The sequence below is a fragment of the Saccostrea echinata genome, unplaced genomic scaffold (genome assembly GCF_033153115.1).
Source record: "Saccostrea echinata isolate AGI-Se365-2 ecotype Australia unplaced genomic scaffold, CSIRO_AGI_Sech_v1 ptg000012l, whole genome shotgun sequence".
Taxonomy (NCBI): Eukaryota; Metazoa; Mollusca; class Bivalvia; order Ostreida; family Ostreidae; genus Saccostrea; species Saccostrea echinata.
In genome coordinates this window covers 16,310,928-16,383,016 of record NW_026889761.1, presented here as the reverse complement: position 1 = coordinate 16,383,016, position 72,089 = coordinate 16,310,928, and the positions used below count along the sequence as shown (strand labels likewise).

General features: G+C 32.4%; 6 protein-coding genes across 6 annotated transcripts; 1 reads left to right on the top strand and 5 right to left on the bottom strand.

The window, feature by feature from the left end:
* Positions 1-4,311: 4,311 nt before the first annotated feature.
* Positions 4,312-5,253, bottom strand: LOC133185078 (uncharacterized protein K02A2.6-like). The gene has a single exon (XM_061320137.1). The coding sequence runs from the start codon at positions 5,251-5,253 to the stop codon at positions 4,312-4,314; it is 942 nt and encodes a 313-aa protein (XP_061176121.1).
* Positions 5,254-6,154: 901 nt separating this feature from the next.
* On the bottom strand, positions 6,155-8,257 carry LOC133185077 (uncharacterized protein K02A2.6-like). Its single transcript, XM_061320136.1, has 2 exons — positions 7,735-8,257; positions 6,155-7,602 (listed from the first exon to the last, which is right to left on the bottom strand). The coding sequence occupies exons 1-2, from the start codon at positions 8,255-8,257 to the stop codon at positions 6,155-6,157; spliced, it is 1,971 nt and encodes a 656-aa protein (XP_061176120.1).
* Positions 8,258-17,604: 9,347 nt separating this feature from the next.
* LOC133185076 (E3 ubiquitin-protein ligase XIAP-like) lies at positions 17,605-20,081 on the bottom strand. The gene is made up of 3 exons (XM_061320135.1): positions 18,540-20,081; positions 18,179-18,308; positions 17,605-17,987 (listed from the first exon to the last, which is right to left on the bottom strand). The coding sequence occupies exons 1-3, from the start codon at positions 20,079-20,081 to the stop codon at positions 17,605-17,607; spliced, it is 2,055 nt and encodes a 684-aa protein (XP_061176119.1).
* A 10,267-nt stretch (positions 20,082-30,348) lies between these two features.
* Positions 30,349-33,471, bottom strand: LOC133186030 (baculoviral IAP repeat-containing protein 2-like). The gene is made up of 3 exons (XM_061321308.1): positions 33,268-33,471; positions 31,441-31,746; positions 30,349-31,060 (listed from the first exon to the last, which is right to left on the bottom strand). Exons 1-3 carry the CDS (start codon positions 33,461-33,463, stop codon positions 30,750-30,752), a joined length of 813 nt encoding a protein of 270 aa, XP_061177292.1. The 5' UTR covers positions 33,464-33,471; the 3' UTR covers positions 30,349-30,749.
* Positions 33,472-46,105: 12,634 nt separating this feature from the next.
* LOC133186028 (uncharacterized) lies at positions 46,106-47,467 on the bottom strand. Its single transcript, XM_061321307.1, has one exon. It carries the CDS (start codon positions 47,435-47,437, stop codon positions 46,106-46,108), a length of 1,332 nt encoding a protein of 443 aa, XP_061177291.1. The 5' UTR covers positions 47,438-47,467.
* A 5,687-nt stretch (positions 47,468-53,154) lies between these two features.
* LOC133185075 (carbohydrate sulfotransferase 4-like) lies at positions 53,155-58,014 on the top strand. Its single transcript, XM_061320134.1, has 5 exons — positions 53,155-53,160; positions 53,652-53,730; positions 56,514-56,772; positions 57,147-57,499; positions 57,612-58,014. The coding sequence occupies exons 1-5, from the start codon at positions 53,155-53,157 to the stop codon at positions 58,001-58,003; spliced, it is 1,089 nt and encodes a 362-aa protein (XP_061176118.1). The 3' UTR covers positions 58,004-58,014.
* The last annotated feature ends 14,075 nt before the right edge of the window (positions 58,015-72,089 follow it).

Sequence of the window (72,089 nt, the reverse complement as noted above, 5' to 3'; positions counted from 1 at the left end):
TACTAACTCATACAGATAAACAAAGATACAAAATAGCAGAATTAATATGATTGCGCCCATGACAAAAGGGCCTTATGGCAATTTTGCTAAAACAGAGAAATAACGTCATAAAGATATGACGTTGCAGACGGTGAGCGTCGACGCAGATTTTTTCATCCACGTGTTTTACGTTTTGACACGTGTAGCTCACTTTTGTCGTTGTTCTCAACATTGAAATAATTATTTATTTTCATTTATATCTTTAATTCACGTCTTGATCTTGATTTTGATCTTAATCAAAATATTTAGAATTTTATTCGAGACCCGTTTCTTTAGGCCTACTACATGTTATTGTAGCTTTATACGTCTCTGATCTGGGCTATGCATTTCCTATACATGTATAGAAGCTTCAGACAAGGTGATTTTCTGGATAATTGAATATGGATGAACGAATGCGAATTTGATATATAGACAAATTGAAGTTATTTGTTAGACACGGGTATATTATCAAAATATTGCAGAGGAAATCGTTTTCCTGTATAAGATCCGCCCCACCATTCTCAACACATCGATCATGTAAACATTGAAGCATTGGTACATCGTGCATAAATGTTTGTTGTAAAATGCTTTAACTGCCAAAAATTTGAAACTGATCACACTTCTTCCAACAAAAAAGAAAAGTATTCTTGTAAGTTTTCACAAATCTAGCAAAAGTACGAACGAATGACAGACGTGATATTATTTTTAAGAACTATAAATAAAAACAAGAGAGGTAACTCTGACAAGCGAGATACTAGAGAGGTACCAGAGAGGGACTTTCTTTCTTTCTTTTTTTTTAACACCATTCAAAATCAACATACTCATACAAATTTGCTCCCGTAGTATAAAAAAATATTTTTAAAAATCTTATTTATCATCAGCTAAAAAAAACGTTTTAATTGTAAGTATTATATTTAATATTTTCTTTAAAAGTATTTTTGAAAGCTCATGGAACTAGCTGCTGTCAAAGTGAAAGAGAAAAAAATATAGAATAAGAAATAGATGCTACATTGAACCAGACTTTCATTTATTTTTTAAATATGTTACATGTGCATCTATTTATTTTAACATGAAATTATTTTTTAAAATAACTTGAATTTTAATTTTTTTTTCAGTAATAATGATCATAAATTTAAATAAAATAAAATGAAATTAAAAAAAAATTGTTTCGTCTTATTTTTGTTGTTGCCACTTCCGATGGAAGTACTTGAAAACAAACAAAAACTACCGAATGAAATGAAATTGTTCTAATTGTTCTAGCTTAAAAAAAAGTTTACATGTATGTATACCTGATGTGTGTGTGAGAGAGGGAGAGAGAAAGAGAGAGAGATGTTACATTAAATCCAGTTTATTAATACAATGTGAAATGTGAAACTTTAATGAAAAGGCGAATTTTCAAAAACACAACAATATCGTATTATGAAAAGAAATCTCTATATCTTTTTTTTTTCTTTTGCTGTCTATTTATTTTCAGTAACTCGAAAATATAACATTTTGGTACTCGTGTTGTGCATAAAAAATTTCAGAGGTTTTAGCTTTATCTGCAGTTTTTAGTCAAATATATGTAATCCATGTCATTCATAGAATCTCAGCATTGTATATCATTACTGTTCTATTATCATCTAAAACTCATTTTCTTATTGAAATAATAATCTCAGTTATCGGTTTAGTATGATATTCCTTAACTTGCCGTTGAATTATGTAAACGGGCTGATTTTGTTATTTGGATTTATTGAAATAAATCTTGTCAAGATCAAATTGTATTAAACATGCATTGTACAAATAAATTAAATGCTAAAAATATACTGTACAAAAGACTAAGAATATGTTTGCAAGTTTTTATTTTTGTGGCAGTGCAGGAGACCGGGGAAGAGGGCCAGGGTCATTTTATATTACCGGGACCTAACTATACTTTACAGTGTATCTGTAAAGCTTTACAAGGATAAGCATATCCAAGTCTCTGGCATGGGGTCAGAATGGAATTTTTATATTGTAAAACTTCATATACAATAACATTTGAAAACGATAACATTAGAATTTCCCACGATAAAGAAGCCGCGAAAAATAGGGGGGGGGGGAGGGGGGGATTCTACACACACCATCACACAACATTATTTACATGTACCTAAATGTGTGCCACGTCGTAAAAATTTGTCATTTAAAAACTCAGCCAGTCAAGGAATATTATGAACCAGTCGCATTTAAGTGACTGGTTATATAAAACTTTCAATTAATTTTTACACCCCCCCCCCCCAAGCCGAAAAATTCTATTAATAAATCTGCATGTCATTAATTCATAACGACAACATATATATAATTATTTATGATTTATTTCTTAGAAAAATCTATTCGATATTAATTTTAAAAAATGACATATTCATTTCATTCAAAGTTCGGATAAAATTTGTTGAAATGACAATAAAATACTCGATATCTATTAATACCCAGTGTATACATGTTCTTCTAAAACCATTTAATTTTACAAAATCGTTTTTCTAGGACGCAGTTTTTCTCATGATTAACTAGATTTGATAGCAGTTAAGTTTCCAGTTCCAGGCATGTGGAGCTCGATCATGCTCGATCATGATCGCTGTTTGTTTTGAAAATGACCCTGCTCATATACATGTACTTAAGGAGAGAGTTCAAGGTGCAAAAATAAATTGAGGAATTATTTCAATATTATTTCAAACCTAACCAAATGACGTATTTGGAGGTTATGGGGTTGGTGGTGGGAAGGCATCCCCCCTGCACACCTAAAATGTAGGAAGATTTTAAAAATACGACAATCCTCGTATGCTATTAAACTCATGTTAACTACAAGTATTGCATGTTTCTGTCATTTAACTTTTAACACCCCCCCCCCCACACACACACACACAGTCCAACCACTGGTCATCCTGTATCTGTTCCTTTCATTTTAAATGCATGTGAATTATAATTCACCCATTTGTTTATTATTTATCAACCTGCTTACTTAAAATTAATTATTCAAAACTTTTCCTTGCTGTGACTGAAAAAATGTGTATCATTTCAATTTAAAAAAAGAAGTTTTGTTACCACATGCGGGCAGAAGTCCTTCTGATTTTTTGTTTGAATTTTTTTTTATGGAATATTGCTTAACATGCAGTGTATCAACTTAATGTCCTTAAATTGTTGTACAGCGTATACGGTAACTCACTACATTTCACAAATTTTCTGTCTAATTATATTTAGAAAACAAAAACAAAAAAACAACAAATTTTCACTACCCAGCAGCATCTATTTTATTGTTATTCCCGAGCATGTTTTTGAAATATTTTTTAACTTCACATTTTGAAAGAGATATCGTTTATACTGGATTCAACCCCCCCCCCCCAAAACAAAAAAAAAATTGACATCTTGTCCTATCGAGAGCCATGCTTTAAATGAGATGATTTTCGAATGAATTCTACAGGTTTCTCAAACGATTATTACACGAGATAAATACTTTGGTTTTGAGAGAATAAATTGATATTGAACAGAAGCCGCTTGCTTCTCGGGTTTTCCTGACATTCCAGCATAGTGAAATGTAAAACAAACAAACGAACAAACACTCATAATTCTATAAACCACTGCATGATGGATAATAGTTAATACAACTATTTATTATCATATTATACAATTACTAAAAGAGACAATGACTCAAAAATGTTTCTGGGAAATGCTCAATAACATACATTTATTACCGTAGTAACATTACAATGCAAAGTGAAAGTCGTGTTCACTTGGAAAACTTTTGACGTTGGTGCGAAAGTAACATGACGTCACTGTTTACCTGTTAAAGTATCATTGATATAAATGAAGAAAAAACCTACTTAGAGTTGACGTAGGGCCATAAAAATTCAGATTTGGTAACTTCTAACCTTGCTCTATTAATATCCATGAAAAACTTAAAATGTGTAAAAATTGCCATAAGGGCCCTTTTCCCATGGGCGCAATCATATGATATCCTGAGAAAGTATAAACAGTTGACCAGTGAGGCGATGGAGTTTAAGATAAAACAATAAATGTCTCAAAGCATTAAGAGTTCAGCCATCAGGAACATAAACAAACTGTACGGTTCTGTTTATCTTAACGTTTGCACTTAAACATTACATCCCTCCTTTTGTTTGAAATAGAAACAAATCCCAATGAATTAAAATATGAATCAAAATAAAGAAATAGATAAGCAGACACAACACTTATTGTCTAAGTCTAAGTATATATAAGCACAGTCACGGCTAATATTTCTAGTATCTATTGCACACACTGTTTAGGGCACTAATGCACTAATGTTCACAAACGCGTATGTGTTAACATCTCTTCAATTAGCCTTTTGGGCGTGCGGATTACTCTCTTGGGACGGCTCGGTATGTCACTCGCGGTGTTATCTGCCTTCGTGGGTATTTCAATGTCAATTTCTGGTTCCTCGTCCTGATCTGCCTTATTACTTTCAATCTTTTTGAAATGTGATGCGTTTCTTGTAATTGTCTTCTCACCATTTCCTGCAGTGACCATGGTACCTTTAGTTTTTAAAATTTCGAGTGGGTTTGGTTCATACGGGGTTGACAGTTTGCTTGTTTTTGGCTGTTTTACCAAAACATTGTCCCCTACTTCCAAATCTATTTCCTTTACCCGAGAATAGTGATCAGCATGTTGTTTCATTTTTAATTTAGCTTTAATGTCATTTTCCTTTAGTTCGTTGTGGATTTCACATTTTCCTCCTTTATTTTCTTTAAGAATGTCTACTTCCATCTTAGTTCTGATCTTCCGGCTGAATAGTGCTTCAAATGGAGATGTTTTTGTGGTACAATGCGGTGTTGCCCTGTAGTTCCTTAGAAAGGTGAAGATTTCTTGTTTCCAACTTTTATGCTCCACATTAGCTGCTTTGATAGTTTTCTCAATTGTCCTCATGAATCTTTCAGATTCTGCATTTGCTTTAGGCCATAAAGGAGTAATTTTCCTGTGAGAAAATCCCAGGTATTCCGAATACTGGCGAAATTCCGTTCCGTTAAATGGAGGTCCGTTATCAGTCTTCAGAATTTTTGGTATTCCAAATTCTGCAAAAATTTTGTCTAACTTAGGAATAACAGCTTTTGCAGAGGTAGATTTAAGAATGTCCACTATCGGATATCTCGAGTACTCATCCATAACAACCATGAGATAATCTCCCGAGGGAAACGGTCCACAAAAATCCATTGATAGGTCCGTCCACGGTCCACTTGGTAAAGGTGACATCTTCAGTGGCTCTAGATGTTTTGTTTCTGTTGTTACTTGACAAGGCAAACAGCTTTTGAGTGTCGACTCAACTTGGTTATCAATTCCAGGAAACCACACTTTTTCCCTTAGCAACGACTTTGTTTTCACGATACCTTGGTGTCCTTCATGTGCTAACCTTATGACATGTTTTCTGAGTGAGCGTGGAACAAACAGTTTGTCATTTCGGAGAACTATCCCAGTTTCCGAAACAGTTCAGTTTATGGACAGATTGCCAGTCTGGTCTTGTTGATTTCTTGAAAACAGCCCATGATCCACTCTTCATTGCCTCTCGAATGTCTCGTATCAAAATATCGTTGTCAGAAGCCTTTTGAATTTCATCCAGAGTCATGGATTTCGGGATATTTGTCTGGACTACAAAATTGATGCAACTTTCAACAGTAGAGAGTGATTCAGAATTTTCTTGAAGAATTGGGTGACGTGAAATATAGTCACTTGGGTTGAACTTTCCAGGTTTGTACTTAATACGGAAATCAGTCTCAACGCCCATTTCTCAATTCTGGCAGGCGGCTTTGAAGCTGGGTTTCCAAATATTAATTCCAATGGCTTGTGATCCGTTACAAGTTCAAATGTGTTTCCAAGAAGATAGATGGAAATGTTCGCAACTCCAGACAATTGCAAGAGCTTCACGTTCCGTCTTGGAGTATCGTTGTTCCACTGGAGAAAGTGTTTTACTTCCATAGGAAATAACTTTTCGGGTGCTATTTCCATCAATTTGCGTAAGGATAGCTCCAAGTCCGACAGGGCTTGCGTCGACGATGACTTCTGTGCGCCTTGAAGGGTCAAAATAAGATATAACTGCACTACTTGTTAATGCTTCCTTTATATTCTGCATCGCCTCTTCATGTTTCTTTTCCCAAGTCTATCGTTGATTCTTTTTGGTCAATTCACGTAGAGGTTGCGAAATCGTGGCGAAGTCCTTGATGAATCGCGCACAGTAGTTAGCCATGCCAAGGAAACTGCGCATTTCAGATGCATTCCTGGGGTTTTCCGCATGTTTGATAGCTTCAACTTTCTTGGGGTCAGCTGAGATTCCATTTTCAGAGAAAATAAATCCAAAGAATTCAAGCTTTCTTTTGTTGAACTCACACTTATCTTTGTTGAGTGTAAGATTTCGTTCCCTCAGTCGAGTTAAGAGCGATTTTAACGACTTGTCGTGCTCTTCCTGAGACTTGCCAAACACAATAATATCATCACTTATATTGCGTGTTCCATGTATGCCTTCTATAGTTTGTTGAATCACTGCCTGAAAAACTTCAGCTGCCGAATTGACTCCAAAAATCAGTCTTTTGTAACGAAACAGTCCAACATGTGATGAAAATGTCGTGATGTATCTCGATTCAGGTGCTAATTCAAGTTGGTGATAGTCTTTATTTAGGTCAAGTTTTGAGAATACTTTAGCTCCATTCAAATCAGTGATGAGTTCATCAATAGTAGGCATCAAATGGCGTTCTCTAAGTATAGCTTCGTTAGCTCTTCTCATGTCAATACAAACTCTCACCTGGTCAGGATTTTTAGGTTTGGGAGCTACTAAAATAGGTGACACCCAAGGAGTCGGTCCATCAACTTTTTCTATGATGTCCATTTCTTCAAGTTTCTTTAGCTCTAGTTCCAATTTCTTTCGTCGGTGAAACGGAATTCTTCGATGCGGTTGCGCAACAGGCTTCACTGTTTCGTCAATGTGAAGTTTTACTTGAAAGTCTTCCATTTTTCTTATCCCCTCAAATCGATCAGCAAACTTCGTTAATATGCTGGATTGGTCTGTAGTTTCATCTTGGTCTACAGCATTTATTGTAATCGAAATGAGTCCAAGCTTTTGTGCATCAGCGCAGCTTAGTAAACATCCACTTGCACTTTTCACCACAAAAATTTCAGTGTCAATAATCCTAAGTTTAGATTCTAGTTCAGCTCGAAATTTACCTTTTATGGGTAATGCTGCTTTTGTTCCGTAAGCATGAACTTTGGCATTTGATTTTGACAATTTGATTGGTTTCTTGCGACTTACTCTTTCAAATGTCGACTCATCCATGACAGTAACACTTGCTCCAGAATCCACCAGCATGCCAACTTCAATCCCATTTATTTTGACATCTGCGATAAGCAAGGATTTTGTTGCATTGAGTGACAATCCGAAAGCGTACTCTTCATCACTACTGTCATTATCCAGATTGTTGACCAATGGTTTCCTTGTTCTGGATGTGCGGTTGAAGTTTTTGGTATCCTGTTTCTGGCCAGACCTACACTGCTTTGCAAAATGTCCAATTTTCTTGCATTTGTTGCACGCCTTGCCCTTCGCTGGGCACGGTCTATCTTTATGTGGTCATTCCTTTCCACAATTGCGACACGTATTTGTTGGTTCTCTTTGTTTCCTTTGTTTAGAAGAATTCATTCTCCTATTCGCAGTATTTAGTTGTATGTCTTGACTTTTGTGGTCTTCCATACCGAAGGCTTGGAGTTGAGAGACTTCCATGGCTCTCGCTGAATCTAGGATTTGTTGGAGCGTTAAGTCAGGCTCACGCAGTGCTTTGCGTCTCAAACGACTTGACTCACATCCTTGTATGACTTGTGACTTAATTTCTCTGTCTATATCCTCAAACTCACAGTTTTCGGCTAATTGTCGCAGTCTTGTATGATAGGAATCCATTGTTTCACTGGAGTTTTGTTTGGCTTGTCGAAATTTATATATTTCAAATTCAACATTCTTCTTTGGGTTAAAGTGCTCCGTTAATTTTGTTTTTGCTGCATCATAGTCATTAGGCCCTCCTGTATCAGCGAGTGTGTCGAAAATGTTGTATACTTCATCTCCTCCATAGTGTAAGAGCATTGCCCTTTTGCGATCATTCCTGGTAACTCCCATCGCAAGGACGAAATTTTCAAATCGCTGGATCCACTTTTTCCAACGCTGTCCTATTGAATTTTGATCTGATACATCAAACTTCGGAAATGGAGGAAATCCAGTAGCCATTTTTGATATTTCTCAGTCAAAATTAATAACCGCTCAAACACTATGTTAAATTTATATCCTCGTCGCCAATGTAATGTTGCTAGTAAGAATAACACATGATTTCTCTTTGGACGCAAATCTATTACTAACTCATACAGATAAACAAAGATACAAAATAGCAGAATTAATATGATATCCTGAGAAAGTATAAACAGTTGACCAGTGAGGCGATGGAGTTTAAGATAAAACAATAAATGTCTCAAAGCATTAAGAGTTCAGCCATCAGGAACATAAACAAACTGCACGGTTCTGTTTATCTTAACGTTTGCACTTAAACATTACACCAATAGCATCCATTCGGCAAACCTCGGATGATTCTCTCACCTTTATCATGTTTGAGAGCCGAATCGAAGTAGTTCGTTGAACTTTTACTTTGAAGAAATTATAATTCCTGACAATAGTCCACAATGGCTATGTAGTCAACTTTATTCTGTCATTTTATTTTCGTTATAAGCATTTTCACTTCAATTTTTATGCGGCTTTCGATATGTGTTCTTACATCGTGCATGCATTCTAATTTTAAGACAGGAAATTCGCTCTTAAAATAGCTTAGATACGTCATCTCTTCAGTTTGCAGAGAAAAAAAACTTACGGTATTCTGGTGATTATATGGCAATGCATGAACATTTAGCTAGTGTACTTATACAATACCAGTATGATAGTTCAATAACAACGTGATTAATAATCAGATACACGCATGTTGGTATACAGAGATCTCTACCTGATACAGACAATTGATGTAAACGCAACGTCTGGCTGTTGTATGCACGTGACTGATTATCACAGCGGGCATTATGTGCTTCCAAATCTTTAATATGTGTAAAGTTCTATAGCCGCAGATAAGAATTTGCAAATCAATGTACACCTGTACATAGATATGCAACTAATTCTGTTGTACTCTCTGAACCGGGTACATTTCCCTTACATTTTGACATTATAAGATCAATGATAAGATATAATTGCTTTACACTTGAAAATATGGTAAGCAATATTTGTCATGATTTAACTTAATTTAGTACATCGTATGGTTAAGTGTTGTACATCTTATTCGTGAATTAATGACAACGTGACCGTTGCTAATGGATATTCGTTACTTTTGTGATATTTTTTTTTAGAAAAAATTAAATTATCAATCTTAATACATGAAACATAAATATAAATTTTATCATATCCTCATAATATATATGATAACAATGAAGTTCAACATCTCCCCAGTCCAGAATTAACTGCATTTTCTCCAGTGGATTTCTTAAATTCTGTCTTAAATGTGATTTCAGCTTTTAAAAAAACCCACCTAATTACCTTGTATTTAAAAAACTGAAAATGCAAGATCCACAACTTCACGTAAGATGAGGACGAAACCATAAAATGGCAATTACTTATAAATTTACTTGATAAAGACTTTGCAAGCTTTATAACCACATTTTTCGCATGTATATAATTGTAATGAAAATCGCTTTAGATTTTCAAACTCAAATGGAACTATCAACTTTTCTTTATTTTGTAAAAAAAAAAAATGCATTCCGACCCAGGGCATGAAGATAGAGTCAAGGAGGAAGAAATTATTACGAATTGATGATATATATATTTCTCTAGATGTAAATTCAGATTATTTATTCAAATATTATACATATTAAGGAGTAAAATTTTAAGATTTACAACTATCACATTTTGTCAAAAAAAAAAAAAAACAAAAAAAACAACAACAAGTATTTGCTATTAAAGCCCTTTTAAACAAACTTTTGGTAAGAAAAAATACCTTAATTTCATGAAAAAATTTTGACCAGAGATTTTTGGCATATCATTCTAAAGTTACGGTGACTGTTCACGGTAGCTCAGTCGGTATAGAGCGCTCGCTTCGTGATCGGGAGGTCGTGAGTTCGAATCTCGGCCGCGACTGACCTAAGTCGATAACAAAATTGGGTAGCAACTGTTCCTTCGCCATGCGCTCGGCACTTTGAAGTGAAAATTGCAGGTCCTTCGGATGAGACCTTAAAAACCGAGGCCCGGTGTCACGGCAGGCGTTAGCACGATAAAGATCCCTCACTGCTCAATGGCACTGAGTGCCGAGTAAAAGTCAAAATTTGAAGCCCTTCACTGGTATATGGTGACGTCTCTATATGAGTGAAAAATTCTCGAATGGGACATAAAACAACATATAATCAGTCAATCAATCTAAAGTTATGGTGAGATCAAAACAACCTTACCTTTTTTACTGTAGAATCGTGACATTTTGTTTTGTTATTTGATTTTCGCATACTTCCTTATGAAGCATTAATGAACATAATTTGAAAAGTTGTGAACAAGGTGTCAAATATTAAATTTTATTGAAACTGTCATTAAAATCAACTCCAATCAGTACTTTCAGTACTTTGATTTCGTAGGTCAGTGGGCTATATCGAGTCGACATATGAATGGAAATAACTATTTTTAATTGATAATATCGAAAATCTTAAGGTCCAGTTGAAGGCCAAAGCAAGTGTCTTCTTCTCATGTATAAGTTTTTTAAATAAATACTGCTTCGTGTGAATCAGAATACAAAAAATAGGCCTGCTTATAACGGTTCCCCTGGAAGTTCCGAAAGATTGTTGAAAGACCTGCATGATTTCCAAAAACTGCTTAGATATCAATTGTCAAGCAGAAACTCAAGCATCTTTTTAGTATTAACTTCAGAGTACTTATGCGTACAATCAAAATTTTTTAAAACAAAATAATTTTGCAAATGATCAATGACAAGGTAAGTAAATTTACGAGTTTTTTTTATTGAAAAAAAGTGCTGTCTATGATGTCAAAAAATATGGACTTTAATTTATCGTGGGGAATGGTTGTATAATGTATAAAGTGTTGAAAAAGATAAAATATTTTTAAAAATTGTTTCGACCAAAATACGACCAAACGATAGGTTATATTTGCTTACAAAATCATTATAACGGTCACAGAATTTATGTAATGATGACATTAAATGATGAAATCAATGATGTAACATCAACTTATATCTCTCAGTAGCTTGCCTCGGTATAAAAATTGATCGTACTCGGAGCATGCTCTTAAGTATCGAATAATATGGGAGATGTAAACACAATACTGCAGTGGTGATAGCGGGATATTTCTACATAAATAAGTAAAGTTGACGATGGAAAAGTTGAAGTCATCTCGTTTGTCAAACAATTTAGTTGTTAGTGGGCTCTTATCGTCTATAGTCAGTAAAACATTCAAATATGAAACAGATGTGGCAGACTCTCTGGTGTCTTTTATTTCAAGGTCACTTTGATATATCGAATCGATATATGAATGAAAATAACTATTGTTAATTGATAATACATGTCGATATATCTAAATGTCGAGTTGAAGGCCCCAGCAAGTGTTTTCTTCTTCTCATGTAGAAGTTTTTGAACAAATTCTGCTTCATAGTAATATGAAAATAAGTCTGCTTAGTACCCGTCAAAATTCCAACAGTTTGTTTGAAGACCTGGTCTCCAAAGACTACATAAATGTCACAAATGTTGTTAATTAGAAACTGAAGTATCTTTTTAATATCAACTTCAGTGCACTTGTGTGTAGAATCAGAGTGATTTTTAACAAAGTAATTTTGATGATGACCAATCACAAGATACGAAAATTTCCCTTTTTATTGAAGAAACAGTTATCTACGATATCAAAAAGTCTAGTTTTTAATTTATTGGTGAGAAGTGGTTTTATAAAATAAAATGTAGAAAAGTTGTACATTTGATGTTAATGACTTTTGAAAAATTTGGCGATTTTCGAAATTTTAGTTTTTGAGTTTTTGAGGATCTACATCTGATTTACACCACTTCTAGAATATGCGGTATCACAGTACGTCAAAAGTTTCTCCTTACAGCAGTTAATATTTTTTGTAAGGAGCAAGGATAGGGGCTTAATAGAGCATTTGCTTGACCCTGCAATGTGTCTTTGTTTGTAAGGATTTTTATAATTTTAGGAATCCAATATAGGTAGGTTGATCAAACTCACCTTGGTTGACTGGAATGTTAAAAGTTTTAATATTGAATTGTACTTTTGAAGAATTTCATCATATTAAATACCTCATTGACGAAAGTGCCGTTAAATACATTGGGGGAAAAGTCCCTGAAAACAAGATCTATACAATATTATCTGCATGTAAGGAAACAAACAGAAATGAGTGATTCAAGTTTTCTTTATCTTGTAGAGAGCAGCAAGTATATGTCAACAATGCTCCACATTTAATTGGATAAGTTGAGATGTGGTTTTTCAGTCTACTTTTCATTTTTAATTTATGTGAATGACATGTCCGTCAGTGCTGTTTGTTTGGTGGGTTGTTTTACTTCCCTTTGAGAACATTTTACTCATATTATTCATAACACCAACCATTGCCGGAGGAAGACTGCAAATTTAGATCTGTAATCGGCACTTATGTCATCGAATAGTGATGGATATTGTTCTTGCCAACAATTGCTGCAACTTAAAACGTCGGTTTACACAGTCATATCCACAAGTCTTTAGATCGTTTTAATCTTACTGTTATACCGGGGATATAAAAATAAAGGTATTGAACTTCTCGGATAGGTACCAAAATTTGTAGATGAAATACTGATAAGCCATATAAAAATCTACTTTTTATATATATTTTCACATATACTATGCTACAAAAATTCAGTCTGAAATTCTGTATGCCTCACAAGGTTATGCTAAAATCAATTCTCCATTATTGCACAACAACTTATCTGCAACTCCTCCTACGCCACTGAATAAAATTTATTGAGAATTTTACAGAATCTTATTACATAGAACCATCGTGAATCTCCTATTTTACATTTTCGATCGAACAGATATTTTGGGTTTCCAAAAGCAAAACATGGACACTTTTTACTCAAATGGTAGTTAGGGGATATCATTTTGGGATCTTATGTAATAGCAAAAAGACTCTAAAATCTTAAAGATTGTTATGAAAACAAAAATCTGATTGATAAGAATTTATAGTCATCACTAACAAAATTTCCCCTGGGCTGTTAAAAAAGTGAGAAGTCCTTAACAAGTTTCCAACATAATCCAAGAATTTTTTTTTCCTGTTGGCTTGATCGACTGGAGAAATACATTCATTAAATTCTTCGAAGTTAGATGTCCAGTCTCGTAAATTCATGGGAAAGGCACTGAAGATTTTTCTAGTATCTGTATACATGTATAGTTTCTAACCCTTGAGAGAGGCCCCACTACAGTGATGACATTTCGTAGGTAAATATTACTTAGACTGTGGCTTTTTTTAGGTACAAGATGGTAATTTAAGGTTGCAGCCAGTAGAAAAAAGGCTTGTTATAACTCCAGTTGGAACTCTGGTTAATCTCTTAATTCTTATTGTGGAGTGTCAACATTCTTTAGTCCAAAGAAGCTTAAGACATTTCTCCTCCTTATAATTCAATCTGCAGAAATGCCTTTTCAAGTCAGTTACAATTCTATTTTTTTTTTCATTCTTAACCTCAACAAAAGTCCATATCAATCTTGAAGCAACATTGGTACCATGTAGAGGCATTCCTTCAGACTCTTTTGACTTTGCTGACGCATCAAAGTCTATCTTCATTTTTGTTTTGAGTTTTCTTTGATTAGCAGATCAATAGGGTACTAGTTAGAATAATCTAACTTTGTCTTGGGACAAGCCTTCATTACAGTTAGAATCTGATATGGCCGCAATGTAGCAAATGGGAGCGAATCCGATCCGAAACGATTTTGAAGAACACAAAAGGAATAACACTGAAAATAACTACCAAATGAATCATAAAAACATTCTGAGCTTGTACTCGTATATGCTTTCTACTCTAAAAATCAACTCATTACTCAACTTTTTTTCTCGCTTCGAATTTGAAACTCTCTGTGTTATTCGTTGTACACGTGTAGATTAGAATTGTCTGCCTGATTATTTCGTAACATTGACTATACACGGAACAAATTCTAGCATTCTATTATTAAACCGGGTCCGTAGGACAATATCATTTCAACGATAGAAAGTTCAATCTAGACAGGTTATATAGTAATTGATACTTTTCTATTCTTCTCTGTCACTCACTCAAGTTTTCTATTGTATCATTTAAGTTTTTAAAGGTCTCGTCATCAACAAAAGTGTTGTTGGTCTTTATTTTCAGTTGTCTCTAATTGCACTCGTTCAATAATGGCTTCAGGGGCAGACATTTAGTGATGAAGATAACAATGACAATACTCTGTTGTTAGTTTTATGCCCTGTTTACAGATTTGTACTGTTTGTAGATTGTTTTTAGATCTATCAATGTTTGTAATCTTCACCTTTTTCATTTTTTCCATTTGCAATCAACAGTTCATGTAAATGATCTTCCGATGTCTCAAAATTTTCCTGTGCTTTTCCAGTAAGGATTCATCCTACCTTTGCTGAAAATAAGGATAGTCCTTGATCACTTCAATTTCCTCTTATAATACTAAATCAAGGTAAAAGTCATTTCCAATCAGAACAAAAACCTATAGTCGAATTTTCTGCAATTCTTGGTAGAGTATCATAAAACTTAATGTAAACGTAATGTTCTGTTTTGTATAAATCTAGTAATTTGGAGAGCAACACATAAACATATATTCTCATGCAGTGTCTGTCCTCTTTGATTCTTAAAGAGAAATCTGGTGTTTTCACTGTCTTCGGCTTCTTGGTCTAATTGCAATATTTCTTCTGTTCTTTTCGTCTGTTCCTTTCTTTTGTTAATTATATCTTGTTGCTAATTCTTCAGTTAAATTATGTTCTCTGAGACACAGAGTGGATCAGAATCATAACAGTTTCAATTTCATTTAGACCTGACGCATCAAGTTTTTCAGTCTGCACCACGCTATTTGAGAAGAGTAAACTGTTGTTTTGGTACATTGTTAACTGGTTCTCTGCCATGGATTTCTAATGTTCCAACAAAGAGTTGGGTTTCTCTCGGAGGCCACATTCTCTTTTTGCAGCGACTTCAGTGATATTTTTTGTCTGATGGTTCATCTATTTTGCAGTCTTTCCTCAGATGATCTGATTTAGGACAAATATAAAATCTTCCTATGATCTTCTTTTTCTCTTGTGTTCAATTGTCCTGAAACCTTCATTTTTGCTTCAATGATTTCCTTCGCAGAAGAAACAAGTAGGCTGTATTTTTAATATACTGAGAGTATGTTTCTTTTCCTTTAAATGATGTTGTTATGGTTTCTGTAGATGTGTGTTTATGACAATCCAAGCAATGATGTTCTTGAAGCATATTGTTTCTCATATCCGGCTAGCTTGTCCATTTCTTTAGAATCTCTGGCTACTAAATCGTTTATGAAAAATTCTCTCACCTTTTTGCACTCTTCACCTTTCTTACTTGCCGTCCTGTACTTTTAATTGTAATTTGACTTCCATTGGTAACCGTTACAATGCAGGGAACTAATTTTGTTACAGCATCGATGCTGGGTTTTTTTTTTAAATCCTTCACTTGCTTATTTGAATGCTTTCTTTCCTTCCTGATTTAATGCTAGTTATCCTTATCCTGATGCTACCTTAGCTTTTCTTTTTATAATTAAGTCAATGCTACTGGTAGTAGCATCATGCTACCGGAGGTAGATAACTGAATTGCATTGCAGTTTAAAGCAATAAAAAGCCTTTTAAAAACCTCTTATCATTATATTTCACTGTATATTAATATTTTGAATAATTCTACTAGTTTTCACTCTGTTTTCAATTTATTACTGAAAAATCAATTCACTGATTTTCTGATGCTAGTAGGTTAATCCCTGATTTTAATACGTAGGTTAATGATATGCTAGTTCAATCCTTTGGTTGCTGATGTTGATCCAGACAATGTCGTCTTAAAATGCTGATCCTGATGCTAACTGGATGCTGATGTTTATTTGGCTTATGGTGATGCTGATTTATGTAACAAAATTAGTTCCCTGCACAATATATCATGGAAACAAAAACAATCCGATTATGGTCAAGGATTCAGGGCTACTAGGCTGCGCATATGTTGTTTTTTTTAATTCATCCAATATCTGCGACGTCTTTATGTGTTACTGAGTGCAAAATAAATATTAATAAGATCCAGGTAATTTCTGTTTATCACAGACTGTACATCTCAAAATCGTTTCTTTGATATGGAGAAAGCAAGATCAAAATTTTCATGGGAGGGCATAAGACCGCAAATAGCAGATAGTTCAGTTCTTTCCGTTTTACTTTTCATGTCCTGTTCACAGATTTGTAATGTTTGTTGATTTTTGTTTTAGATCGATCAATGTTCGTTATCTCCACCTTTTTTTCATTCTACTAATTAAACTTTTTAATATTTGAGAGCCTCGAGTTTTTTTTCCCTTGAATCTGCCTCAGAGTAGTCCAGAATTCTTTCACTTTAATATCATTTAATGAAGGTAATTAAAACTTTGAAGGTTTTTAACTGCTGAAATTCCTTCTCTTTGCAAATCTTCTTGAATTTGAAATTCTTGGAAAAGTAAAATTATGCATTCTTGGCTGGATATCAATCTTGCGCTTTTTACTCCGGGATCAGTTGATACTTCAAATTCATATATAATGTATTCATTTGCTCCAATCTTGTTTCCAGTAGTAAAAGTTCCTCAGAATTCGCTGTAGCATCAGCCTAAGCTTGGTTGTCATATCCCCTTCTTCGGCTTCTGGATAAAGAAATATCACACTTTTAGCTCTTTTTTCGTTAGTAAATCTTTGTACCTTGTGCAATATCCTTCCAATTATGAGGTTCACATTTTCTTCTTTTCTTGATTTCAGATTCCTAATTCATGGGTTCCGGCACCCTACAATCTGGCAAATCACTACCATACAACGATTAAATCCAGATTATATATAAATCCAAGTGCGTAAAATCACATTGGCTCAACTCAAAAGAAAAATATTCAAAGATCAATGGTAACAAATGCTGTAACTTTTATAGTTTTAAAGAAAACAAAAACCGTTTGGGATAAATAATCTAAAAATTTATTATGTATATATATGTAATACAATTTGAAATCAACAGAAACAAGTCTTGAGTCAAGTACCTTTAATTTTTTTCTCTTTTTGAGATCTTTATTTCGAATTGCATAGAAAATATAAATACTATGATATACAAAACACTGAAAGGAAACCCGAGAGTTTAATTTTGTTAGAATATAAATAAAAGGTGTTCATTCCATATAAAATATTGTCTCATATGAATAATAAAACCAATTTAAATTAGTGCCGTGTGGACTCCAAAGTATTAAAAGTATGATACATGTAGCATTTCTTATAAGATATAATCAATGTATTTTAAATGGCTGGTACTTGTATGTCAAATACCACATTTCTAATCTGTAATAACGGTCCTAACCTTATCCCTAATATTTTCACGACAAATGGGACATTTTCTTAAGGATTTAGAACATTTCGAGCACGTTACAATGTGGCCACATGGTGTAAAAACTACTCCAACCCTCTCATCCATACAGATTTTACATATGAATTGATCTTTTAACGTCAAATCACTTTTTGAAGCACTAGATAAATCAGTTGAAAAACCAGTCGTAGTACTACCAGACAAACGAGTATTTGCCAGACTTTCTTGTGAATTTAAATTTTCTCCATTTTCTTCATTCGCTGTTGATGTACTTTGGTTGTTTGCTGAATTTCTTTGTACGATGTCTGTATTTTCAACAATGACATCCAATATGCCCTGAATAGTCAAACAATCTAAAAAAAAAAAAGAATCTGAAACTTTATATTTATTTTGAATTTATTTCATATGAAAAAATTATCTTGGCGATAGTGTTCCATTACCTTTACAGCATTAAAAAATTGATAAGTCATTTAATTGCTTGATGACGAAATCAGATGTAAATAGTAACAAGAATTCCGCATTGTCAAGGACAGAACAAACATACCGTTTTTTGTCGCGACTCTGCCTAATGCCGCTGATATTGCACTTTGGGAGAATCCCATTTCTTTTAGTGTACTAGCTATGTCTTTTGCAGAAGAATTTTGAGATGCTGCGGGAAAAAATATACACCACAACTGAAGGCATGAACAATAGTATTCAATAAATTGTAATAATTCTTAAGAATAAATCAAAACTTACAAGTTTCATCGCCTCTCGTTCCTGAGAGGGAAGGTATAGTCTGAAGAAAAAAAATATTGCACCAGTCTTTTTTTAAACTTGCTTGTCAAATATTACTATGAATATCATGCAAAATAGGCCATAAAGAATCTGAAAACTATAATGTATTCACTTATACATTTATTTACCTGGAGATTGTGAGTTGCTGCCATAACTAGTTTTATGAATTCATCACCCTTCAATCGCCGCATGTATTGACATAATGGATTGTAACGGACATGTTCTACGAATACATCATCCTCTACACTCCATCCTTGCAAACTAATACCACAGTGAAAACAAGTGGTTCGATCACCAAAACCTCTGTAGTAGAATCCACCTACTGCAAATTCCTTTGGTGTTTTTCTACTACTTATGGGAAACCCACTGAAAGAAGACGCCCTTATCCCCACCGTTGAATATTCAATATGCTTTGGTTTCTCAAAATCTAAGGGTGGTAGTATCGGCTCACGAAAAATATGTGTGGAACCGTCGTCACTATCACTAAATTCTATTTTTCTCTTATCATTATCGTTTTGATATGATGCGGCTTCATTTAAACCGGATTTCTGTGCCCTGCGGTTTCTATCAATGCTTACGTCTCTCGGAAAGCTGTCTCCTCTCCGGCTTGCTGATGATGGTCGAGAAGGACAGTCAATACTCAATGTAGTAGATGTGTTCTGAGTTGATTTCGAGGATAATTCTGAAAACTTCTCAATTTCAGATTGATTACCCATATGACTCTCTTCTAATTTCTCAGCTAAATTGGATTTAGATGAAACAATTCGCATGTTTTGCACATTCGTCGAAATTTCTGAAATATTTGAATTGTTGGCATCGGAATTCTTTCTTTGACACTCAGGGTTTTCTTTCTGAATTGATACATGATCCAAGTCTGTTCCCAGAATGAATGCACAATCATAGTAAAGCTCTTTGTGCACATGAAACGGATCGTCTTCTTTTTTCCATGCGGAATTGGATATCATACAACAGAATGTTTTTGTTTCTCTTCCATTTCCTGTAGCATACCACCCGGCCTTAGCCATTACCAGTACGCTTGGAGTATCAATGCTGTTATAATTAGCAAATGAACTCAAACGATGGTGTTCGAATCTCATTACCTCACTCGATAGATAAGGAGTACCATTCAAAATTTGTTGAAACGAGTATTCGAGATCATTGCTACGAAAGACAGGAAATATGGATATCTCTGAAAATTTTTCAAAATCACAAGAAAGCCATTCTTTATGCTTTCTTTCGCCAAGAGTTTCCGAATCGTTAAGACAATCAGGTTCATGGTTTTGAAAGAACGCTATAGTTTTTGTCATAACAGAGTTTTTAAATTTTGCTTTTTTCCATAGGTGATAAATGTCCGTCTTATGGGCGCTTGAATAATGTTTATTTTCGTTCTTGTTTGGAATTTGAATGTTTTCTTTTGATTGCAAATTTTTAGCGATTTTGCTGATATGTTCCTCGTCAGTTATTTTTAAAAGTTGTTTTAAAAGATAAATCCTGTGCATTTTCCGAGCTCTGTTGAAACATGAATTAAATTCTAGAAGCATGTTGTACAGGGTAATTTCTATCTGAAATGTTGATGCCTTGAGTTCAAACATAGGTTTTGCAATAATACAGCCCTTCATCTCTCTGTAATCCACTGAAACGACTAAAAGTGGGCTTGTTTTACAAACCATCAAACCTTTACATGTACATAAAAAATGTTCCCTTCGAAAAACTTCTGCATTGAAAAAGACACTGCATTGCATGTTAAGAGAGAAAAAAGAGGAAGAGTAAAGAAAATCGAACCATTTCCAACAAATCCTAGAAATATTAGACATAATTTTGATTTTATTTTTCCCAATGCGCGTTACACTTTCTACCTTTAACTGCTGTCCGTTATTTGGACACATTATCTTGGGAAATGGTTTAGAACTATGGTCACTTTGGAAATTCGAATGTAGTATAGCTTGACCTCTTGCAAGGTCTTCAGCTTCCAAAGAGAGGTTACATACCTGATCATTCTTACAGATTGCAAAATCATGTTCACTGAAATTGATAATAAACAAAGTAAATATGGTCGCCATCTTTTCCCTTGATTCATTTTGACAGAAAAACGATTTGATTGCCCTTGTATTCCAACAAGCATAACCAAAGGTTCTGTTTTCTTCTATAGCATTGATTGATAATATAAGAACATGCAATCCATATCCTGATCGGGGATGATTTTTACACTCTGAACGATGGAAATAAACAACTGACGATGACTTGTCATTAACATTGGCTTGAACATAGCAGATATATTCCATCTTGTATTTTTAAATACCTTTTTGTAATCTACAAGAAAATAAGTTTCTTTTTAAAATAAGAAAACATTCCAAAATACGAATTCTCTCAAATGTGCAGAGTGAATCAGCTATCAAATCATAAACAATTCTTTTTCGTGGGACATAAACATTTTTCTAAATAAATTGTTCATGTGGAACAAACTAATTAAGATATTCAAATATCTTCTAAACTAATATAAGAACTAGAAGGTATACTTTACATTTAAAGTAGGTAAGTTGTTATCGTATCCTCTTTGTACTAAGTAGACCTTTAGGTCATGGAAATTTCCAGTTAAAAATAAAACACAGTAATCGAATAACATTATGGTTTTGATAAATAATGTATTACATAGTTATCAATCACAAAAAATATTGTGTATAAATGGAACGAAGCAAACATCAAAATGTAATTATTCCTGGATTCATTGTTATAATACACAAAATGCTATAATTACAGTTTCCAATATCAGTAAAAGAGAAAGTACACCGAACAAGTATATCCCTTGTTTTTCTATTACCTGGAGAGGGGGTAAATATACATGTATGCATAGTTTTAAGTAAAATAGTTATGTCTTACCAGTTATATCAAAGAAATGCACAATTACTTCCGAAATGGCTTGTAAATTGAAAAATGCTGCTACGAGGAGTAGATAGTTCGATTAATAATCATGAGCGCCCAAGTGTGAATGCTACGAACAGGTAATAACCTATATTCGAGAGCTGGGTTTTCAGTTTTATTTCCTGCAGATAATTTTAAACTTTTAAAGAACAACTTAAAAGCTCAATGCTCATAGTCTAAACGGAAAACCATTTACGTATCGAAACATTAAATCAATCATGGAAAATTCCCAAATCGCATTGACAGCACAAAAACTGCTTTCATATACAAAGCCATATATGTTTTATCATATATTAAGTAAAATTTTAACATGATGCTAAAAGCTGGGAATAATTCTATAAACCAAAAATCTAGAGTATAATTCTTTTAGACAAAATATTTATTACCTTATTATACATGCATATGCTACTTATTCAAATTCAGCTGAATTTGAAGAATAATTTTCCAGTTCTTAATTTCAGTTAATATTTCTTTTTAAACAAAACACATAAAATGTTTGTTAATGAGAGATCTATGCACTCTCTTTCTGCTCTTTGAAGATCCATCTTCTAAAAACCTCATTCCGATGAACATGAATATAGTTTTATTTTGTTGACAGACTTTCGGCATTGAAACATTAAGTTGACCCACACTTGTTTATTATTAAAGATCTATAGAAGCACTGACAATTTTCTGATACTTCCTTATTTCTCGAAGTAATTTTTATTCCGACAACAAAGTTTTGTTGTCATTGTAATCAATCAACCAGAAGTCTTTAAAAAGACTGTGACTTTGCAGCCTTGAACCTTTAATAAAACATAATATACGAGAAAAAAAAATCACGTCGATCTGTAATATTTCATCTTTGAGTTTAATTGCAAAATTAATTTAATTTCAAAAGTTACCAAATATGTTCCTAGTTGAATCGGACGAAAAGAAAAGAGAAATAAGCTCGGACATTTTAAAAAAAAATGAAATAGTTTATAGGTAATATTTTCTGGCTTTTGATCTATCAGGAGAAATAAAAAGTAATAAAATTCTTAAAACTTCTTTTATAACCCATAATTCATTTCATGATTCAAAGATTTCTGAAACTTTCTTAAAATTTTCATGTAATAAGGCGGTGTTCTTCTTCGTCCTTTAAAGAAGACTAATCTACACAATAAGTCTTAAAAATTATATTAACTTTATAGTCTCTTTCTTTTGATCTTGCATGCATTCCTGAATTTTGAATGAATATAAATGTATACTCGTATGTTTCCAAAGGAATTGCTTGGGTTAAACTCGTCTTTTCTTGTTTTTTTTGTTTTTGTTTGTTTGTTTGTTTGTTTGTTTGTTTTGTTTTTGTTTTGTTTTTTTTTTCTTTTGTTTTCTTTTGTTTTGTTTTTTGAGATTCTTCCCATCTTAACAAGAAACAGGAAAACATGCTGTTAAATGACAATCACAAAGTAGAAGAGTTAGAAAGTGAACATGTGGAAAAATGGTAGTATTTTCCAGTCTATCATTTTTAAATTTTAAAAAACAATGGATTTTTTCGAAATTTAAATGTTTTTTCTTCTTTTTGCCTCCTTGAAGCCAGCTGGTCAGGAGTCTCAGAAGTATCAAAATATTTGAAATCCGGGGAAAATGGCAGCTTAGGATCGATCTTCATATTGGTTATTTCTTTAAAATCAAAAGTCGGTAAATAAAGTAAGCTATTTTGTTGCAGTCTATTTGTCTACATATACTAAGATTTGATAACTAAATCAGACCAAATTGTACAGTAAGAAAGACATTTAAAGGAGCCGACTGGGGTTTTCATCGTGCAATACTTGGCGCAGCATAGTAAAATCAAAACATTTTTAAAGCAACTATTTTCTCATAATTTATCAAATTAAACAAAATTAAGAAATAACAGGTTAAAAAAATCTAATTAATATTTTTTTTTAAAGAATTTTTTATGACTTTTCAATTGATAGGTACATGGACGTCGTAACAATGTGTTTGTGACGTTATGATAAAATGTTCTATTAATAAGAGGAGGTCATAAAAATGTTACAAAAGAAAAAGTATAAAAATACATGCTCTTGAAAATCTTAACAGAGGAATTTGAAAATCTCAACAACAACAAAATTCTGATAATTTTTGTATAAATCATTAGTATCTGTCATATTTTGAAGTATTCCATAAAATCAGGATAATTTCATAAATTTCTACATTCTGAGATACCCCATCTGGAAACCAGACGAAAGAATTTTAATTTGTGTTTCTTATATATAATATACAATATAGGTCTTTCATGATGATATATGCAGGTATTCAAGCTCAAAAGTCCATTGAAACAATACAAATCTGGAGCAGAGCAAACATGGACATATAAAATCATCAGAGGTGGGATCAGGTGCCATGGAGTTACCATCCCCTGTCGACCGGTCCCACTCTCATGATCGAGAAAACAAAAAAAAAATCCGTAGATAATTCAGTGTGTAAAAAATTGGCGAACAGATTGAAAAACTTCAGTCAGCATTCGACTTAATGATAGATTGTATTTGCTGAAAAGGTCATTGTATCGATCATAGAACTTGCAAAATGATTTTTTTTTTTATTCAGATTTTACAAAGACATTTTGGGGTAAAGTCTCCTCAGAGACCCCCTTATAATCCGCACCATATGTGCCTACAGCTTTCTGGATTGGATAGCATAGATCTATATATACATTGATATTATTAATAATAATAGTATAATGACAATGAAAAAAAAAGATAAATTTCTAAACAAAAATGATATAAAAGTATTCCGTATTTTTTTCTTACGTTTTGTAATGTCAAAATTTATACAATAGAAATGATATCCGGTTGTAACTTTGAATATAAACATTGAGTTATCTTCGACTTTTTTTTTTAAACAGTCAAATAATGCAAAAAGACTCGAGGTAAAATTAAAATCTACAGGTTATGTGTATAAAAATTTACTGCTTATGAAATCCGTGTTATCATAGAGGTCCCATTTCACCTTCCAAAGTCCATATTGACCCCACTTGTTAACATGCGTCTTTGGTCAGGCTACCCAAGAAGCTTTGGATTTCATAAGTTGTTACGTAATTATAACATGAAGGAAAAAATGCTCTATTAAGGTAGTATGGGATACCTCCACGTTATGACGTATTTCCGTTTGAAGTATTGTTTTGATTTGCATGAGTGCTTATTATCGGGTCAAAATTTGTAGATACACCGTTGAAAAGAACAATCTGAAGCCTATTTCAATGCAAGTTCTCACAAGTCGGCATTTTAAGTAAAAACAGACAAAAAAATCGCAAGTATATAAATTTACTTATAATTGTACAACGGACATTTAAAAAAGCAAACCCCTGTAAAAGGTAGTTTCAACATTGCTGCTTTTGAACACTTTTAAGCAAAAGCTGTATTTCAATTGTTTGAGTAGCTGTACAGCACCTTGTGTGCGGTGAGGCATGGATAAGTGCGATTACTTCACATTGTGCTGAATTATCACCAATCAATTATCACGTTAACCAGAGCTGGACTTTTTTGTTATTTAATTCAAGAAGTAACTGTTTGGTCACAAATCAGCTAGCTATTGTATATAGTCCCAAAACGTTCAGATGAATGCAATTGCTCTGAACAAGACACCTCCTGGAAAGCGATTGTCCATGCATTGATTTCAAAACCGCTCAAAGTTGAAAACTACAAAGTGCGATTTTTTTATGGTTGGGAAAAAATGCTCATCATTTCTAGAATAGCACCCAGGTTTTTTCAACCCTTGGAAAATAAAGAAGGATAACTCTTCCGCTCGGATCTTTTAATTCAAAAAATTTTAAATGCATTTTATATTTTCCATTTATATATATATTTTCAATTTCTTTATTTCACTTTGCTAACATATTAAGATACATTCTTATTGTAGACTTTCATGAAATGTTATCCGTCTGTTTTCAAGAAATAAAGTTTTCCCAGTTTTTTACGCTTATTTTTTGTTGAAAATTAAAAAAATACTAAGACATATTTCTTGTCATTTTTGTTTTTATAAACATTTTATATTAGCAAACGCCTGCCTATAATATTAAGCTTATGAAAAAAGAATTATGCAAGAAAAAAAATTGTTTTTGTATTTCTCATTAAAATAATAAAAAAATTATTAAAATTACACTTTAATATACTGAAAGGTGGGGGTATTTCAAATCCTTCTAATTTGGGTACATAAATATGTAGGAGAAGTTTCGTTTGGTATCCCATACCACCTTAACTATGAATTATATATGTCTTTCAACATTTATACACATTTCAGCTAGTTTGAAATTTTTATATGACATTTTTATAATATTATAGTACATCAATAAATTGCTCTTCACAAATTTTATCAAAATTTCAGTAATACATGGTTCACAATTTACACGACATTTCATTTTATATTTAAATATTTTCAGAGCTATATAAGAAATGAGTATGTTCAACATTTCAGATAGCTGAGTTTCTTCAAAAAAACCAATTACTATATTTTTCCAGCCAATATTGAACTTCAATGATTGGCTTACTTTTTTCCATATATACAAGGAATCATTACACTTATATAAAAGATGTTCTATATTTTCTATTTCACCACACTTGTGACAGAATCTATGCACTTCAGTATTCCATTTACTAACATTCAGATTATTATTCAACAGTTTATGTAACAGTTTATAATTAAAATCAGCAATTTGTCTATCAAACATTTTGGTAATTTTCATATGAAAATTTTTTGGCCATATTGATCTAGGAATATCAAATAGATCAGTCCAGTATTTTACAGTTACAGGTTGTTGAAATTTCTTTGCTCTCAATATGTTGTAGAAAAAGGAGGATTTCTGATTCTCAAAATTACAATAAATATCTCCATAAAATAAAGCAAAATGATAATATTTAATGTTGACATGCTGAGCTTTTCTACATTCAAAAATCTTAGAGTATTTGTTAAACACTGATTTCATTATGAAATATTCACAGAATATATTTCTTTTATCTAAGATTTTTTCTAAGAAGTATGAAATATCTTGTAATCTTCCATTTTTATCAAAAAGATCTTTTGTGTATAGAACTTTTAGAATTTTAATTTGTGTTTCTTATATATAATATACAATATAGGTCTTTCATGATGATATATGCAGGTATTCAAGCTCAAAAGTCCATTGAAACAATACAAATCTGGAGCAGAGCAAACATGGACCTATAAAATCATCAGAGGTGGGATCAGGTGCCATGGAGTAACCATCTCCTGTCGACCGGTCCCACTCTCATGATCGAGAAAACAAAAAAAAAAAAATCCGTAGATAATTCAGTGTGTAAAAAATTGGCGAACAGATTGAAAAACTTCAGTCAGCATTCGACTTAATGATAGATTGTATTTGCTGACAAGATCATTGTATCGATCATGGAACTTACAAAATGATGACTTTAAACGAGACTGAAACTATAAATATTTTTGTTTCATCAATTTGTTTGTCAATAGGTTGTCTCGTTTTAGAAATTGTACTTACGTAGAGCATTCTCTTGCGTATTGAATCAAATGGGAGATGAAAACCCCATATGCAGGTTATAAAGGTATATTGCTTCCTAAGTGAGGGAAGTTGACGATCGAAAAGTTGAAGTCATCGCATTTATCATAAAGTTTTGCTGTTAGGTTACAGTTAAAGTCTTTTTCTAATAAATTATCCAAATATGAAACAGATGTGTCAGACTCTGTGGAATCTTTTATTTCAAGTTCACTTGTATATATCGAGTCGACATATGAATGGAAGTAACTATTCTTAATTGATAACACGTCGTCGATATATCTAAATGTCGAGTTGAAGGCCACAGCAAGTGTCTTCTTCTCATTATAAGGTTATGAATAAATTCTGCTTCATATGAATAGAAAAATAGGTCTGCTAATAATGGGGCGCAATTGGTACCCATGGGAATTCCGACAGATTGTTGGAAGACTTGTTCTCCAAAAACTACATATTGTCAATCAGAAAGTCCAGCATCTTTCTAAAATTACTATAGTATCTTTAGAGTACTTATGTGTACAATCAAAATGTTTTTTAACAAAATAATTTTGCAAGTGACCAATGACAAGGTAAGTAAATTTACGAGTTCCATTTTTATTGAAAACGCAGTTGTTTAAGAGGCCAAAAAGCCTGGATTTTAATTCATCGTGGGGGATAGTTGTATACAGTGTATAAAAGTCGTACGTTTTGATGTTATTGAATTCGGTAAAATTTTGTAATTTCAAATTTTCTTAAAGTTCATTAGAATTTTTAAGAATCAACATCTGATTTACACCATTTCTTGAATATATTGTTGTACGGTATTCCTGAAGTTTCTCCTTCACTACTGTTAATATTTTAGTGACGAGTAAAGAAAGAGGCTTGGTAGAAGATTTACTGGAGCCCGCTATGTATTTTTATTTGTAAGGATTTTATTAAGTTTAGGAATCCAGTATAGGTATGGTAATTCAATTTCATTTTGATTGTTGGGAATATTCAAAATATTTAAAACTGACATTTGATTTTGAAGAATTTCCTCCTTAGAAAGGGAGCTATGGGTAAAAGTTTGACTACGACTTGCAGAATTTAATCCCAGTTCCTCTATAATACAATTAAATAATGAGCCTTACAAACAAAGATAATGTTGTTACATGTACCTGCTTTTTAAGCTAGGACCAGTACATACTGATCGTGTAATCTATCTAATTCATTTTTTCACTTTTGAATTATTGAAGACAAAAGGAGAGAAGGTTTTCATATTGTCCCTCATTCGCTAAATGCGAGTTTTTAACATCCATCTGATACCTTCAATCCCTTCTGACAAAGTGTCAAGGTCTTCTTTTTAATATTTGGCGATGCGCCTGGCGTGATCGTCCACGGAACTCATAATATTTATGAAATATTAACGAAATTATGGCGCCAGTTGAATGATCGGGGTTCCCTAAATTTTGGCCCTTTAAATAAATGATTTGAGGTCCTCACACATTATAATTTTAGCAAAGAGTCTTTTAGAGTAGCATCTAGCACTTTCCCATATAATTCTTTAGTTAGTGTACCTATATTTTGAGACAGTCCATATGACTTTCTATCGTCCACTTCCCTTATTTATGTAGCAATATACTCAATCACTGCATATGGTGTTTATGTCATCCAGTTGATTCCATATGCTCGTTGTACTAAAAATTTCTAAAACGAGAAAGTCTACTGTCAAATAAGTTAAGGGTATAAATAATCTCGTTTAAAATTGATACAATCATTTTGTTTACAAATACAATCTGTCGTAATATCGAATATTGATTGAAGTCTTCCATAGGTTAGGCCAATATTTTCATACTGCATTGTCTATGGATTACTACGTTTAACCGATCAAGGCAAAGGGCACACGGCGCGTGTGACAGGTCGACAGGAGATGCTTACTCCTTCATACCACCTGACCTCCATCTGATGTTTCCAGAGGTTCATGTTTGCTCACAATTTGTCTTATTCAATTACTATTTTGAGCATGAGTACTGATTCTGTCTCTTCACACTTCATGTAGATTCGAATTTTGAATTCAAGTTCCCCAGAGTTCGTAAAAGGGAGGGGGTTCAAAGTTTTACGTAAGACAATAGAGGAAAAGTCTTTAAAATTCTACTTCTTAAGATTTATACTGTATTTTAATCTTGAAGTTCGTATCATCTGTGTTACATTTTTTTATCCAATCCAATCTCAATTTTTGCATTCAAAAACTGACCTTTATAAGGCAATTTATGAAATTAGGAAAGTATTACAATGAAGCACTTGTGCAACAAAAATTACCCAGATCACATTTCATCCTGACAAATTGATATGAAGATTTATGTAAGAACTTGGGGTTTTTTAAATGTAGAAATAGGTCTTCCCTTCATCGAGTTTCAATACAGCATATATAACGAATGTTACTTATCAATAACAATTAGTCTACTTGTTCTGGAAGAAGTCTATGTATAGTTTTTCGATAATTTTTATCCTCTTAATGGTCCCACGATAATCCAATTATCTGATTTATTGATTGTTGTTTAACGTCCCATTCGAGACTTTTTTTACTCATATAGAGACGATCGATCCAATATCTGCACAGTGGTTAGAGCGTCTGCTCTAGAGTCGCGGAGTAAGGAGCTGATCTTTAAGTCGCGGGTTGGCCGGTAGGTGTTGGCACGAAAAAGATCCCTCACTGCTCAATGGCCCTAAGTGCCGAGTATAGATATATATTTGCAGCCCTCCACCGACAAGTTTCCATATGAGTGAGAAGTTCTCGAGAGGGGCGTTAAACAACAAACAAACAAATCGCTTCTCTGTGAATGCCTTAAAAATCGACAACCCTTTTACTATCCCTATCCTAATGCAGAAAAAGACATATGAAAAATAAAGATTTGAATATTTCTTTTTAATTTTTTTATAATACTTCATGTACATTTTTCAGAATATAGATTCCTTTTTGCAACATATTATATATGTATAGATAAAGTAATGCAGACTTAAACAAAAGGATTTATAGAAAGTCTTTGCATAGTTATATCATATAAGATTTATTATTAATTTTTTTATTCATTTTTATGCTCTATACTGATTAAATGTTATTGAATGCACATAATTTTAAGAATTTTTTTTTTTAAATAATCTGAAAACTAATCAGCTGTACAAAATACTGGCTTAACAGACTGCTTCTCTTGATCCAAAATTCAATTTTAAACTTCAATATACATGTATATATTTCTAGCGTGTAGGGTAGTGTGTGGAACAAAATAAACATTTACATTTATGACATATAACCATATCTACAGAGCCTTATAATTCTAACCTTGACAAAACCTTGACAAAGAATCAAGCCTTTTGGATGGAAATTGCAGATACTGCATAATATATTTCATTTCATTACATTTTCAATTTATTTGTTGAATAAAATTTAAATTATATTTTTTCACAGCGTGAAACGATACTAAAATGATATTCTCTCACAGTGTGAAAGGATATCAAAGTAAGTAAAAATGATTTCATAAGATAGAGATAGTAACTAAACCATCTTGATAGAGATAGTCCTCCCAAATCCATGTTACAATGTTTTCAATCTCACAAATGCTAAGCTTTGACATTTCAACCGCTCAGCTATGACGTCACAGCCTATGACACTGAGTTAAGAAAAGATAGAGCAGAGAGAAATCAAAGAAAATGTAATAAACAGAAAATTCAATGTTTTGTAGTTAGCTATGGAATTTATTTCACTCGTGAGATAGTTTTTTTTTTTTTGGTGCTTCTCACTCGTGAAAATTTCAAAAAATCCTGTCCTGAAATAAATTCCATATCCAACAATAAACATTGAATATCCTCTATATACATGACTACAAGATTCGTTTAATCTTTTGTTTCTTATAAATCTAACACCCAGAGCAATAAAACAAAGTCTAATTTTAGGAAAAAATATTTAGAAATATGTTTTCACTTTTTCAGAAATACGCATCCTGCAAATTGGACAAGACTGTAATTGATCGGCGCAGTCTTGGCAAGTGGCCAGATGACCACATGGTCGGAAAGTGACATTTACTTGAGAATTAAGACAGATTTTACAGAGTAACTGATTTCTTATTCTATCCGCATCTTCACTCAATGTTTGTACTTCATGACGAAGAAACTCACAGTCTGGAGATAAACGTGAATGTTTTTCAGTTGGATCGTCATTTACGCCGATGGACATAACAATTCCACAATGGAAACATTGCACTTTCTTTTCAAAGCCTAAATATAACAACAAAAATTTTAGAACACATAGAAAATAAAATCAAAATAATGAGATTAAAAAAATACTTCCACATCAATTTAAAAAAAGGTTTGTGTGCTGCAATATATATATATATATATATATATATATATATATATATATATATATATATATATATATATATATTACATTGTTTATTTCAAAGCTACATGAATTATCATTGTTGCATACAAAAAGGCCTATTTATCAAATTTACTAATAATTTAACAAATAGTAATCAGTCTGGTATAGTGACTTCCTTTCAAAAGTTTTATTTTTTCAAACATTTGGTACAATCAAACAAGAAAGTTTTTTAAATGTGTTAAAGAGATTAAAATTATTGAAATATTATTCAAACCTTTATAGTACAATCCAGATTTTGCAATTTCTGGGGCCTTTTGTGAAAGATAATTTTTACAGTCTTGAAAGGACGATGTACGTAACTTTTCTGTTGCGTATTCAGGAAATCGCGAGGTGGAAACTAATTTTTTATTTCTATGGACAGGTTCATAAGAGCGATTTTCCAACTCCAGTTTTTGTCTCATCAATAACACGTGCCAACAGATTGGATTGTCTTTAAAATGTTCTTCCAAAGCATTGTCCCATTCAGACCAATTGTCTTTTTGAACTCCACAGGCGAAACACGAGGTTTTCCTATTATAACCTGAAAGCGAAATGTCATTTTTAAATATGATATACAAAAATTATTTTCCTTATCATCTTTATTTTTTTTATTTATACATAATTTTATTCACAAAAAGTGAATGGGATCTGGCAGCAGGCATAGCCTTGTTTTAATTCAAACAAAACTGTTAACGTTGATTTTATTCATTGTATATATGATATGAATATATTCCAAGTTTAAAATGTTCAAATAAAATGTCCCTTCTAAACCCTATAGGTAGCTGAAGAAATGTAGCGTTATGGTTTTACATTTTAGTCTTTGACCATAGCGCTACAGATCCCGTAATGCAAATATTGTGCAATTCACGGCGCAAAATTTTCTACGCACTTTGGGGATGTATTTCGCCACCTTCCAGCATTGGTCAATCAACTACCTTTCATTCCTTAATTCTAGACATATTCTATAACCATCCTGTACAATATATCCAACTCCTCACCCTTTCTAGTCGTCTTTACAGACCAATAAAATCGCTTGTTTTGAATTTGTTGGCATAAAATTTACAACAAGCGAGCAGCTACTCCGTAGGTTAACACTATTCAATTTGGGGAACATGGCTCAAACATAATTCAGAATGTATTTCATACCCATTTAGGTCTACATTTTTTTTAAAGAGATGCTAATGTGGATATTGCATATACAATAAATTCATGAAAAACCTACAAAAAATTAAATATCCTATCCTCAGAATGCTTAAGTTTAAGATTATGCAGAATTCGCTTGTAAAGATATCTATACGTTATATTTTGCGTTTATTAGAACTGTTTTGGAATATTCCAATGTTGTTTGGGACAACTGCTCTGTAAAAAAGACTCCAAACTTTTAGAATATATTCAAGTTGAAGCAGGTAGAATTATCACTGGATTATGAAGTACTGTAACTCCTCTCGTTCAAAATTGTATGAGGAATTAGGCTGGGATCTTTTACAAACAAGGAGGAAGGTTCATAAGTAGATATTATTTTAAAAAATTATAAATGGCTATTCTCCTCAATATTTGTTTGATTCGATTGAACCTTATCGCCCATCAAATCATTCCTATAAAATGCAAAATTCAGAATTCCTTACATTAGAACTTCATCTTGTATGGGTAGTTTTCAACAGTTAACAGTGGAATACCTTGCCAGATTGTGTGATAAATGCTTCTAGAATATAATCATTCAAGATTTAGTTCTATGCTTATTTGTGTAAAACCAGACCATAATGAATAACTATTTTGAAGACTATACATAAAATCTTATATCGTAATATAAAAGTTTGAAAATTGTTTTGCTTGGATCCAAAATTAAATGTTGGTTTAACCTACATAGAAGTAAATTTACTTCCTTTTATCTGCAAAATATATCTGACATTATGTGTGTTTTTGAATATTTACTTTCGTTTTGAATTATGAAAAAAGCTAATTTAACATTACAACAATATTACACTTTTTAAAACAGGCCCCATGGAATCTCACATCCACAAGTACGTTCTTTCTAGTTTCGATTCAATCATCATATACAAACCTTCATAATAATATCCTGCATCAGACAAAACATTCGCCATTTTAAGAAGGTCATGGGGAGCGTCATTGAACGACAGAAATCTTGTTCTAACATCCCTGTAGGCTGGGTATCGAGTATTAAAAGGTGGTCCAGAGCTAGTTGAATACTTTAAACTATAATCCAGATATGTACCCGGTGGTTGTTCCAAGCAGTACATTCTTACATTTAATGTCCGTAATTTCTGTACTATCTATTTTTAGTTCAAACACAATGCAGTATTTTTAAAAGATTACGACACTTGACTACATCAAAGCTGGGGGTTTCAAATTTAAAGGGAGAGTACAGCGCATTTCATTAAAAAAAAAAACCGACTAAATAAAATTTTCCGATGGAAATATTTTTGCTACTCCTTAATGTATCTTTCAGATACATAAACTATCCCATATAACCTTTCAGAAAATTGCGTTTCATATTTAAGTAATTTTGATTATCTCAATAAAATTAATAATTATTTATGGCCCACAAAAATATAAATCGCAACGTGTTAGTGTTCCGCCCTCCATGATTTCACACCTACTTACCAACAAAACAGCATGGCGGATAAGAGACGGATAGGCCTGCTACTTGACAGAGCCGGTCAAGCAGTCATTCTACGATAAATGGACCAATTCAGAGTAAAAAACATGAAAAAAATAATTGTTTCAAATAGCAAAATGAACATCATAATTCTCTAAAGGACCTATCAGTGAACTTGAAAACAAAGAATTAAACAAAGAATTGCGCACAAATTTGATACCGTTAACTTTTTACAACAATTTCAAGATACCATTGATTTCAAGGTAATGTTACGGAAGTTAATGCTTGATCAAGCCTTATCATTTTTAAAATAAAGCTGAATTTGACCAATTATTCGTTTCTGATGTTCAGCAAAGAACGCTAAAGTATGATTCCTCGCATGAATCCGAATTTAAATTAAATTTTCGGGGAAAATATCGTTACGGAAGTTACTCGTTACGGAAGTTAATTCCCAGCAATAAAAGTCAAAATTCTCTTCAATAGTTAAAATCAAGGTTTGTTTCAGGATATTAAACAAAAGTATGAAGCATTTCGCTCCCAAAATAATCAAAAAAAATTATACCTTAAATGCAAAAACTCTCCTGAATTACCGTTAAGGAAGTTAAATTTTTAAGAGAGACAACTGTTTTTGTCTAATTCATTTTGTTATGTCGAAAATGTAATCGTGTAAAATAGCTGACTCGCAACTAGAATCGATGATATAAGGTTCCGTGCTCACTTTCGGATAAGTTTCAGTTCTTTTTGAAATCTGCATTCTATGCGTGAAATTTAAAACTAAATCGTTACGGAAGTTAATCGATTTTAAGCGACATGCTTATAAATTCGCATGAAAGGAGATCTATGCATTTGTTTGCGAGAAGTGGTTTGATTTCTTTTTATATTGGATAAAAGACACACACATTCATTGCACTCTATTCGGAACGATTTTACGGCTGAAAATTTCATTTTGAATTTTGTAAATAAATGAAGCGACATTAAAAGATTTGCAGTGGGATACGTTTTTCAACATTACATTATGTTCATATCAAAACTTTAACTGCATATATATCGATGAATATTTACAAAACTATGTGTGTATTTTAAGTCTTAGGGTTGAAATCGACCTTTAAATTTATAATTAAGATATTAAAACGGTAAATTTGCAAGTAACATAAAAGACTGAGAGAGAGAGAGAGAGAGAGAGAGCGACCATGCCAATTCTCTGGCCAAAATTTAATTGGGAGATCAATATGATCGTTGGATGAGGAATGAACGGGAGATGGACAAGGCTCGCGAAGATTCTCCTCTGCGGGTTTGTTGATATATGCGCATGTTGTTCCTCACATAAAAAATAATCAGTGCAAAAAATAGTTTAAAAATATACCTATGGTCTATGAATTTTCTTGTCATTTAAAGTGCAAATTTTAATGGAACTGACCTGAGTATTTTTGTAACATTTTGCCCAGTAACATATGGTTTGTTGGTTTTCCCTTCTCGGGCCCTCATTATTATATAGATTAATAATTTATTGGAAAAATAGATATTTTGCTTTTGGGAATTGCTCTTTTATATATATATATATATATATATATATATATATATATATATATATATATATATATATATATGTATATATATATATATATATATATATATATATATATATATATATATATATATATATATATATATATATATATATATATATATATATATATATGAGAAGCCTAGATGGTATTATCCTATGGGACAAGATATTCCAAGAGTTCTATGATGTGAGCATACATCATTTTTATTTACACAACTCTGTCTATTTTTTGGATAAACTCAGTATTATTTACGTAATTCTTCGTATCTATTTGAAAATAGTTACATGTAAGAGAGGAACCTGATCAGTGAGTATCAAATGTATAAATTTGACAACTATCTTTTTCTTACTGGGTAAAAATTTCCGAATAAATAATCTTATCTATTTCAAGCTACGAGGAAGTAAATCTAGCCATAGGTATTATAGACGATACATAAGGGTACGTGTATAATCGCATTTCATCAACAAATAATCACATGGTTTTCAATCAACCACCATTTATGACAGATAACGATCACAACTCAGAGGCCATTGGTTTAGTTCGGAAATACGGAAGTACAGGGTATTATTTTATCAGAGTGTACATTAGTTGGCTTATCAATTTTCCACACACGTATTAAACATTCTTTATCAGCATTTCCAAAATATTACAATCATTTCGTACTTTTCCAAGATCGAAGAGTTTCCAAATCAATTCTAAAAAGGTTTCAAGAACTTTATTTATTTATTTATTTTTGTTTGTTTGTTTGTTTTATTTTTATGTTTTATTTATTTTTTTATTATTATTATTTTTTTGGGCTTATTTATAGTATCCATCTTAATCGCAACAAAGTTTAACATTAGACATTGGACAAAAATGGCGAGAAATAATGGTTAAAGTATTATTGACTAATCAGAACTCTCTTAAAAATTCTATAAAATCATACGTAAATACCTTGATTTATTAAATTTTTTATGAATTTTTTTGTGCAAATGTAGGGAGTATGAAGGGAAACCTTATTTTTTGAAGGTAATATGATTTTAACTGCGTTAACTTTTTTTTATTTCTGATTTCTGCAGTGGGAATTTACCCCTTTTGTTACACGCTTTAACGATTTCTGCCTTTTTTGTAAGATTAATGTTTTTGATTCAGAACAAAACAAATATCTAAAATACAACTTTTTTTTTTTTTAGATTCTTATTTCATATTTTCCGTGGAAAGGGGAGTATTAGCTGTCAGTCTTTCTGCATGCCTGCCAGTTAATTTAACAATATACTTGAAACATTACTTAGACATCTGTATACATAGAGTATAGTCAATGTTTTGTAGTTGGATATGGAATTTATTTCACGAGTGGGACAGGATTAATTTATATATATATATATATATATATATATATATATATATATATATATATATATATATATATATATATATATATATATATATATATATATATATATATATATAATATATATATATATTCACGAGTGAGAAGCACGAGTGAAAATATTTTTTTTAAAAAATCCTGTCTCATGTGTGAAATAAATTCCACATCCAAATACAAAACATTGAATTTTCTGTTTATTGTACATTTTCTTTGATTTTCCCTTTGCCTCTGTCTTTTCTTAACAAAGTGTCATACTGGCTGTGACGTCATAATTGAGTCTTCGAGATGTCATAGGCCATGTAGCTTAGCAGTTCTAACATGGATTTTAGCAACATATTTGGGAAGAAATTGACAGTTTTAGTCTCTATCAATTGCAAGACGGTTAAGTTACTATCTCTATCTTATGACAAGCCAAAAAATATGGGGGTTTTTCTTACTTTGATATCATGTCACACTGTGACAGAATTTCACTTTGTTATCCTTTCACACTATGACAGAATATCACTGTTGCAAATGTAATAAAATCCCACCTTACCTTTGAGCTGCATGATATCAATATCGCATGTTACTTGTATCTTTATAAAGAAAATAAATTGCAAGTAGAAGAAAATAGAACGCAATTAACGAAGGTCTCAGTTAAGCCTATACGTTTTTCTTGTACATTCATAAAAGTAGCCAATAGAGCAAATCAAAATGTTGAGTACCCTATACGGAAAATAAAATTTAACTAAAAATTATCCTGAACAAATAAGGAAAAATATATCATATTTTCCACATGCAGTTGAAAATCAATGTTATGATCGTGCAAAGTCAAGGCTATTGAAAAAGCATTATTTAATTTAATCAACGGAAATTTTTTATTTCTCACGTTGTTTAATGTTTATGGCATGAATATATATACACGTGTAGAGAAATGAATGTTTGTTTTTTGGTTTTTTTTTTAAATATTCTTAATTAATCAATCTTGCGTCGTTTTGTATTCGTTGTAAGTTGATATTATAGGTTCTGGTAAATTAACTCAAAGATCGTTTCACGTGTACTCTCCACTTTCATTATGATTCTCGACTCTGCTTAAATATGCTTATCGGTGAGTTTCTTGTAAGAGCTGTTGTAAGGAATCCTTTTTCAAGAGAAATTAAAATATCAAGGAACTTTATTAAACGTTAGTGAAGTTAAATGCTGGCGCGTATATAATTAGCAGTTGTGTGAAAGTTGCGTAGTTCATCTGTTCCCGTCTTGATCCCCTCGGGTATATAAAAAAAAATTCCCGTTTTGTACAATTTTCAAAAGAAAATCAAAATGAAATTTCCCAATTTATCCAAACAGCATCCATCATTTCCAGTATTTGCTGTCGGTGTTAACTTTTTTCTATCGATCATTTGACACTTTTTAATGGCACCTCTCTTCTTCTTTTTTTTTGGGGGGGGGGGGGGGGGCTGTACTTACTTGGATATAGCTCATTATTTTCATAGTTCTCAGGGTTTTTTTTTTATTTGACTAGCCCGTAGTTAGCCTGTAATTTGTCATGCAATCAATTTCAACTTCATATTGAAAATTAATAAAGGACATTAGCTACAATGTATCATGCATTGTTTTAAGAATTGCGCACACAATAGCTATTTAAAGTCACCCAACCTTAAAACTTGGTCATGGAGTGTACCAAATCCAAGATATTTGCTATCAACAAAAACTCTTTGTTTTATTTTGAGCATATTTCATTGAATGAATAAAAGGATCAGAAACAAGCTAGTTTTTACAACTAACTGGTTTTTCTCCTTAAATATAACAGTAATATGTATGTATATATATATATATATATATATATATATATATATATATATATATATATATATATATATATATATATATATATATATATATATATATATATATATATATAGTGACCAATTCATCAAGTAAAACCCTTTGTTAGATGTGTCAAATATGATTGTACTAATTTTGGTAAAAAATTATTCATCTAGAAATTACACATAACATAAAGGGGTGTTTATGCATTATTCATTCTACTTTATTCTGGGTTGTGAGGATTCATTGTTGCATGGAAATGAACTTATAAGTTCAGTGAATCACATGCGAAAACCGAAGCATAGCTTGTACAGAATAGTTTGCAACTCCTGCGTGCATCACCCAACATTTAAGATTAATATTGGTGACACATCCTTAGAAGTGATTCAGTTTAAAGGTGTTTAACATGAAATACCGTATGGTCACCCAGGTAATAACTAAGGTCTCAGGATTTCTTGAAATTTTTTTCGTGGGAAGGGGGTACTGAAAAATGTAAAAACTAACACATTGTAGTAATGTGAAATCGTTGACTTTCGATTTTGTAGGCTTAAATATTTGGTAGTTGCAATAAATTCAGAGTAAGAAATTTTAAAAATCCTTATATTAACTCGATGTATTACAGAAAAAACGAAAACGATGGGTGTAGAAATGTCGATTTTCATACAAGTTACACGTATTTCTTATAAACCATTTGCGTTGGGACTGAGTAGATGGGGGGGGGGGGGGTCTGTAATTTCTAGGACAACGTACTTTTTGAAAAAAAAAGAGGCGCTTTAATTTTCCTTCATCAATACCTTTCGTTTTGCGAAAAATTAGGAGGGGGACCAAGACCCCCCCCCCCCCCGGCACAGCTTCTGATATATTTTACAAGTATTATATAATAATTTATACATGTGAGTGGATCTAGGTTTAATCGGTGATGTATATAATCAATGATTTGAAGAGGGCGAGTAGTTTTGAACTCGTTCCGATTGATGAGCACTGCATGTATGCAATTAGCACTGGGAGTAACCTATTGTTGGTGCTATTGTTCCTTGACATGCATGAAACTTTTCGCCCCTGGAGAGGAAAAATTTTACAGATGATATACAAACAAAAAAAAGTGGATGCTTGAATTGATACAGGAACGTATATGTATTTGGACATATTTTGATTGTAAATGATGGAAATATTAAAATTCTAAAATATAAAGAAATTTTAAACTTTCTATGATGTTAAAAATTCTACCTGGTCCTTAAAATGATGCTTACCATGATAGAAATACCCTGCGGACGCCAGCTCCTCGGCACAATTTTTCAGCTGATCTGGAGCACTATCAAACGATAATTTGCGGGTTTTGACGCTTGCATACGCAATGTTTTTCACTTTTGGAACATTGTGGGGCACTGGTGATGACTCAGCCATCAGGCATTCAATATAATACTACTTTTTAGTATCTTCTTGATTTACATGTATTGATACTAAATATAGAAAAGGGAATTTCCAAATCCATGTTTATCATTCACGAAAATGGACGATGCAGTGAAAGAACGGCAACTCTCCCATACCCATAGGATAATCGTTAATTACGTTATGTACAATGAATGGATTTTTAGAATGTTTATGATTGTTTCCCATATATATATATATATATATATATATATATATATATATATATATATATATATATATATATATATATATATATATATATATATATATATATATATATATTGATGTGCAGTTTTATCTATAATGTTATTTGATGGTGGGTTTTTTTTTTTGGTCTTGTTTTTGTTTGTTTGTTTATTTGTTTTTATTTTTTGATTGATCATTAATCTCTTTTCTAAAAATATTTGTTTTGTTTTTGTTTTTTTGTTTTTTTGACATTTTGACAATAAACAAAAAACGATGTCTAGCAGAATCTTTTTTCACTGGGAATATGAAAAAATGGCAATCATGAGTTTCCAAGAATTCTTATGCATGTATTAATTATACCTGTAAATAGCATTATCCTCAGTTGCACGTCTCTCGACAGATTCGGCTTAGCTGGACTTTAAATTCATGTCCGGAAACTCTCACTCAACTTCTGAACTTCGGCCAGATTTAGCTATTGATATACACCTTAGGGACATTGCTGATCTTTCAAATAAGTTATTATTATGTTTAAGCTACTCACAAGTACTTTTATGCTCTATGTTGTAGCATATTCTTAAGCAAAATTTACTATTTCTACCACCATTTCAATATTTATAGCCCTGTAATCAAATTCAGGAAACTAATTACGATTTTCTTTAATTCACGCGCCCCCATCTGGGAAGTATGCACTTCTTGTAAAAACTTTTTTATAAATATTTTTTGGTAAATATTTTTTTTAAATATCATAAATCAATTAACTGATGAGAAAATGAAAAACAAATTTGAAAAAAAAAATTATAACAAAAAGATATAGAATAGAGAAACTTTGTAAACAATATATTTATAACTTTTATATACGTTTCCAGGAAGGAATTCTAAGGAACATATGAAAAAATAACATATCAATTCCCCAGGTGCACTTTCAAACACAACCACAAGTACGTTTTTTTTTTAAGTTGGTAATTCCAACTTTAGAATTTGCTTTTCCAACTTTAATCTTAGATTTTCCAACTTTAAAGTTGAATTTTCAAACTAAAGTTGGCATTCCCAACTTGAATCTTAGTTTTCCAACTTTAATCTTGGATTTTCCAACTTTAAAATTGGCTTTACCAACTTTAAAGTTGGTAATTCCAATTTTGAGGTTGGCTTTTCCAACTTCTAAGTTGGCTTTTCCAATTTTAATCTTGGCTTTTCCATTTTTTACGAATCATGTATGTTTTATTCGTATTGTTGCTGGACTTGTGTGTTGTTGTTGTTTATAATTACAATGGAAAGAAATGATTAAATTATGAAATTATGATGAAAGAATGAATAATTTTTATCGTGTTTTCATATACAGAAATGATACATTTCGTACAGTTGTCTTTGTAACAGGAAAAAAAAAAGATCAAAACAAAATATGGTCTCATATGTTTTATAAACTCATTCTCAACAAATTAATGTATGTCTAATCGCTGTGGTTGAAATGCTCTCATTTAAGGAGTTGTATGAAGTTATTCTCTATAAAATCATATAAGATGTGCAAAGAGAGTATAAAGGCATTTGAAGTTGTAAGTAATATGTAAGGTCATAGGGAAGGTCAAGATCAAAAATAATTGACACAGTTTAGTTGCTCATCAATTTGTTTCAATGTATTAAGTTTGCATTAATAAAGTTGATGATAATATTAAATAAAGGAAAGGTTTTGTTTTTGTTTGTTTGTTTATTTCTTTAAGCCAAAGGCTCATCAGATTTGAAACACAATATAGAGCATACAAAATAAAGCATTTATCCAACTGTATGATATACAAAACAAGGATATAGATATCAAATAATAACTAGAAAGTCTGCTATTGCAAGCAATAGCGTATGTCGCCCAGAACTGGCTTTATTAGAAATTGTCTAAAAGTGTTTTATTCTGTTGTCGTTGTTAAAGAAGCTTTTAAAAACACATGGTCCAGTTGGTGGGATTGGAGTACCGACTCTTGGATTGTAGAGGATTTTTTTTGTGCGGAGATAATAGTTTTGACAGGCAGGATTGGTGATTAATAAAAAATTTGATTTCCTCAAAAACCTCTCTTTTGTTTTATTTCTGATTGATGAACATGAAATACATCAGAACACAGATGTTTATACATGTAACTAACACTAATATATCCGGAGAATTGGATTGTATTGAAGAAATAATATCGCTAGTTTTTAGTCACTACTGATACCGGAAATAATTTAACTAATACAAGTGGTTTATATTAAGATGAAGTAATCGTAAATAAGATGATTTACGCAACAGAAAAAGCATCACGGCAGCGGAATATAAACTCATATATTAAGGAAACTTGATTTACAAAAAGTAAATTTTATATCTCTGTTCATCAGTACAGAAATTCGGCGATTAACTAATTGAGTCAAAGGCAAGCACATTTTCATGAAAATTTATTTTGGGTATTTAGTAGATTTAAAGTTGATCAGAGGTTGAATTCGGGTTAAGAGAAATATTTTATGTTGTTGATATTCTGGGTGAGGCGCGCGCGGGCGTGTGTAGGGGGGAGGGTAGTAAAAATGTTCAATAACTTTTTTGACTTTACATTAATAAGTTAACAGAATTTTATTTGAAAACTGCATGTGAAAATTAAGCATTACTCAAGAACCAAAATTATAAGAGAAAAACGACACATCAAAAACATACTTGCTGCATACACTATAAGAAATGTCAAAAATTGTGGTTTTAATATATTTTATGATAGTTGTGCAAGTTCATTTTATTTCTTAAAATAAGGTAGCAATGTTCAATAAATGCATAGCTTGTATAATCATACTGTAAAAAGAAAGAAATGTCGTTTTCTTATAATTTCGTAAAGTATTATCTGTTAATTGGATTTTAAAATACATTGCATCATGTCATGAAATTGGCATCAGAAATAAATGGAAATTTAAATTTATGTTTCTAAATAGACATTTCATTTTTCATCACTAAAGTAATACACATTAGCTAAGCTTGTACAACCATCACCTCGTAGCAGTCTATTCAGTACTTTGATTAAAAGAAACCTGATAGCATACAATGGTCGCGTGACCGCGACTTTTCTTAAATCATTTGTTCCTTACCTGGCGTCAGCGACAAACTTTGAAAAAATAAAATATGATGCACAACTAGGGTTGGTGATTTTTATTTCTGTAAAGTTTCATGAAGATTTTGAAAGCCATCTACGAGAACGCTCGAGTACAAAACTAAGGTGAACCAAAATACGACTTCTTTCCAGTGGCTGAAGCAATGGACCTGCTCCAATTTTTTTGTGGAAAAAACCTTTAAAGTTTCCAAAAGATTGCTTTCGTAGTTACTGAGAAAAATAGAAATTAAAGAATTTTCACTTTTCGTCCGTTTCCATGGCAACGGTAGGGATTTAGAAAATTTGAATGTTGACTGCACACTTAGAGTTTCTAATCATAATTTCTATAAAGATTCATCAAGATTGTCCAGGCGACCTCTGAGAACATATGTGAGCATAATACCTTTTTTTCTGTTTTGTTTCTATGGTAACTGTGTTCGGCCAATTCCAGGGTTTTTTATAAATAGAAATCACTTTGACACAATGCAAGGAATTATCCATTAAAGTTTCAAAGTGATTGCTTGAGCAGTTACTGAGAAAATCAAAGTTTAAGAATTTTCATTTTTCCTTTGTTTCCATGGCAACGATTGACAATTTGAAAATTTTAAATGCGAATCGCACAACAACAGTTACTGATCATCATTTCCACAAAGTTTCATGGTGAATGTTCGAGGGACCAGAGAGAACACTCCTGGACAAAATTCGTCACTTTTCGTACGTTTCCATGGCAACGGTAGCCACGTTGAAGCTGAATTTTTTTTCCACATATATGCAGATGGTCATCATCTTTTATGGAAAGTTCCAACAGCAATGCCCCAGCCATCTGCGAGGAATTCCCCGGACAACGTTTTCATGCGTACTATAGCAATATGTCGCCCGACTTCGTTCGGGGCGACATAATAATGCACTTTCACTGTATATTCAAAACCCACCTCCACATGAACACCTGACCCTGGGGCCACATATTTCACAATTTCTGTAGACGCATCCTTGATCATCATAACCATGCACTTAGTTTATCTGCTAAATACCTAGGAGCAAAGATGAAGATTTTCAAAGGAATAATGCCCTTTCACTATTTTATCAATAGACCCCCCTTCCGCAGAACCCCTATCCCTGGGACCACAAATTTCACACACTTTTGGAGGAGGCATCCTTGATCATCATAACTATAAACTTAGTTTATCTGCTAAATACCTAGGAGCAGAGAAGAAGCTTTTCAAAGAAATAATGCATTTTCACTATATAATCATTAGAGCCCTGCCCTAATACCAGAACCCCTGCCCAAGAGGCCAAGATATTCACAATTTTGAAAGAATTTTAAGCGCCTTTGCTCATCATAGATCATAACTATAAACTTGGTTTATTTGCTAAATACCTAAAAGCAGAGAAGACGATTATTTAAAGAAATAATGCAGTTTCACTAAATAATCAATAGAGACCCACGGCCGCCGGGCCCCATTCAGCAGAACCCTCACACTGGGGCCGCAAATTTCGAGTTTGAAAGAGGCATCATTGATCAACATAACCATACACCTAGTTTATCTGCTTTATATACAGGGGGAGAGAAGAAGATTTTAAAGAATTTATGCATTTTGACTATGATCATTAGAGCCCATCCTAACTCCAGAGCCCCTGACCCTGGTGCCATGAATTTTATAATTTTGGTAGAAGGCTCAATGCGTATTACAATCATGCCAACAGTTTGACTACTTGATGTCCAGGAGTAAAGAAGAAGATTTTCAAAGATTGCACTCATTTTGATTGTTTTGGCCCCATGGCTACCCCAAAAGCCCAAGGGGGGCAGGGACCATGAGATTCACAATTTTGTTCTCCTTCACTCTTAGATGTTCTATGCCAAAATCGGTTGAAATTGGTTGAGCGGTTCCAGAGAAGAAGCTAAAAATGTTCAAATGTTAACGGACGACGCACGACGAAAGACCAAAACGGATAGCAATTATAGGCCACCTGAGTGACTCAGGTGACCTTATAAAGGAAAAGTTACGGAAAAGGTTCTAAAAGCTCAAATTAAGTAAGAAAAACGAAGATTAAAGTAGGAAAAGTCATCTTAAAAGTTGGATTTACCAACTTTTAAATTGGAAAAACCAAGACTATAATTGGAATTACCAACTTTCAAGTTGGAAAAACCAAGATTTAAGTTGGAAAATGCGAGATAAAAGTTGAAATTATGAACTTAAAAAAATATTACGTGGCACCAATACGTACGCTTTTGTAGTACATAGTATTTAATAGCAAATAATTTCTTGAAAAACAGACTATAGGAACTCTACCGTTACCATACTTTGTCCTGTGACATACGATTTTAAATATATAACCCTCTTTTACTAAAGAAACATTTGTAAATATGGTTTTAAAGCATTTTCCAACATATTTTTTTTACTGATGCGGAATAGGGGTTTTCGTCAGTCTCATTTATTACAGTCGGAATAACAGTTACTATTGTCCTTTTTTTAATTCATTTTTTTTTACATATCAAGCAGTAAAAAATGTTAAAATTGTTTCTCCAGGTTATTTACTGTAATTGTAATTTGAACTTTTGGAAACTCTAGATAAACATTGAATAAGCAGCTTGGGATTGACATTTGAAATCAAAATTGAAGAACAATACTGAATAATCTAAGGTTAGAATTTTTATTATGTGTTCTTTAAAGAATGAGTTATAAAGACCAAACAAAAAAAAAATACACAGGAAATAATGAGTGTGCATTTTTACTTCTTTTAATTACACGTACACCATGTAGATAGGATCAAGATTTAAGTAGTTGATTTTTTGTAATAATTCACTGATATACATGTACAGCTTGATTTCATAGAAACTATGTAAAAAGTGTGTATCCTCTTCTTAAACCTAAGTTTTCTGGTGTATCCAGTGTCATAAAGCGATCGATTTTTTGCCGAATCCTTTCAAATTTTTGGAGTTCAATGGCAACTCTTTGTTTCGCTCGAAGTTCGTCCTCATCGATAAATTCGGCACTGGCATGAGGATCAAATCGCCTGTGAGACACCCCTAGGATATTTCCAGACTGACGTGGGTTAAATTTAGGAAGCTGTAAGGGCATGGGTCTGGGAATGGTTGCAATCGAATGCCTCTTTCGAGAAGGTTGCTGACCTGATGGTCGAGCAATTCCTGAGGAGACTGAATTCCGTTTTTGCATGTGACTTCGAGGTTTTGAACTCACAGATTCTCTTTTTTCTAAACTCGTATGATGTCTTTGAAGAGATGGGTTGAACTGCAAACTCTGAGATCTTTCAGATCTAGAGGGCAGTTTTACTTCAAAGTCAGTTTCGAAAACATCTTCTATTTCCGCTTCTTCGTATATAGTGGGATCGGTTGATTCATTGGTCACACTAAGCAAGGGAGCAGATTGTGATTTGTGGAATGCAGAAGGTTCTTTGGAATCTGAAGTTCGACGCATCGGTAAAGTGTTCATATCCAGTTCTGGCATCGACTCTCTTCGACGCTTTTCGAGTTTGCGTTTTAATAAAGCACAGGTCCCATCGGTGTGCTGATCAGTTTCATAACGACGTTCGTGCATCTCTTTAAACATTTTTGACAAAGACAGTCTTGGTCTGTTCATGTCAATTTTCTTCTGAAAAGACATGTTCTCCCTCATTTTCTTCACAGAACGTGCCAGCTTGGTAATCCTATGAAGATCCGGCTCCTCGTTTCTGTGTTCATTCTCCTCTATTCGTTGTAATGGAAAAAGTGATGGTATTTTAGCCTTTTTCTCGTCCTTCTTTGAAATAGCCAAAAGTATAGACGGAATGACCTCCGACATTCTTCTGTATTCCCCTAACAGGTAGGAATTCACATTGTCTGAATCTTTTCCTTCTGGTAATGATGTTCCTCTTTGAAATTTCGGTTTTTCCACAGTTCCTATTTTCCTTTGAGGCAAGCGTGAAGCTGGAGGATTTTGTGGAGACACAAGAGGTGGTATAGAATCAACTGGAATTTGCCGTCTTCTGCTTTCCTTCCACTCATCCCTTACTTTGATACGTTCCTTCTCCAACTGCATTTCACGCGTGCGCGACCGAATGTGGATATTATCTAATCTCTCCTGGAGCAGTTGATCTTCTTTGTGATTAACTAACAGCATTTTCTCCAGGTATTTTGGAGGTCTCCTCTTTTTCTTGATTGGGTCTGACATCTTTCTGTAAATTCTCAATCTTCAAACACTCTCTGAAACATCATGTAAAAGTTCATCATTTATTAAGAAGAAATGAAACATTCAAAATTTTGCTTGAGTGCCTTAACTCAATTTTTAGGATTGGCTTTTATTTCTTCACAAGAAACATACAAGGCCATCAAAGATGTAAGTCTGGAAAATTATTCCTCTCTATATATAGTCCTGATCTGACTAGAATTACTTTAAAAAATTTCGGGTTATCACATAACTCTAAACTATTGTTCCGTGATAACTTGTTTCTTTATGTTCCAATCAGTATGAATCACAATGCTTTTAATAAATTGACGAAACTGAAAACAGCAAAACCAAACACCTGAAGTTTTTATCAAACTTACGAGTTTTCAATCGACAAGGTTTCCTGAGAAGGAAAAGCAGACTTTATAAAAGTCAGTTTTTTCTTTGACTTTACAAAAAAAACTTAAATGACTCATAAATAAGTATATTCTATTGATTTTTTTAAGGTAATTTGTTCAGAGAATTCTCACGAAATGTAGATTGCCTCCTAAACCATCGTCAAGATCAGAAAAAGAAATGAGCAAACTGTTAACATATTGCAATTCGCCTCATACTAGTAATTGATTCATGATCCAGGATTTACTAATCTATTTATTTACATTTTATTTTAAAAGTATGTTTAAAATCCTTCGATCAGTCTTTAAACATTCTTTTACAGAGAAACAGATGTACAGATAAAGATCGATTAAGGCATTAATGTAATAATTCAATCATTATATTTAAATGCAATTGCATGTATTATAAGATTTAAACTAAAATTCTCGTTCTCTGGTGAAGATTCTATTTGTTGTAAAAATATTAGAATTGTATTCTTTTTAATTCTTTTTAATTTAAAAACAAATATACAATTAGGTAAGTAGGTTCAATTAATAGTGAATAAAAATTTTCAAAAAAAAAAAAAAAAAAGAATTGGATCATTAGTTTTAACCAATATACTCACATTTTTTACGATGATCCGAGATAAACTAAATGAAATGGAAGAAGTCAAACATGAAGAACTCAGAAAAGTTCTTGAATAAGTGAAGGACATACAAGTCAAACTGATTTCTAGTTTTAAACCTTTCTGAAAAAGGTCAGTTTCCTTTCTTTCAAGTTTAAGAAGGTAACTTTATTGAGGCCACAGTTATTGGGTCTAGGCTCATAAATTACTCTCTGTATTAGATATGATTGCTTCAGGGTAAATATTTCGTGACATATTTCCCTCTTTATATCTTTTAAGAGTCAATAATATGTTTGAAATATTTTAAATATACCTGGACAAATCAAAAGTGTAAATAATGGTCAAATTTTATCCAGAATTTTGATTTAGAAGCTTGTAAGTTGCGATATTTAACAATGCGTTTAAGTCTACATAATGTATTTTGTCTCTTTGAAATCCTAAAATTCCTTTCTTATATTTATATAAGCTTTTCCTAAAGTAACTTCTAAAGCATAAATGGGGAAAATATCTGGTCAGAAATATGCATAACCACATTATGAGTATACAATATATGATACCTTAATAAATTCTTCAAGATAAGGTGAAATTTATACATGTATAACCTAGTGAAAATTCTTCAATATAAGATGATCTCTTTTTTTAGAATGTGAAATAAATAAGATTTATCAAAATATGATGATAAACCCACCTGTATCAACGAGGGTTGCAGATTTTTATCCTGGTATATTTGTTGCAAGCGGTGGCATCAAAATTCACACATTATACGTATGAAGTAGTCAATAGTCTTTCTTCTGGCGAACATAGCTTATCTGGCACCGGGGTCCAAAAGTGATTGGGCGGTTAACTAAAGAAAGGCTTCATTACAAACTCATTTACAAAACGACAAACTGGGAGATTTTCATTTTCAGAGCTGACATTACAAATCGAGATATGTCATTGTTTCGCTAGACCATTATTTACCTTGGTAGAGTGTTTTTGTAAATTTTAAATTCCGCCCCAGATAACGAAATCGTACAATTACACAGAACACCCTTTGACTTTATTTACGAAGTTTTCCATTCGGGAGAAGTTAAATACAGTTGTGTATTGATTTCAATAATTTAAACCCACCCTTTCATCTTTTCAATTTTATCTGTTAACTGTTTCTTTGCCTGCAATGAATCTGGGCACTAATCAGACTCATTATTTGTTATAATCTTGAAATATTATATAAATTGGCCTATGTAACGAACCGTATCCAGCGCCACTAAGCTGCATGGTTATTGTACCTTATAATTTTCCACTGATCCACTCCATCCAATGGTTTTGTTCTATTTAGATAACCACCGACGATCGACACAAGTGTGGGGAACTCCTGAGGCCCGAGGGTTCAATTTTTTTTTCATAGTGCCGCGTCAAAGACTATGAAGACGGTCTACTTGTATTTTTTTAATGAGCAGGATAATACAATTATACGTATATAGAGTAAAAGTTGATTTTGCAAAGCAATACAGTCACTGGCTTAGTTTAATTTTGAATAAAGAGATACGTTGCTTTCTACACAGTAGCACCAGTTTCTTTCTCCAATATTGCTTCTCTCTAATATTACTTCTCATTCTTGAAATATGGAGATAACAAACAGTATTCAAACTCAAAGTCCATTAAAACTATACAAATCGGAAGCAGAGCAAACACGGGCCTCCAAAAACAACAGAGGTGGGATCAGGCGCCATGGAGAAGTGAGCATCCCCGCTGTGTGCTCCTTGTCATGATCGGTAAATAACGGAAAAATCCGTGGACAATTCAGTGTGTAAACAAATGGCCTAACAATTAGTATGAAAAACGTCAGTCAGCATATGATTTAATGATAGATTGCATTGCTGACAGGGTCATTGTATCGACCATAGAACTTACGAAATGATTACTTTAAACGACGGTGTTGATATTCTTGTTTCATCAACTTGTTTGTCAATTACTTACCTCGTTTTAGAAATTGTTCATGCGTAGAGCATGCTCTTGCGTATCGAATCAAGTGAGAGATATACACCCCATGTGCAGGTGATAAGGGTATATTGCTGCATAAGTAAGGGAAGTTGACGACTGAAAAGTTAAAGTCATCACGTTTATCATTAAGCTTTGTTGTAAGATTACCATTAACGTCTTCTTTCCTTTCATTTAATTAACTTATATATTGAGGTCGCCCGCGTGGCGCAATGGTTAGAGCGTCTGTTCTAGAGTCGCGGAGTAAGGAGTGGACACCGTTCCTTCGGATTAGATTGTATAAACCGAGGTCCCTTGACGCAGTAGGTGTTGGCACGAAAAAAATCCCCGGCTCACTGCTCAATGGCCCTGAGTGCCGAGTATAGGTATACATTTGCAGTCCTTTACCGGCAAGTGGTGTATTCTCTATATGAGTGAAAAATTCTCGAGAGGGACGTTAAACAACAAGCAAACAAACAAACATATATTGGGGTTCTTTTTTATTTGTTTGTTTGGTGTTTTTTTTTTTTACATCTTTTATTGGTCATACAAAACTAGACTGTCTGGTATACATATAAACCAAGTTCATTTAAGAAACTACAAGAATGGTATCAGGTATCAATTATCTGTCTTGGACAATTAATTAGTTTATCATGACATCAAAGCTTCATGTGTATATCATATACGAGAACGTTATTCTTGAAATATTTAAACTTTAGTGAGATTGGAAGGTAGTTATTTAAATTCATGAAAAGTATGAACTCCTTGCTTTATAACAATTGATATGTTTAGTTTAGCTCTTTTATGGAACTTCTTTTACTTTTTCGTAGTTCTGATTTCACTAAAATGACGTCATTGTGATAAGTACATGTAAATAACAGCATGGTTTTAGAAAAAAAAAAGAATTTGTTAATTATATATTTGAATGAGACAATTAGTTGTCGTTTACAAATTCTTGTTTACCAAAATCTTAATTTATCAAAGGAGAACAGCACACCCCTGTATATGTATTCCAGAAGAATCACATAATGTGTTGGTGAAAGGGCTGAAAATCCATAGCTGGTAATCCATCAACGTGATGTGAGGAAGTTAATACCATCTGTGACATCTTTCAATGTGTAAGTTCAAAGACCCATAAATATATGTATTATTGTAATATATTGATGGATTTCCATCTGAATAAGAAAAGCTGAAAACTGTTGTAATGCATAATTTAGGAGTTGCTTTAGGTCAATGTATAGCTAAAGCAAATGACAAACATCTAACAAGATCGAGTTTTTTTTCTGATGAAATATTAAGAATTGAGTATGCTGACAACTCATTTGTTTACAAATTTTATTTACAGTGGAGAATATCTACATGCCTTTATTGTAATGACTTGCAGAATAATTTTGTGAAAAATATGTTAAAATGCAACAAAACACTGTGAAATATAATTTGTAATAAATTACAGATTGTAACCTGATGTTATGTCTTATTTGCAAAAAGTACTATTATATGGCAACATGCTATTTATTTATGTCAACATATGAACATGAAACATATTAATGTCGACATGCAACCGCAAGATGTTGACATGTATACATCTTTATTGAATAACTGTAAGCCATATAGCACGTCAGTATAAGCAAAATAAACATATGTAATTATAAACGGTAAGAGCTTGGAACTTAAGTAAGCTGACATGGGATTTAAATGTGTAGATAACTTAACAACTCTCCTGTTATGCAAGATAGAATGTGAAAATCTTAAATTATGTAGACCTGCAGTTAATCAAATTTATATTATTAAAACGACGTGAAATGCAACAGTCTAGATATTTCTCATAGTCATCCTTTGCTTCATTTTTCAATGTCTATGGATTTCTAAACACATATAGTTCCTTTACTTTACGAAATAATCTACATTACTATTTGCAAGTGAACAAACTATTACGTTTCCTAGCTAAAAGCCAGCAACATTTTCAAACCATGTTTTACAGAAATAAGCTGCATTCTAATTTCCTAAATAAGTTGCATAATGCATAAATAAATTGCATGTTAACAATTGTCTCGGATGTTAACATAATTAAGTTGCATCTGTCACAACTGGGCACAAATTCGTCAAATGTATTATATACTACATAATGTTATGGTTCATCTTAATAAATAAGTATTTTACAAATTGCAGAAAAAGTAATTAATTTGAGAAATAATTTGCAGAAAGGTTACATTCATAATTGTGTGCAGATGTGTTCGACTATAGGCTCTTTGGTTTAGATACTAGTAATTTTCGAGGATATTTGCATGTTCAACAAAAGTACAAAATAAAAAAAAATGATTTAATTTTCTCTAAAAAAAAAAATCGACACAACTTTTCAAAGGTAATCATAAATATTATATCATATGTACCTTTACTAAGGCGCACTTGCAATGAACTACCTATGATTTTGATGAGCAACCCGCTTTGTGGATTGACAAAAATTATCTTTGATCCTCTACTTCCAAATCAATTAGCCTGTCTCCGTAATTCTAATAGAGATCTTTTTGTCAACAAAGATTCCATGAAGTGATGATCACAGCTGGCGGATCCAAACAATTGTCCGAAGATCACGTTACGCTCTATGAATACAATGAAAAGTCAGCTGTTATACATGATCAATAACCATGGGGTCGGTTTGTCCCATTTTATAGGATTAAAAAATACATTCGGGAGATTGTATTGAGAAAATGATCGAATCGAAGTTTATCCTAGGCGTTGACTAAATTGATATTGTGTGCCAGAGATGGAGGTGCGATATGGTATGTATTATTAAATTTTGTTTTTATACTTATTGAGAGTAGATTAAATAAATATATCTGATATAAATTTTATTTTTCAAATAGTGAATCCTTATATTCTAATGTAAATAATTTTATTTTAAGTGTGCAGTAGTCCTATTTTGTGTTAATTTTTCTTTCCAAGCTCATTGATTTTTCATTCAATGAAATTGAAAGGTAATTTTTTGACCATATGCATGTTTGCTTCATTGAAAAAAGAAACGTCGAAAAATTTGAAAAGGATATACTCTGGACAATAAAAAGTTTTGAGAATATTGCATTTTTCTTTTTAAGATTTTCTTTAATCATAATAAATAAAGTACATTGTATCACGTACTTCGAAGAAAGATAAGTCTAGTTACTGTACATGGATTAATTAAAATTAGCTGACTTGAAGCGGGTCGATGGACTATTTCATTGGTTATTGCTGTTATTGAAATAATTTCCATTCTTGTTCTTGCAGTCAACAAGACGTTCTCTGAGGATTGCTGTACTTACTGTCGGTCCCATCCTGTTGCTTGTTGATGTATTTATGTTGCATAGTGAGTAAGAAAAAGTATAGGAAAACAATGTATATTCTTAGGAAAAAAAAATAAAAGGGAGCAATATTCAAAACTTTTAGAATTGTAATAATTTTATGAGAATCTAGATCTTGTATTTATTGATTAGTTCAACTCATTTATATTAATCCTTGAAAATATAGTATCCATAATCTTTCTAACAGAAATATTTCCTCTGCAAGATTGACCAAAGGATTGCACATACATGTACCTACATGTATTAGAATTGACACACCTGAACCCCTCTGGCCTTGCACATATCCAATCTTTTGCTATCCACCTGCAACAGCATAGCTATGGCAACCAATTACTTTGCCACTGATCTGGTCCCAATGATTTTTTTTCGGTCTTCTGGTGCATTTTCAGCTTTCTGATCAGGGTTCACACATGCATTTCAACTTCTAGCCAGGACCTGAAAACTACTGAATGCACTTGTGGTTATTCCTAATGCTCGAAACACCACCCCCACCACACCAATCAAAAAAAGTTTAGTTATGAGTGATTTAAAAAATAGTGGCCGGGATATTGTCATTTTTCGAAAAAATCAATTTGCCTTAAAATGTTTTTCAATTATAACATCATACAGTATATACATTCTAGTTAAAATTTCTGAAGTGACAATAAAATTGACTTTCTGAAATACATTATCAAAGGAAATTGTAGGGGTTTTTTTATCTTTCTGACTTGTGTTAGGAATATTAATGATTAGATCTAAACTTTAATTGAGTTTCTTCTCTTTTAAATGCAAAAACAAATTGGCTTTTTGGTTGTTATTTAACATTAATTGTCTCAATTCTGGTAGAATTTTTTTTTTATAGAAAAGAAACATGATGCAATAAATTTTTCAATAATCACTTTTTTGTAAATTTAGTCAATTCTTCAAATGAAATATGAAGATAACGAAGAGAATTCAAGCCCAAGTCAAAGAAGAAGTATGATGAACTAAGTTTTCGTATAAAACATACTAGATTTTAAAGCTATCATATTTTATCTTATTTTGTTGCACTCCTGATATCAACTACGTTTTTCATTAAACATTGTTTTAAAAATGTGAGACTTTAAAGTAGAATTGTGAAGCACAAATTATCCGGCCCAGAACATGTTCCCATGATTAGGTAAAGTCGTGGTGGAATTATCTGTATTTTTTTTTTCAAATTTCTTCAAAAATTAGAAGAAAAAGAAAAAAAAAACACATTTGGATCGATAAAATTGAAAAAGTGACAGACTTCAATGATAATACTATCATTAATTTAGTATTCAATTATTCAATTAGATGCTTATTGATCAAATAATACTTTTCGCATGAATAAAAGTCATTTCATCATTGAACTTCAATCTTTATGAAAATGTGTTGCACTCCTGACAGTGGAAACATATATCTGACACAGACAGATCCTGTAATAGATGTATTTGGTGAAAATGTTTCTTGTGTCTTTAATTTAAAAAAAACGAAAAAATATAGACTGATAAAAAGTTAGGGAGCAAAACATCAAATGTTGCACTCCTGGCATAAATGGGTATGCACAAATACTTGACTCGCATTTATGCTGCTTGTAATACATACAACATTTTAAACATTTTAATGGTTAAGTTATTAGTCCCCTAGTGAAACCGGAGGGGACTATAGGTTTCCTCTGAGTCTGTCTGTCCGTCTAGCTGTCCCTCTGTCTGTCTATCAGTCTGTCCCACTTGGTTTTCCGCAACTTTTTCCTAAACGTTTGCAGATATTGAGCTGATTTTTGGTATGGTGTATCTTGATGAACTACAGATCAAGTTCGCATTTCATTCCGCTTCATTGATATTTGACGGAATTACGACCTTTTCAATTTTTAAGGGTTTTCCGCAATTTTTTTCCTAAATGTTTTCAGATATTGAGCTGATTTTTAGTATGTGACTTTACTTTGATAAGTTATATATCAAGTTTGCATTTCGTTCCGCTTCATTGATTTTTGACGGAATTATGGCATTTTCAATTTTTAACAGGAACCAGATTACACTTGCCGGTAGGGGACTAATATTGCTAATGCAATACTCTCAGAATGCTTGTTGGTTTACACTTTGACAATTTTTTTTTTTTGACTTACATGTCGTACAATTTTTTTTTTTAAATCAATGATTTTTTTTTATCATCATTACACTTTTTCTGTTCCACTCCTGACATGGTATAACATTTTTTTTCAGCATCAGCCGTGACCATAACTTACTTGGTCAAGCAAAAGTTACTATAGTCTAAATTTAAAGGTCAATTTATTGAATTTTATCAGGAAAACTTTGTTTCTAATTGAAATGATTATTATTTTTTAACAGATTTTCAAAAAATATGAAATTTTCAAAATGTCACAAAAAGTTGTTGCATTCTTGATATTTTTAGCAAAATTTTTGGGCATAACTATTTTTGTTTCTTTAGAAATCAATGAGATGTTTGACAGACATTTAGCCAGTATCGAAAGACACATGCTGAGCAATAAAGATTATTGAAATAGCCTAATATTTTAGTGCAGGTTGATTATTATGTGTTCGGTCTTTTTTTTCATTTTACCCTTATACGAAAAAAACGACAAACTAATAATTATTAGAACATAAATGACTTCATGGTTGTGTTGCTTCAATTTCCTTTGAAGAATCATTCCTACTTTTGTGAAAGAAAAACAACAAGATTATAATTTTACAATTGTCTTCTGTAAATATATCAAAAGAAAACAAGTTAACCATTGTTTTTGGTTTTTGAAGAATGCTTTTGCCTTGAAGTTCTTAATTTTTTGCAGATTCGAAGAAGCATCGAATGGTGGACCCAGGGCTTATCTCAACTGAGTATAGAGAACAGATTTCCAAGAAAAATTCTCTACTTACAACCGACATACACCCCATCATAATACTCTCCACCTTTAGAAGTGGGTCCTCTCTAACCGGAGACATACTCCAACAGGACAAAGATTCCTTCTATTTGTACGAACCACTGAATCCCCTAAACTACCTTATGTACCAAAACATCACAACTTTACATCTTGTGAACGGATCAGTTCAGTAAGTCTTAAATTCCACTACATGTTTAAGGTAGTTAGAAAAATACAGTATTTTCTAAATTCTAAATTAAAATTTAAAATGGGTAAGGGGTCTTCGAATTTAGAAATATCAGTCGAACCGATGAAAAAGAAACTAGATTTTTTAAAAAGGAAACAATCAAGTAACACATCAAAGATATAAAGAATTAGGATGTTTCCATACACTCATTGTAAAAATGGAATGAATATGAGTATAAACAATAATGACAAACATTATCGTTGTTGGAAAAGTGAGGGATCTTTCTGAAGAAATAAGTAACAAAAGTTTCCTTTCAAGGTCAATCTTTTATATTTCAATGTATTATATTGAATAAATATCTTCTGTTTTCCACATAGACCCATTGGGATACATGACTTCAACAAAGTTTCTGCTAACATCCTGCTGTCCTTGATCACATGTGACTTCACCAGCCTTGATGTGAACACCGTTAGTCATGGATTTCTTTACTACAGTAACAGAAGTGTTCCTTACATTACATGTGTTGATAGAAATAAACGCAGGACAACTTTGTTGTCTGCTATCAGAAAATGTCTACCCATTTTGATAGAGGCATGTGAACAATCCACTCACAGAATTTTCAAGATTGTTCGTTTGTCAATGGATTGGATGGAAAGGTTGCTGGAAAAATTTCCCAAATTAGTAGTTGTTCACCTAATTAGAGATCCGCGCCCGATCCAGGTCTCAAGAGGTAATTTATCGAATGTCACACCAAATTACTGCAGAATAAGAGAGACAACTCAACCATCCTATATATTATTTTAAAAAGTATTTAATTTTTTGACGTTTTGTTTTCTTTGCAGATAACCTGGGTGCTAACATATTTAAAGATCTTAGGAAAAGTTTTCAAGAGCTTTGTGACCTTCTGTCCTGGAATTTATTTTTCGAAAGCAAACTGAACAATACGTACAACAGAATCGTCAGACTTTATTACGAGGACCTAGCACTATATCCTTTCAGAACATCAAAGTGGTTGTATAACATTCTGGGACTACACTACACATCGGATGTCCACGCCTATGTACACCATTTAACAAGAGCAGGAATCCAGAATGACTGTTCAACCTGCGCAATAAGAGCAAACTCGTCTGCGCATGCCTACTCATGGAGGGGATTTTTCAATGCAAGTCAATTGAACACTATCCAAGATGTATGTGGAAACTACATGAAGGCAGTTGGCTACATTAATTCATAAAAAGCATAATAAGAAATTCTAATATATATATATATATATATATATATATATATATATATATATATATATATATATATATATATATATATATATATATATATATATATATATATATATATATATATATACCTTCACTTGCCAGCCAAGCGTAACATTCACGATGGATAAAAGAGCTTTTAATATTTTGAATTGTAAATCTTATTGCATATACCTTGTGTACATGTATACAAACAGTGTGTGCTCGAGGAATATTTACAATATCAACGTGTATGCAAATACATGCACTTGGTAAATAAGACAAGAAAATATTTCGCAAATAATTCTGCGCAGCAGATCTACATATAGCTGGGGATCTGGGGGTCCGGAGCTCCCCTGGGATTTTCAGAGTTCAAATTTGAATAGTAAAGTAAGAAAATGTGCCCCCCCCCCCCCCCGCCTGAAGAAAACGCGGACTCCTGGTAAAAGGGTAAGGAGAATCATATTATAATGGATATGGACCGGTCCCCTGTGAAAAAATCCTGAATCCTAGTATGAGGATCTGTCTGTTATCTTTGAAATGCTTACAGTATTTATAACACTATGAATTACAATTCAAATAATGATAGTGAGAATTTTCTTCAAACATTATACACTGAACAGTCCCGTAGGAAGAAATTTCAATGGAGAGGAGCACAACCTAATAGAACTCTTGACCAGCCCAAAGAGGTCACCTGAAGTTGTTTTGAAGAGACACAACTGTAAATTTAATTGTAGTTTAGCTTTATTTTCTATTGTACAGTATATACTGGCAAAATTATTGAGAGGCACAATTGTAATATAGCTTTATTTTTTCTTAGATAAAGTAAAAAGTGGCAACATTATTGGGAGGGGTTGGGTTAGGGAGGGGTGCCGCCAAAACAATCAATAATAATATTTCCTTCACTGGAAAAAATCAATACTCATTGCAAAATGATGATGCCAGACACCTCTGATAAATGACTGCGTCTCTTATTTCCACACCAGTGGATTGTCCCCCGCTGATGTCTCAATGCTCATTTCACATTTTGTTATTGATACTCAGATAAAGTTTTTTTTTTTTTCAGAGAAGGTGAAGTAGAGGTTTGTTTTTTTTTTAAATAGTCTGAGTTGACAATTGTGTAAGCTTTTAAATCAAGTTTGACATATTGCAGTGAATCAAACCGACTTAATGGATCTATAGCTATTGTATAAAATCTGACTATTTACGATGAATGTGGTATTAATTACATGTATACAGTGGCATTTCCTATGTACACTTGTGTATTTATATTTGTTTCTCTCTTTATTACATTATATAACATTCTTCATTAAATATAAAACAACGCATCGGTTGGCCATTTCTTATTTGTATACAAAGTACCCTGGCAAGGCATTCACATTTCTGTAAATCTTACCTGTCCTTTGGATAATGAAAGAAACCTAGGGTAACATTTAAAACATCTTTGTGATACATGTGACCTGTAATCTGTAACTCTTCTGAATTAAAAACACTCTGGTAAGATAATCTTAGCAGATATTTTATTATGGATTGTTTGAATTCTGTACCGTTTCAGCACATATTTTACAGATTTTTAACTTAAGCCTAAGATGTTTTATGATCTTGAAATCTGCTTAGTAAACTATCTAAATGACAGGTTGAAGGAAATCCATAATTTTATGGTATGTTGTAAGTTTGCGTGTCTACACGTTAAATTATCAGCTCTACACAGATCTATCAGTATTGCATGGTTTAGGGAATTGGCTAAAGTAGTGTTAAGGGGTTTTAAATGCACTTTCAGATTGATGTTTGGTGCTATGAATGAATTTTATGTGTATTACACTTTACGGAAATTCAGATGCAGAAATACGGAAAATATTAAATTTGAACATGATTTAAAAAATGAGGAAAAAATAAAATTGACTTTTTAAATTAAAAAAAACAAAGACCATAAGTGTTTTAAAAGATTTCTCTCTAAAAATTTGATTGTTCAAAGCAGAAATTTTAGTTCTTTTGGATACAGATGGACGGTGTTCAAAATTTTGCTGTACTTTAATGTCAGCTTATTATAGAAGTCTTTATAATTAAAATTGATTGGACATAAACATTATTGCACCTCTTCTTTATCAATGTACGAGGACTTTTACTGCCCAAGGAAACAAAAAAAATTGTTATATAGTTTTAGCAACAGTGAACCCTTTCAAAATGTCTTGGGGGCAATGCGTATTAATGCTTCTTGAAAGCCAAGAGTAGAAGGAATATTCTGTACCACAATGGAATATTTATACTTTTTTTTAAAGATACCTAAGTTTTAAATTTTATTTGAAGCTAGAAAATTATTAAATGTGATAGCTTTAATCTGCATGAAGATTATTTCAAGATATATTTTAATGTATGCTTGCTATTGCATCTTCAATTTTTAAGGGGTAGCAAGAGAGAGAGAGAGAGAGAAGAAAAGCATGTTTTAATCGGAATTTTGTACATACCAATGTGTAATTAATGTCCAATACATACGGCTTTATTTGGAATAAGGTCATTTAATATCCGTGTAAGTAAGTCATTGACCAATTTTACATAGATGTCGCAACTCTGGATGCATTGCACGAAAAGATCAAATTCCATCTGTGTATTTCAAGTATTTCTGAGGTCAGTCTTATTTTTTTAATTGATAAAATATTATTCATATGTAAATAGCTCTGGCTTACATTTAGTTAAGTAAATTGGCAAGTAAACCCCTGCCCAATCCACTGTATCTGAATGTCGAACTCCATTTTTAGATATTGTTGTGAGCGATTTTAATGTATTTTTTCAACCATTTTGTAATTTTAGGTGATTGCCCTAGCGCTTAAACAATTCACCTTTAAAAGAATATTTTCTATTTTTGTTTAGCTACTCTCTTTGAGAGAAATTAGTACAGTCCTATAAAATTGGCCCTCTGAACTCTTTTTAATCTGTAAGAATTTAAATTTCTCAATAAAAATTATCTGCTCAGTAAAGTGTGATACGAGGTATTCTACTGATATACGTATACGGTGAACATACGGGAATAGGATCCACAATTTAAAATTGGCCCTCTGAACTCTTTTTAATCTGTAAGAATTTAAATTTCTCAGTAAAAATTATCTGCTCAGTAAAGTGTGATACGAGGTATTCTGCTGATATACGTATACGGTGAACGTACGGGAATAGGATCCACAATTTCCAAGGTACACCAGAAAAGGAACGCCTACTGTTAAAACTAAGGCATTGACACCAGATTAATCCCACATCGTAGTGGACGGTTTCCAACTGACGATCTATGCCGCCATTTTGTTTGGAAACGTTTGAGTGGTGTTACTGTATAAATTCCTTCTGTTTGATCTATGAACACTGTCCACATATCTGTTAAAGACCTTTAAATGGCTTTGGTTTTGTTAGGCAAAGACAACAAGGATTTCCTCAGCTTCATTTGTAATATCTGTCTTTAGTCTCTAGTTTATTATTTTTACTTTCCCAAATATACATATTTTTTTTTATTATTCGTTAAGAAGTCTTCGCTTTAAGTAAGGCGATGCACGTTGCACATTATCTCCGTTTTTGCAAGGAGTCCAAGATGCACAACATGCTTCAGATATTGCATTTTTGAGCCCCTTTATAGTCGGCCTGTTTTATATTCCTATGAATCGAATTGGAATTTATTCAGAAACTTCTTTATGAGAAGGAGGTCGTTATTTTTTTCTGATATGTTGGATTAATGATGTGATCAACATTTGAATTACCGTACCTATACTAGTTTCCTAAACTACATAAAAATTCTTACAATTCAAACAAAGATAAATAGCGGGTTATAGGAAATGTTCTAACAAGCCTCTTTTTTATTTCTTACCAAAATAACAATATATTCGAGAATTTGTGTTTATCAGTTGGGATACTTAAAAACTCCGGGGAAATTCTCGAAAATTTGAAATAAAAATTTTTCCGAAAATCAATAGCATCAAAACGTACGACTTTTCAACACTTTATCCAACCATTCCCCATGATAAACCGAAGTCCATGCTTTTTGACATTATAGAAAACAATTTTTAAATAAAAATGGGACTCGTAAATTTACATACCTTGTCACTGGTCATCTGCGAAATTATCATATCATTTCGATATAAAAGACACCATAGAGTCTGACACATCTGTTTCATATTTGGATAATTTATTAGAATAAGACATTAATAGCAAACTAAAACAAAACTTTATGATAAACGTGATAATGTCAATTTTTCTATCCTCAACTTCCCTTATTTATGTATCAAAATACATACATTATCATCTGCATATGGAGTGTCTCCCAGTTGATTTGATACACAAGAGCATGTTCTAGGTAAGAATAATTTCTAAAATGAGGCAAACTATCGACAAATAAGCGGGTAGAACAAAGATATCAACAGTCTCGTTTATAGTGAACATTTCGCAAATTCTATGGCCAATATAATGATTTTGTTAGCTAAAACAATTTACCCTGGTAAAATGGAAAGAAGAGTCATTTATATAAAAGGAAAGGGAATCCCTACCCAACCACCACCACCGTCACCACATGAAATTGATTCTTTGGGTTCAGACAAGTTGTTTACGTGTTTGTTTTGTAAAAAAAAAAATTGAATTGGATTTTTATAGTGGATATGGACCGGCCCTTACCTGGAAGAAATTCCTGAATCCTCGCATGAGGATTTTCCTGTAGTCTTTGAAATTCTCAAGGTATTTAACAATTTAAAAAACAACGCAAATAATGACAGTGAGAATTTCTCTTCAAACATTTCGCACTTAACAGACCCGTAGGAAGCAATTTCAAGCCAAAAGAGAATATCTCATGCTATTTGAAACACAACTATTAATTAGTTAAGCTTTGGTTACTACTGTACAGTATATACTGGTAAAATTATTGAGGGGAACAACATTGATTTTTTGTTTAAAAAAAATAAAAAATAAAAACTGTCAACAATACTGGAAGGGTGTTGGGTTACCTGGCAAGGTATTCACATTTCTGCAAATCTTACCTGCCCTTTGGATTGTGAAAGAAGCCTAGAGTAACATTTAAAACATCTTTGTGATACGTGTGAGCTGAACCTCCTCTTAATTAAAAGCTCTCTGGTAATATAATCTTAGCAGATATTTTATTATGGATTGTTTGAATTCTGTACCGTTTCAGCACATATTTTACAGTTTTAAATTAAGCCTAAGATGTTTCATGATCCTGAAATCTGCTTAATAAATTATCTAAATGACAGGTTGAAGGAAATCCATAATTTTATGGTACGTTGTATAGGTTTGCGTGTCTGCACGTAAAAATTGTTAGTTCTTACTCAGACCAAGATCTATCAGTATTGAATGGTATAGTACATGGGCTAATGTAATGGTAGGGGGTTGATCTACCAATAACATTTATACTTATAAAAATTAGATACAGAAATACGGAAAATATTAAATCTTGACATAATTAGAAGATATGGTCTAGGAAATGAGGGAAAAAAACTAGATGATTTCATAAGACAGTAATACCCGTACTAAGGTGTTCGCCTCTAAATGCACACTCCTTCAGAGTTTGGTAACCAAGGAAAAAACTCCTCCTAGACTAGAGTTATGGTTGGAATTTAATGACTTTGTGTACAATCAGCCTTTGATAATGTACAAGATTCAATGTTTATCAGTTTTTGATGCCCATGAATGACGTTGCCATGGTTACTAAAAGTAGATTAAAATGCAGAAAAAAAATTATTTTCCGACCACTATTTGACCCCCAGGTAAAAAGGAAAATCCCGAAACCTTATTGCACATCTACAGGACACTACCAATCATGTTCCAAAAAATGATTCTAATAGGCTATTGCGTAAAATGAGTTCTGGGAACCATGTTTTAGTAGGGAAAAAACGTCCATTTTGGCCCACGTTTTGCCCCTGCGGTAATATTTAAAATTCAAAAATTTTATTGCACACCTACAGGACACTACCTATCATGTTCCAAAAGACTGTTTACTGCTTAAAATAATAAGGAGTTTAAGGAAGAAGAAAGTGTGACAGACGGACGGATGGACGGACCAGGGTAGCAACAATATACCCAAACTTTCTTTGGAAAGTGTGGGTATATTTAACTTTCTTTCTTATTAAAAAAATACTCTCCGTGTTTTTAAAGATTAATATTTCTCTCTGAAAATTTGATTGTTCAAAGCAGAAATTCTAGGTCTAGTGGATACTGATTGGCGGTGTTCCAAATTTTGCTGTACTTTAATGTCAGCTTATTATAGAAGTCTTTAAAATTAAAATTGATAGGAAATTTATATTAACATGATATTGCACCTCTTCTTTATCTGTTTATATTAAGAGGCCTGAAACTGTCAGAGGTAAACAAAAGAAATTGGTGTTTTCTCACAGTTTTTGTAACAAAACGCATCGGCAGAAACCAGTTTAAAAGTTTTTAGGGCGCAATGAGTTTTTATGCTTCTTGAAAGCACGGAGTACAAGAGATATAATTTTGTTGCTGATCTATACCACAATTGAATATTCAAACTTTTTCAAAGGCACGCAAGTTCTAAATTTTATTTGAAGCCAGAAAATTAGGGTGATGGCTTTAAACTGCATGAAGATTTTCCAAGATATATTTTAATGAAAGCTTGCTTTTGCATCTTCAATTTTTAAACAGTAGCAAGAGAGGGAGAGAAAGAGAGAAAGATGGAGGGAAGGAGAGAGAGGAAAAAAGAGAAACATTATTTTTGATTGGAATTGTTATATACATGTATATACCAATAAGCTTTTTGCAACGTGATCCCTACATACGGGATTCCCAGGGGATTAAATGTTAGATGAATTCCTTATTAATTATAAATGTATGTATTGCGTATTTTAATATAATTTTTTTCTAATTTAGTGATGTTCCATTTAGTAATCATGTTGTAAAATTTTCATTTTCCTTCACATACTTAATTCAAAATTTAAAACATGATATATTGGTCTAGAATTCTTCAAAAGCCCTATGTCTTCAAGACAACTATATTTTCAAGACATGCGAAAGTTCTTTAGAATATTTCAAAGAAGTTACACGTTCGAGTAATATGATAATTACTGTATCATGTTGTTCATATCTATATGAAGGCACTTTGAATGCTTACTTTTTTATAAGGAAAGAAAAGATTTAAAGAAGGAATATTTACAAATGTCTTTTAGTGTACGTCTTCTGGATGAATGATAAGTATTATTTTTGGAAGAAGGTCCTTTCTGTAGAAGTTTAAGTCATTGACCAGTTTTTGCATACTCTAGATGCATTGTACGAAAAGATCAATTTCCATCTGGGTTTATAAAATATTTCTGAGGTCATATTTAATTTTTTTAATGGTAAAATATTGTAAAGGTATTCACTTCTGGCTTACATTTATTTAGGTAAATGGACAAGTTAACATCTGCCGAATTTATTGTAACTGAATGTCGAACTTCCATTTTTTTTTTTTTTTTTTTTTTTTTTTTTTTTTTTTGGATATTCTGAGTGATATTATGTATCTTTTCAACCATTTTGTAATTGTAGGTGATTGCCTTAGCTCTTAAACACTACACCTTAATAAGAATATTTTCTTTTTTTTTTTTTGTTTAACTATACTCTCTTTGAAAGTCCTATAAACCGGGCCTGCTGAACTCTTTTAATCTACGGGTAAGAATTTTAATTGCCCAATAAAAATTATCTGCTCAGTAAAGTGTGATACGTGGTTGTCTGCTGATGTACATATATGGTGAACGTACGAGAATAGGATCCATTCCAGAAAAGGAACGTCAACTGTTAGAACTAAGGCATTGACACCAGATTAATCCCACATCGTAGTGAAGGGTTTCCAACTGACGATCTACGTCGCCAGTTTGTTTGGAAAAGTTTGAGTGGTGTTACTGTGTGAATTCCCTCTGTTCGATCTATGAACACTGTCCACATATCGCAGACCTGTAAATTGATTTGATTTTATTAGGCAGAGACAACATTGATTTCCTCAGCTTCATTTGTAATACATGTCTTTAGCTTATTACTTTTAGTTTCCCAGATATATGTATATTTTATTCTTCATTAAGAAGTCTTTGGTTTTAGTAAGGCGATGAACATTGCACATTATCTCTTTTTTGCAATGACTTCGAGATGAACAACATGCGCATGCGTCAAATTTAGCATTTCATTGTGCCCCTTTCTTAGTCGACCTGTTTTATATTTCTTTGAATCAGAATTTATTTAGAAACTTCCATATGAGAAGAAGGTCTTGCTGTGGCCTTCAACTCAACGTTTGGATTGACGGCGTTTTATCAGTTAAGAATAGTTACTTTCATCCATATGTCTATCCCAGTAAACTCGAAATTAAAGAAACAACAGCGTCTGCCGCATCTGTTTCATATTTGGATGTTTTACTGATTATAGACGATAACTGCCAACTAATCATAAATTGTATGACAAACTGGATGACTTCAGCGTTTCCATCGTAACTTCCCTTATGTATGTAGTAATATTCCTTCATCGCCTGCATAAGGAGTGTATGTCTCCCAACTGAATTGATACGAAAGAGCATTCTTTGAGTAGGACCAGTTTTTAAATCGAGGCAAGCTACTGAAAAATAAGTTGATGTTACAGGATTTCACCAGCCCTGTTTACAGTCAGCTTTTCGCAAATACTACATTCGTTATGATGACCTTTTTCTTAAAATACAACCTATATTTATGTCATATTTTGTCTGCATTGCTTGATACCATTTGTAAAGCCATTGCTTTTATACTAAATTTGACTACAAAGTATTCCGCCTACCTGATCAATACACGGGGCTCACAGGGGATGTGACTGGTTAGCAAGTGATGCTTACTTCTCCTAGGCACTTGATCCCAGCTCTTGTGTTTCAAAGGGTCCGTATTTTTGCCCTGTTCATGATTCGTTTTGTTTACTGGATTCAAAAAAAAAAAATTTATCACTGATCGTTATCTTCACATTTTACATTGGTGCATGCCTATTTTCGTATTATTACAAGAATTACAATATCCTATGATGACTAAACTTCCAATAATATTGCTGATAGGGATGCATATAACCAGTAGTACTCCAGATCCTACATTTGTGTTGACCGTTTGGATTAATGTTGTGATCAAGTTAAATTTTTTGAAGAAATCCTTTTCAGGGTGTCTATGAATTACTAGTATTCCTTAAAAAAAAACAAGTTGTATCGAAATTCATGCTTCAAATGTGCTTAAAGCCTAAGTACTTATATGTATTTCATGCTTTGTTCAGTATTGATAAATATATGTACCAAGTACAGAAACTTGCAGTAGTTCAATGTTAATCCATATAAGGTAAAGACACTTTCCGTAGTTCAATGTAAATAGTTCATCTGACTTTACCAAAGAGGCATACGGTGCAGAGGAACTCAAAAGGAACAAGAATTTTGAACATCTGTACCAAATTACTACCGAGATACTACATGTATTCTGAGATTCGGTTCCCTTTCTAAGGAGGAAATTATCAAAATCATATGTCAGTTTTAAATATTTTTAATATTTAATCAAATTGAATTTGAATTACCATACCTATACTGGATTTCTAAACTACAAAAAAATCCTAACAGTTGAAACAAAGTTACCTAGCGGGTCATAGTAAATGTTCTAACAAGTCTCTTTCTTTATTTCTCACCAAAATATTAACAGCAGTGAAGGAGAAACTTCGGGAGTACTGCACAATTTTACAATGATAATGCAATATATTCGATAAGTTGTGTTAATCAGATGTGAATACTTAAAAAACCAAGGAACTTTTGAGAATAAATCTGAAATCACAAAATTTTCCCAAAATCAATAGCTTCAAAACGTACGACTTTTCATCACTTTATACAACCATTCCCTACAATATTAAAACTGAAGTCCAGGCTTTTTGACATCATAGAAACCTGCTTTTTCAATAGAAATGGAGCTTGTAAATTTACATACCTTGTCGTTAGTCATCTGCGAAATTATTTTGTTAAAAACATTCTGATTGTACACACAAGTATTCCGAAGTTGATATTAAAAAGATGCTTGAGTTTCTGATTGACAATACCTATGTAGTTTTTGGAGATTTGGTCTTCCAACAATCTGTTGGAATCCCCATGAGTACTAATTGCACCCTATAATTAGCAGATCTGTTTTTGTACATGTATTCATATGATACAGAATATATTCAAAACTTCTACATGAAAAGAAAATACTTGCTGTGGCCTTTAATTAGACTTTTAGATATATCGACAACGTTTTATTAATTAATAATACTATATACTAATCATTTTCATGCCTACTTTAATTCGATATATCCCTTTGAACTCGATACAAAAGAGATCATAGAATTTGATACATCTGTTTCATATTTGGATATTTTACTACCATAATACATTAACAACAAACTAAGACCAAAACTTTATGATAAAAGTGATGACTTCAATTTTCTTCTATCGTCAACTTCCCTTATTATGTAGCAATATACATACATTATAGTTATTCAATCTTTGTTAAGTCGAATGTTAACTGACGTTTTTCATACAAATCGCTAGACCAATATTTTCATATTTAAATTGTCTACAGATTTTTTCTGTTTACCCTATCATAACAAGGAGCACACGGCGGGTGTTACCTGTCAACGGGGATGCTTACTCCTCCATGGCACCTGATCCCACGTACCGCTTATGTTTTTATAGGTCTGTGTTTCCTCTGCTCTCAATTTGTATTGTTCCAATGGACTTTTAAGCTTGATTACTGTTCGTTATCTTCATAATTCATCTAAAAATTAATATTGTTGACCATTTATATTATTTATGTTAGGTTAATATGATTGTTTTGTTAATTATTAACGAAAAGATAGCATAATTAACAAAAAGTGGTATAATTTGTGTATGCTTATATAAAACATGATTTATCACTCAAAACATGTGTTATGTAATCTATGGTTAAGGTTTACTTTATCAGTTGTCTATCTGTAATGTAGTTTGTGACGAGTTGAGTAGTTCCAGCTCTGACAAAGATGCTGTTCTGGAGAAACTAAGTAAGGTTCACACAAATTGTGTCTTTTTTTTTATTTTGGTACATGTGTGTATACACTGTATACTAGTACATATATATATATTTATGTGATCGTGACATAATGATTTTGAATGGATATAAAAAAAAAGATCAAATTATTTTTTTGAAAATAAAGTTCCTAAAAAATAGGAATCCAAGTAATTCATTAATTTACAACAAATCTTTTTCGTCATTTAGTAGTGAAATCTGACATTACATTATATTAGGTTTCATTGGGACGCACTTCAGAATACTAGTACTAGTATTGTATCAGAGTTTAAACTTTTTAATTTAAATTTCTTTGAAGTATGTAAATATTTAATGTACTAGTATTTATTCAAGTCCTTTTCAGTTTTGAAATCTCCTTCGAATTCCTCGTTCAGTTATAATTCACTTTCTAGCTCAGTCCATCTCAAGAAGAGCACTATCGCGATAGATTTGTTAATCGTACTAACTACATTTGAATATTTACTGAATCCCAAAATATGAATAGTTGGTCACGACAAGGAGCACATGGTTGTATAAACGGTCGACAGGGTATGGTTTGCCCATGGCACCTAAACCCACCTCTGATGTTTCTGTAGGTTCGTGTTTGCTCTTCTCCCAATTTGTATTGTTCCAATGGACTTCTGAGGTTATTTACTGTTTGTTATCTTCATATTTCATTGAAACCATATCCCTGGCAATATATTTTTGTAGAAAATTTTATTTTTCATTTTTATTTCATTTTATTTATTTATTTATTTATTTATTTATTTTGGTTTATTCATTAATTTTTTTTATTTTCTATTACTTAAATTTAGTGATTGACGCCAAGTTATGAACGTTAAGTTCTTTTGGCGAATTCTGATACTTATCATTTTGCAAGGATTGTTTGGCTGCCTTTGGTGAAGACACATGTACATAAAAGGGTAACCTTGACATTGGAAATTTAGTACTTGAACATTTACAATTGTGGTATACATATACATAAATCTATTTATAAATAGTTCCTTGTGCATGTTGTATTTCAGTATATATAGTAAAGTATTGTAATGGGACACAATCTCCAACATTCCCCATTCAATTGTCACAACAAACGAACATGAAGTCCATGAAGATTTCATTCATGTAATTACTAGATTCAATTTTTGTATTTTAGTGTGTGTATGAAATTTGGGGATAACGAACTGTATTAAAGCTCAAAGTCCATTGAAACAATACAAATCGGGAGCAGAGCAAAGGTGGGCCTCTAAGAACATCAGAGGTGGGGTCAGGTGCCATGGTGGATAAGCATCCCCTTTCGATCGGTCGCACCCGCTGTGTGCTCCTTGTCAAGATCGAGTAAACGGAGAATTCCGAATGTTACTGGCACCTTGCATTCCATTATTTCAATCATTAAAAAGACAAAAGGCTTTCTAGTATGCCAATATTTTTTTTTTCCGAATTGTACGTGTAAATTAATATTTGGTGGTATCAGTTTCTCTGAATAGCTGCGATCACCAAATTTGGATAAGAGATTACGTGCTGTAACAAATACCTTAGAAGTATCACTGTAACCAAAGTAAAATGTAAAATATAACAGACGAGTGACTGTTGTTATTTTTTTTTAATTATAGTTTATTTATATATTAATTTTGTAAGGGGTAGGTGGGTGTGTTTCTGCTATTATTGTTTTTCTTTTCTATTTATCAATTATAATTAAAAAAAATTCTCGCAGCTCAGACAATCATAAAAAATATACCAAAATTTAGGTATTTGTATATACATCTAACCATTTCCTTAACATCAGCTCAAGGTTACATGCATTGATTGGTCTAGGAAATATGAAACCTATCATGATTTTTCCTGTAAGGACAAGAAAAGGGCAAATCAATAATCATTCTGCATGAAACTTACCTGTTTGACATGAATGAATGAATGGGTGGCTTGAATTGTAGTTTAGTAGTTGTGTCTATATAGTAATAAAATTCGACGTTTAATGTCGCGTTTGATTGTTCTGGATTTAAAAAAGTGGATAAGTGTGAAAATGTGTAATCACGAGAAAGGCTTTTCATATTTCAAACAATCTATAATTCCATACGTGTGCATGCAGTAAGTATGTTTGCCAGTTGATTCGATTAGCAAGAGCAGCCTCTACGTAGGAAAAAAATTCTAACACGAGGAGGCTATTGACAAATAATTTGATGATACAAGGATATCAAAAATCTCTTTTAAATCAACTTTGGCAAATTCTATGGTCGATACAATTACTTTGTTTGTAAATACATATCTGTCGTTAAATCGAATATTGACTGACGTCTTTCATACTAATTGTTATTCCATCATTTTCACATTAACTTGTCTACGGATTTTTCCACTTCTCCGATCATGACAAGGAGTAAACGGCAGGTGTGACTGGTCGACGAGGGATGCTTACTTCTCCAAGGCAACCGACCCCACCTCTGTTTCCAGAGGTCTTCTTCTTATAGAAAGTCCATTCCCATGTAATTTTAAGTCATCGGTCAATTTTGCTTAGATGTTATGTGTTTCAACTTGGGATGCATTAATTATAATTCGTGGCGTAACATAAATGCTTACAAGCATGGGTGCTTGAGAATATTAAGTAAATTTTTAAAGGATTTATGCATTTTCACTATATAATCATTAGAGCCCAGTACTAACACTAGGATTCCTCACCCTGTAGGCACGAATTTCACAATTTTTGAAGAGGCGTCCTTGCTCTTAGTTTATCTGCTAAACATCCATGAGCAGAGAAGATTTTCAAAGACTTATTGCATTTTTATTTTAAAGTCAATAGAGCCCCGCCCTAACACCAGAATCCCTGACGCATTTTTTTTTTTTTTGAAGAGGCACCCTTGCTCAGAATAACCGAGCTCTTAGTTTGTCTGATAAATATAAAGTGAAAGAGAGTTTTCGCCATTATTGGATGAATTGCAGATAAGACATGGGTACCCCAAGTGTTATGGAGCAGGGAAGGCTCGCCTTGTTCGCCCATCTTCTTTAATGAAATCTCGTCTGTATAGCTGTATTTAGCAAATTACATATATTATATAAG

What these genes read in the sequence shown, in the direction of transcription:
- LOC133185078 (XM_061320137.1), bottom strand. Translation starts at nt 5,253, where the DNA reads ATGTCACCTTTACCAAGTGGACCGTGGACGGACCTATCAATGGATTTT.
- LOC133186030 (XM_061321308.1), bottom strand. Translation starts at nt 33,463, where the DNA reads ATGTACTGCTTGGAACAACCACCGGGTACATATCTGGATTATAGTTTA. An exon ending in TGCAGGATATTATTATGAAG is followed by an intron (nt 31,747 to 33,267) that starts GTTTGTATATGA and finishes TTTCGCTTTCAG; the next exon opens with GTTATAATAGGAAAACCTCG. An exon ending in ATCTGGATTGTACTATAAAG is followed by an intron (nt 31,061 to 31,440) that starts GTTTGAATAATA and finishes TGTTATATTTAG; the next exon opens with GCTTTGAAAAGAAAGTGCAA.
- LOC133186028 (XM_061321307.1), bottom strand. Translation starts at nt 47,437, where the DNA reads ATGTCAGACCCAATCAAGAAAAAGAGGAGACCTCCAAAATACCTGGAG.
- LOC133185075 (XM_061320134.1), top strand. An exon ending in CTTGTGAACGGATCAGTTCA is followed by an intron (nt 56,773 to 57,146) that starts GTAAGTCTTAAA and finishes TTTTCCACATAG; the next exon opens with ACCCATTGGGATACATGACT. An exon ending in CCCGATCCAGGTCTCAAGAG is followed by an intron (nt 57,500 to 57,611) that starts GTAATTTATCGA and finishes TTTTCTTTGCAG; the next exon opens with ATAACCTGGGTGCTAACATA.
- LOC133185077 (XM_061320136.1), bottom strand. Translation starts at nt 8,257, where the DNA reads ATGGCTACTGGATTTCCTCCATTTCCGAAGTTTGATGTATCAGATCAA. An exon ending in CTCTCAACTCCAAGCCTTCG is followed by an intron (nt 7,603 to 7,734) that starts GTATGGAAGACC and finishes GACCACATAAAG; the next exon opens with ATAGACCGTGCCCAGCGAAG.
- LOC133185076 (XM_061320135.1), bottom strand. Translation starts at nt 20,081, where the DNA reads ATGGTTTGTAAAACAAGCCCACTTTTAGTCGTTTCAGTGGATTACAGA. An exon ending in CAGCAACTCACAATCTCCAG is followed by an intron (nt 18,309 to 18,539) that starts GTAAATAAATGT and finishes TCATGCCTTCAG; the next exon opens with TTGTGGTGTATATTTTTTCC. An exon ending in CAGAGTCGCGACAAAAAACG is followed by an intron (nt 17,988 to 18,178) that starts GTATGTTTGTTC and finishes TTTTTTTTTTAG; the next exon opens with ATTGTTTGACTATTCAGGGC.